This window comes from Corylus avellana, chromosome 11 (assembly GCF_965113065.1).
Source record: "Corylus avellana chromosome 11, dhCorAvel1.hap1.2, whole genome shotgun sequence".
Taxonomy (NCBI): Eukaryota; Viridiplantae; Streptophyta; class Magnoliopsida; order Fagales; family Betulaceae; genus Corylus; species Corylus avellana.
The window spans coordinates 10,717,535-10,778,482 of NC_142500.1; the positions used below are offsets into that span (position 1 = coordinate 10,717,535).

At 36.1% G+C, this 60,948-nt stretch overlaps 3 protein-coding genes across 6 annotated transcripts; 1 reads left to right on the forward strand and 2 right to left on the reverse strand.

Moving 5' to 3' along the window:
- The first annotated feature begins 20,611 nt into the window (after positions 1-20,611).
- Positions 20,612-23,917, forward strand: LOC132165064 (zinc finger BED domain-containing protein RICESLEEPER 2-like). The gene is made up of 3 exons (XM_088511541.1): positions 20,612-20,853; positions 20,954-21,137; positions 22,970-23,917. The coding sequence occupies exons 1-3, from the start codon at positions 20,612-20,614 to the stop codon at positions 23,915-23,917; spliced, it is 1,374 nt and encodes a 457-aa protein (XP_088367667.1).
- Positions 23,918-34,772: 10,855 nt separating this feature from the next.
- On the reverse strand, positions 34,773-51,204 carry LOC132166066 (lysine-specific demethylase JMJ25). 4 transcript variants are annotated; one of them, XM_059576820.2, is made up of 13 exons: positions 50,875-51,204; positions 50,681-50,796; positions 50,135-50,246; positions 49,879-50,020; positions 49,455-49,518; positions 48,636-49,362; positions 47,582-47,908; positions 46,519-47,043; positions 44,787-44,859; positions 44,581-44,651; positions 36,815-36,934; positions 35,929-35,990; positions 34,773-35,604 (listed from the first exon to the last, which is right to left on the reverse strand). In XM_059576820.2, exons 1-13 carry the CDS (start codon positions 51,178-51,180, stop codon positions 35,481-35,483), a joined length of 2,769 nt encoding a protein of 922 aa, XP_059432803.1. In that variant the 5' UTR covers positions 51,181-51,204; the 3' UTR covers positions 34,773-35,480. The 4 variants fall into 4 exon arrangements, with proteins under 4 accessions (XP_059432803.1, XP_059432802.1, XP_059432801.1 ...); XM_059576819.2 differs by having other exon boundaries at positions 34,773-35,589; positions 44,566-44,651; XM_059576818.2 differs by having other exon boundaries at positions 44,566-44,651.
- A 1,295-nt stretch (positions 51,205-52,499) lies between these two features.
- On the reverse strand, positions 52,500-57,116 carry PK3 (serine/threonine protein kinase 3). Its single transcript, XM_059577508.2, has 6 exons — positions 56,777-57,116; positions 55,340-55,482; positions 54,254-54,397; positions 53,627-53,812; positions 53,136-53,260; positions 52,500-52,904 (listed from the first exon to the last, which is right to left on the reverse strand). The coding sequence occupies exons 1-6, from the start codon at positions 56,988-56,990 to the stop codon at positions 52,679-52,681; spliced, it is 1,038 nt and encodes a 345-aa protein (XP_059433491.2). The 5' UTR covers positions 56,991-57,116; the 3' UTR covers positions 52,500-52,678.
- Positions 57,117-60,948: the final 3,832 nt, after the last annotated feature.

Sequence of the window (60,948 nt, forward strand, 5' to 3'; positions counted from 1 at the left end):
ACTTACAATCTCATCCCCATTAGCCACTTTAACTTTGATAGATTCTTGAACCATAGGCTGAATTCCCATCACCTTAGCCATTTCTTGATCTAAAAAGTTATGCGTATTCCCGGAATCAATGAAGATTATAATTTTGTGGTTTCTAATCATGCCTACAATCCTCATAGTCTTAGGAGTATGGTTTCCAATAATTGCATTTAAAGAAATTTCAGGAAATTCTTCTAAAAAAAAATCACCTGGATCTGCTTCCTCCTCAACTTCCTTTAACTTGTCCAAATTTTCCTCAATCTCCTCAATAAGGAATAGTCTTGGTGTAGCACAAACATGGCCATGACTCCATTTAGCATCACAGTTATAGCACAAGCCTTTTTTCCTCCTCTCCATCATCTCAGCATTATAAATTTTCTATACTAGCAGAACTGCCTCACCATAGACAGGGAGACTAGACTTATTCTTATTATTTGCATTGTTAGCATTCTCAAAATTCTTTTGCTATCCACAAAAAAATTTGTTTTTCCTCCCACATAACCACTACTTTTATTCTCTCCCATAGAATTTATGACAGTATGATTATAAGGATTTGCATTCCATTGTGGCTTAGTACTTTTCTTAAAATTAAACACATAATCCTCTTGAATTTTGGCTAAGGAAAATGCATCAATGAAAGTCTGAGGTTTAAACATCTTCACCCCTAACCGAATTTCATCCTTCAACCCCCCCCCCCCCCCCCCCCATAAAACAACTCAGTCTATGTGCTTCTAGTAAATCGGCCACTCTATTGGCTAAAATTTCAAATTATTTTTTATAATCTTATAAGGATCCCCTTGTTTCAGTTTATACAAAGTTTCCATAGGATCATCATAAGATCCCATACCAAACCTAGTCTGTAATGCCCTAGCAAAATCATCCCAAGAAGAAAAAGAATTTGATTTATGTAATTCTTGAAACCAATCAGATAGACTTAGTGTGAAAACCATCCTCTGCATGATTTCCCCCTTAAGAACTTGAGCTGAAATTATTCTCCATATTACCATAAGATACATGCTTATCTTTCTGTTTTGGTGCATTTGACAACTCTTGGAAACTCTTCATTATTGCATTGTACTGATCCTCCTGGTACCTCCTGCTGTTGATATCTTCATGGATGGACCGATAGTGTTCATCTCTAGCTAAGAAATATGCCTGCATTTGCCTGATCTCATTCCTAATCTGTAACAATTCTGAATCCTGTGCTATGTTGGATATAGTTGAAACGCCCCAAGTTCTAGAGGTAGAGCGATTGGGAGCAATTATAACATATACTTATTAAAATATATATATATTTCTCCTAATATAAGATCACCACAGAAATATAACATCACAGGATACTATAATCTCTCCTTATAAATTCACAAACACATAATGTGCTAGTATACAATAATCTCATAAGCAATAAAGTTACACTATCTATGCTTAACCAAAGCTGTCTAGTCTATAGAATGGAGTCTCAGACACTTCTATTGCTACTGCTTCTGCAAAGCTGCGATAGGATCTTTAACAACTAAGAGGCCCACCGGTACCCATGTCTTCAGTACTACGATATATAGAGCAATCTGAAAAAGATGTATAGGGAGAAGGGGTGAGTTCGACAACTCAGTAAGTAGTCACAACACCAAGATGCTATAAAACACGCTATGCAGATTTTATGTCAAAATCTCTGTTATGCACAATAACAATTTATGCAGAGTAACATAATTAACAAAATAAGCATGATAGTTGCAAAATGAGTAAGCACTTCTTTTTTTAACTTTCCTTTCTCAAATTATGTTTTACCCTTTGACCCGACACCACAAATTTACCGTGAGCGGCGCACGTTGGCTTGTCCCGAAGGACCTATATGCTCATCTTGTCATCACAAGGGAGAGCTACCAGGTTAGGAACTTCCCTAGGTGAAGGCCACCTAGCCAGTAGCACACACCTTCTCGTAACCGTCCTTCGGTGTGCTTGCCATGTTACCCTATGCGATACCGATCGTCACTATAATCGTGTCTCTGGTTAAACATTTATAACCATGAAAGCACACATAATATTTCATATGATTTGTAAACTCATCTGTAACTGTATACTGTGCCATGAATGCACATATAACATTTCATATGATCTGTAAACTCATCTGTAACTGTATACTGTGTCATGAATGTACATATAACATTTCATATGATCTGTAAACTCATCTGTGCCATGAACTTTGAAAGCTCTTTTCATTCATAATTACAGTCATGCATAAATCATGAAATAGGGTAACTGTATCACGTAAAATTCTTAAACAATGACATATAAATAAATAAAACTCGTCATTAAAATATGGAAGGAAGTGCAATTGAAAATCATGTAAGTGGATTATTTATAAAATCTCCAACATTTTTCTAAAAGATTTATAATAAAATCTGTTGGGGTTTTTGGTGTTGTGCCCCCTTACCTGGCATTGCATGCCCTTATATTGAATCCGCATCCAACTCACAATTCCTACAACGGAGGTAAAAAGTACCTTAGTCATCAATTCATTTTCAAGTCTCAATCATGCATCACTTTAATTGCTAAGGATCTTAACTCTAATCTCTATCCCACCATCGTCTATCCTTAACCAAAAACATTATAGTGACATCAAACCCTACCATGCTTGATTTATATGCTTCCCATAAAATTCTAATAATCAACTCAACTAAGGCCTTATTCCAATCCATTGCTTTGCACTAAAACACCAAGGTTATAATATTCTTATTACTATAGAATCATCAAGAAGTTTATCTAGCCATACTATTATTCTCCTCCAAAGCCATTTAATTTAGCAACTTACTCCCAATATCAAAAGCTTAGAAACATTTACAACAATCACTGTAATTATCATAAGACGTATTAGCATCTAAACCTAGTAAGCATCAACTTAATATTATGAATTTAGCTACATACTAAAAATACCATAAAAGATATGAAAATATTACCTTGGAGAATTCTCATATTTTTTTTTTTAATTTTTTATTCTTCATCCTCCTCTTTCTTTCTCTTCTTTCTTTTCTTCTTCTCTCTTTTCTTTTCTCCTCTCTTTCCTTTTTTTTTTTTTCCTCTTTCTTTCTTCTCTTCTTCCGGTTCTCTCCCTCATCTCACGCTCACTTGAGCTGTGAGCAAATGGGGAAAATTGCTCCCCTTTATAAGATGTAAGAGCTGGCTGTACGTGGGACATTTGTCCTACTTGCACTCTAGCCACCTGCTGAACCAGTACAAGTGTCAAGTAAGCTTGACACATTAGCTGCCCAGGTGTTCACCGAGAAAGCAGTGGGAGCATGCTGTATGCCATCTGTAAGTTTAGGTGTCAACCAAGCAACTTAAACTTGGTCCCTAAGCAACTTCTCATACAATGCCATGTGTCATCTTGAGCTTGGTGACTTGTCTAGCTTTAAATTCTTCATGCATTTACATTGGAACGTGGTCATAAAAATCTACAATTAATCCTCAATGAACCTAAACCTTTTGACTACCACATACTAAAAAATCGTGGCTTATAGGCATCATTAACCCATCCAATTAATTTCCCAAATCGCAGGTACTTCAACTACTCCGCAGCTTGACCTATCAAACTTGGAAAAATCATAACTTTTTCAATTTAACTCCAAATGACACGAACTTTGGCTTGAAATTTTCCTCATTCATAGACCCACAACATATCAAAAAATCATAGCAACCTATAACGTTTTGGTACCTAAAAGTCCCTCGAAATCCTGTGCCTCTGTTTGACTGAAATTCCTGTTTTGACATTTGCATCTTCTAAAAATCATAACTCCTTCTACAAGCGTCCAAAAATCATGAAACCACTTTTAAAATCTTCCTTTCTCATCATTCTATAAATTCCTAAAACTGTTTTATTTAAGGTCACTCATGGAATTTTCGGCGTCCAAAAAAATGTGACTTTTCTTTCAATAACCCACTAAAATTATAACTAGCAATTTTCCATCATCTTTCACATTAAGTCTATTTACCTAACTCCATATAAATCTTAATAAAATTGCAAATCCTCCTTATCCTTGATATTAAGATCACCATTATTCTAAGTATAAATTTCGGGGTATTACATAGTTTTCATGAAGATTGAAAACAACTGAATATGATACCACTTGTAACATGAAAGAACTTTGAGATTGTATTTGTGAAAATTTATGTAAAGTAAAAGAATGAAAATGGAATGCTAAGAGAAACTTTTTCTGAATAATATCCTTTACTGAATGCTAAATGATAAATGCTAAAATATACATATTTTAGCCCCCTAATTTAAATTTGTTAAGTTCTTAGTCATGTTATTTTGTACTGTTTTACTTCCTATTTGTGTTTTCTATCTTTTTATAGGGTTTTGAAGAAAATGAAGCATTTCTGGCAAGTTCCACACTTCAAAGACATTTTTGGAAAAGTTGGAATGCATGGGACCTGCGATCGAGCGCAAGTCACCTAGGATCGAGTGCTTCAGCGCTCGACCGCACAAGAAGCCAGCCTAAAGCGAAAAGACAGCTGGGTCGAGCGCATATACGCTCGAGCACACATGCAACAGGAGCAAGCGCAGCATGCGCTCGAGCACCCAACACCAGAGATCGATCACAGGCATGCGATCGAGTGCACCCCCTGTGATCAAGCACACTCGAGCGGCCCAGATGCGGAAAGTCATTTTCCACTTCAAAGTGGGTTTCTAGCTTCCTGGTTGTATTAGTAGACTGACCTACGATTGTGTTAGGTTTACTAGGGCTTCTATGTTTCTCCTAACCCTATAAATAGACATCTCAGCCTCTAGGAAAAAGTGTGGAGAAGCAGACACAAGCTCTGGAAAATGGTTGAAGGCTAGATCAAGAAGAGTTTGGGTTTTTCTTCTCTTCCCTTTTTATTTTTGTTATGTATTTAGTAATTTACTTAGGGCTAGTTTGAAGTCCTAATCATGTTTGTTTAGGATTACAATATGGGCGCCTTTGCTACAATTATCTATTGGATGTTTAATTTGATTACTTCCTCTTTACTTGAATTCTTTATATGAATGTGTTTGATCATATGCATATGCTTGGATTTATGTTATTTAAGTCAATTTGGATGACCAAGTCTTGGGCTTAATAAAGTGACAAAAGAACCCCATTACAGGTTCTTGGGCTAATCAACATGAGGAACCGGGAGTAGATACCATGCCCTAGGCCTTATGTGGTTGTCGATTTCCATAAATTTAGGCTTCTTTAAAGAACAACTTAGTAGATACTATGCCAAATCCTTTGGGTAAGAAAAGAACTAGAGTAGATACCATGCCTAGTTCTTTGTTTAGGAAAATCAATAGCTTAAGGAGTAAATACTATGCCCTTATGACAAACATTGGATATCTAGAGATAATTAGAATATTGGCATATTGTTAATTTTATTTGAGTATGGTTAGCGGTGGATTTCAAAACCCTAATCCTTTTTAGTTTTAGTATTTATTTTATTTTATTTCTTTAGTTTAATTCAATTTGTGACAATTGTTTTAACAAGTTAATTAAATAGGAAACTACATTCTAAGCATAATTTACCAATCCTCATGAGAATGATCTCGTATTTGCTTGCTATACTATCATTTGATCTTGTGCACTTGCGATTAAAACGTAGCAAATATTTGCCTATTAATTTAGGTGGGTATTTGTCACAACACTAAACACCTGTTCGAGAAGGTTACTCTCCAATTAGACAAAGTATGGATCAATTTCCATAACCTCTAATAAACTACTGAGGTGCTTATATATGGAGTAATCTTCTAACTACTTATTACAAGCAATTAACAGATCCAATTCAGTTTAAACCAGTCACTGAACAATCTTCTAGAAGCTTTATCTAACCACACATGACTCTCCTTTAAGCTCAACTCCCTCTAGCTGCAATCCAGCAGTTAAGCATTCCTCCACTTCTTCTTCAGCTTGTGCCATGTGTCCTTTTGCTTTATTGACTTTGCTTTTCCTTTTGCTTTCCTCCAGCTAGCTTCCCTATTTTATGTTTCACTCTTCTGCGACTCCAAACACAACCCTGCCTTTTTCCTTCCTAAGCTTTGTCACTTTCAGCCCGTGACACATTTACATATTACATTTGTAATTAATATTAATTTATAATATATCATATATGATATACGTATCATTTATATAATTGTTATATTATATGATCCTACGATCACGATTTACGACATATGATCTAAACTCAAATTGTTAACATTTTACTTGCAAATTGTGATTATAATTTATAACAAACACATTAGTGACTTAATTAATAATCATTTAATCAAATAATTTATGAATGACATCACGTAAGTCGGGTTGGGTTGATTGTCAAACAAGTTGAGCTCACGAGCCCTAAATGAGCCGAGCGAGTTGGGCGATTCACGACTTCAACGAGTTGAACTCGTGAGCTCTAAACGAGCCGTGCGATTCATGACTTAAACAAACGAGCCCCCGTTGAGTTTAATCGAACGAGACGGGTATATATCACTACAATAAAAAAGTGAGCTTGTACAATGTCAAGCTCGAGTTCGGGTCGAGCTTAACAAAACGGGCATTGAGGGAGCTGATAAGTGTATCTACTCATTTACAGCCTTATTGCAATCCAAATCTCGAGACATTTTACCATGCATCGACTTTACAATTAAGCATCATTATCGTGTGGATATTTTTTTGTGCTGCAATAGATTCCCAATTGAAAAAATTAACTTGCTGGTTTAGTGAGCATGCAGTGGAGTTGCTTATTCTCGACTTGGATCTTGATCCTTGAGTTGTGCGTGAATCTTTTAAAATTGATGATATTTGTTAGTTTGTAAACAAGTTTTAATTACAAGACTTTACCAATCTTGAAAAAGAACAGTTGAAAATAGAACACCATTATGAGCATAATGTAGTCCAACATTCAAGTTTCCAAGAATATTTTTGAATTGTGCCAATGGTTGGTTAGAACCGGAAAATCAACTATCCATCAACCTGTTTTTTGAGTTATTGTACTTGTGCTTCACTACAAAAATTAGGATGTTTAGTGACGTGGCAACGGTTCACAACTTTTTGCCACGTCACCATATTGTGACGTGTTAGTTTCCAACACGTTATTATAATCTTTAGTAATGTGTCAGTTTGAACGCCATGTTACAAAAAGATGACGTGTTAACTTGACACGTCATCTTATGGTAACGTGTCAATTGCAAACGTTATCATTCTATAACTTGTCATCTTAACACGTTTTAATGTATTAATGTGTCAACTTGACACGTTAACACTTTGGTAACGTGTTAAGTTAACACGTTACTAAATTGTAACGTGTTAACTTGACACGATACAATTTTGTAACGCGTCAAGATAACACGTTACCAAATGGTAACGTGTAAATTTGACACGTTACCAAAAATTTTATCCGCAGCGCTTGCGCTCAATCATAGTAACAGAGACTCGGCTTACACTCGATCGCAATACTAGGGACTCGATTGCAATACCACCAATATAGTAACGTGCCACAGTGGCATGTTACTAAATTAATAATGTGCCACAGTGGCATGTTACCAAATTAGTAACGTGCCACACGCAGCTTCAGGAAGGCGCGCTGCACACGTGCCCTTCCCCCCTTCTTCTTGCTCCTTTCTCTTTTTCCCCCTTCTTCTCTTCTTCTTCCTCCTTTCTCCCGCGCAAGCAGCTCTCCATCTCTCATTTTTCTCTCTTCCGGCGATCTCTCTCCTTCCCGGCGGTCTCTCTCACACTCTCTGATACTCTCTCCCTCTTCGTCGAGTACTAACCTATATATATATATATATATATATATATATATATATATATATATATATATATATATATATATATATAATGTTTTTAATTTTTTAATTTATTGTTTAAATTGTACTAATGTTTACAATTTATTTCTTTTTGTTAAGTGTTATATATTAGTTTCAAATTAGGTTGTTAGTTTGATTTTTGAGGAAAATCCACTTTACCCCCCCCCCCCCTAAAGTTTCAAGAACTTTTCAATTTGAACCCTGAAGTTTAAAAATTATCAACGTATCCCCCTAATGTTTCAAAAATTTTCAATTTAAACCTTCCGTTACTATTTTCCGTTAAATTAGACAAATTTTTTTTTTTTAAAAAAAAAGCCTGAGGGTAATTATGTAATTTCATAGATTTCCATCCAATTTGACGGAAATTAATAACGGAAGGTTTAAATTAAAAAATTTTGAAACATTAAGGGGGTACATTACCAATTTTTAAACTTTGGGGTTCAAATTAAAAAACCCTTGAAACTTCGTAGGAGTAAAGTGGATTTTTCCCTTGATTTTTTAATATGCTAGGCCATTTATTTCAAATTATATATTAATTCATATATATTGTGTAAATGTTATAAAAAAAAACAAGAAAAAAATATATATATATATATATAGAACTTATATTTATTTTGTTTAGGGTCCCCTAGCTACCAATTGTGCATTTAAATTTGGACTAGTCTTAATTTAGGTTAGGTTTTGTAAATTTAGCTTATGTAAGTGTTAGAAAAATTAAATGGAACTTATAAAAAAAAAATAACAAGTAACGTAGCTAAATTTTTAAATTTAGGGTCTCCTATTAACCAAGTGCATTTAATTTGGACTAGCTAATTTTGATTTAGTTTATTAGGTTTTGCAAATTTTGCTAATGTAATTGTTAGACAAATTTTAACAACTAAAAAAAAATAAACAAGTGACATAGCTATATGTTTTCAATTTAGGGTTCCCTAGCAACCAAGTACATTTAATTTGGACTAACTAGTCTTAATTTAGTTTATTAGCTAGGTTTTGCCAATTTAGCTTATGTAGTTGTTAGAATTTTTTTTTTTTAAAAAAAAACAAGTGACATAGCTATATGTCATTTAAATTTAGGGTCCCTTAGCAACCAAGTGCATTTAATTTGGACTAGCTAGTCTTAATTTAGTTTATTAGCTAGGTTTTGCAAATTTAGCTTATATAATTGTTAGAAAAAAATTAAAAACTTGTAAAAAAAAAATATCACGTAACCTAGATATATTTTTTTAATTTATGGTCCCCTATCTACCAAGTGCATTTAAGTTTATGATAATTAATTTAGGGTCCCTATGGGCCCTACCTTTAATGCATGAAGTGTATGTGTTTAGGGTAATTCTTATATATTATTTGTTTCTACTCTACGTAGTAACACTATGGACAAGAGTTGGATGAAGATGTCTAGGGGTACGAAGGAATACGGAAATGGATGTAGATCGTTTGTGGATTTCGCAGTTAGGAATTGTGACACTCCTGAAAAACTTATTATGTGCCCCTGTAAGACGTGTCGCTGTAACAGGAGACACCTTCCAAGTTTGGTATACGACCACTTGACAGGGGGAAATGAATGTGGACCTAATACAAAGATTGAATTTATTATGGCGAGAGGCTTGTACGAGCTCCCGTTGAAGGCTCGAATTCAACACGTTTGGGCACAGCTGTGAGTGCAAGCATTGAACATGGTGAAAATATGCACGCCATGTTGCGTGATGCATTCGACATGCACAAAGCCAGGGATGACAACAGTGAGCCTCGGGTTGAGGTGCATGGTGAGGAAGAACACATTGTGCATGACGAAGCCCATGGAGGTGAAGTACAAAAGTACGAAAAATTGCTTAAAAAGGCAGACAATCCGCTTCATGATAAGATTAAACATAGCAAGCTGAGTGCTACTATACATTTGTACAATTTGAAGTGTGTGGGTGGAGTTAATAACACGATATTCTCGTGTTTCCTCGAGTTCATCAATCAGTTGCTGCTTACAGATGATGAAGCTTTGTCAGTTAATTCATATGAGGTCAAACGGTTTCTAAGGGACATGGGACTCGGGTATGAGAAGATTCTGGCTTATTGCAATGATTGTATGTTGTTCTAGAAGGGCAATAAGGAGTTAGATTTATGTGTTAAATGTAGAAAATCTAAGTGGAAGGACGAAATTCATTTAGACGAAGATGGCCACCTCATATCGTCGAGTAAAAGACGTTCGGTCAAGGTGTTGCAGCGGTTTCCATTCATACTATGACTATAGAGGTAGTTTATGTCAAAGCATACTGCATCCTATATGAGGTGGCATGCAAAAGGCCACACTAAGGACGGCATATTGAGGCATCTAGCCGATTGCAAAGCATGGAAGTCATTTGACAATTTATATCCAGAGTTTTCAGCGGATAGCAGGAACGTAAGACTTGGCCTAACCTTGGATGGATTTAATCCTTTTGGGAACATGAGCACATCCCACAGTACTTAGCCTGTAATGTTTGTACAGTACAACCTGCCGCCTTGCATGTCCAGGAAACAAGCGTCTTTCATATTATCCCTGATTATTTCAGGCCCAAGTTTACCTGGAATGGATATAGATGTCTACATGCAACCCTTAATTGAGGAATTATAGGAACTATGGAATGTAGGGGTACGAACATTTGATGTCTCTCTAAAAAAGAATTTCATGCTCTGAGTGCAGTTGATGTGGACAATTAATGACTTCCCGGCAAACACGGACTTGTCTGGGTGGCCTACCAGGGGTGAAAAGGCATGTCCTTACTGTATGCATGCAACAAGGTCTAGATGGTTAAAACACATAAATAAATTTTGCTTTATGGGGCATAGGCGATACTTGCCTATGGATCATTTATGTAGGTGGAATAAAAGAACATTTGACGGTAACGAAAAACTAGAATGTGCCCCCGATGTGCCAGATAAAGATGAAATCTTAAAACAATTAGAAGTGATGGTATTTGGGGATGAGAGTGCTGGTAAGTCAAAGTTCATTGATAAATCATATGCAAAGAGGAAGAGAACTGATAATATATTGTAAAAAAAGAAAAGTATTTGTTTTCGGTTGCTGAACTGGAAGGATAATTTATTATGGCACAACCTTGATGTTATGCACATAGAGAAAAATGTGATAGATAATATAATTGACACAATACTCGACATTAAGGGGAAAACGAAGCACAACCTTCAAGCCTGTAAAGACTTGCAAGAAATAGGTTTGAGACATACACTTCATCCTTTCACGAGCGATGATGGGAGAATCTATATGCCCCATGCTTGCCACACGATGTCAAATGAGGATGAAACTAATTTTTTGAAAGTGCCTCAAAATGTAAGGGTGCCAGATGAATATGCCTCGAACATTTCCCTATGTGTAAAACTTAAGGCACAGACGATATCGGGTTTGAAGAGTTATGATAGTCATGTATTGATGCAATAGCTTCTCCTGATTGCATTGCATGAATCACTGCCAGGTAACGTGGGTAGACCTCTGGTTGATATGTCTGCATTCTTTAGGGACATATGTTCAACAGCGTTGACACAATAGTATATGACCCGACTTGAGTCTGACATCTGTATCACTTTGTGTAAGATGGAACATGTATATTCCCCCAGTTTTTTCACCAGCATAGTTCACGTTGTCGTGCATCTTGTCCGTGAATACCGATTCGTTGGACTGGTACAATATAGGTGGATCCGAGAGAGGTAAAATTTCGCTTAAAATATAAAAATATAAATTTTGTCACCTTATATTTATTTAAAAACAATTACTAAATGCAATGATTGACTGGTTTTGATATGTAGATGCCTTGGGGGGTTGAAATCTACTGTGCGCAATAAAGTGGCTCCTGAGGGCTGCGTTGCGGAGGGCTATATAGCAACCGAGTTGGTGACGTTCTGCTCGATGTATTTATAGAACGCATCGACATTTCACAATAGGCCGCAATAAAACTCGGATGGGTCTAAAAGAGCGGGAACACGAGTCGTCCTCGACCAACTCACACTGACACAGATTTACCGTTGTATTATGTTTAACTTAGACGAGTTCCTCTAATTGCAGATGTGAGTATTGTGTAATAAATATATGCATGTTCATATCATGCCACACCTTTTGTTATGAATTACAATTAATGGATTTTATTTCAAAATGTAGGATGCACAAGGATTCGATTAGACAAACTACAAACAGGGGGTGAACGACGAATGATCAGTTGGAAACCCAACATTTTGAGCATTTTTGCAATTGGTACCGTGACTATGTAAGACTAATGAAATACACACCTAATAAATTCCAAAATATTTCCTTGTAATTCATATTCCCTCACCACACTAACTACACTCCATCATTATATATGACTCGTAGGTTGGTTTTTCGGACGATTGACGTAGGAAGGAAATGGGTGACAAACTAGTAATGCATTGTAGAGGGCAATTGATCTCAACAGTTCAATATAACAGATATGTGGTCAACAACAAGTTCTTTCGCACTGTCGCACTTGATGTGGGAAAGAGGTCTCAAAACAGTGGTGTGTGCATGCCGACTGCTGATGGTGAAACATACTACGAGAAGCTAACTCAAATTCTTGAGGTGGAGTATTACGACAAGACGAAGTATGTTATGTTTAAGTGTGATTGGGCGGACAACACAAGGGATAGGAGATACAAAGTGGATGAGTATGGCCTAACGCTTGTCAACTTCAAAAACTTTGTCCATAGGGGAGAACTGATCAGTGATGAGCCATATGTACTAATTTTCCAAGTGCAACAAATTTTTTACGTCGAAGATGAAAGGAACCCAAATTGGGCTTGGGCTGTGAGGACTAAACCTAGAAATGCCTACGACGTTGGTTAGGGTCAAGGGCCTCATGATGACCATGCCAACTAATACGAAAGTGAGCCACTCCTATTAAACAATAATCACCAGTACGATTTGCATGATGACATCCAATACGTCAGACCCGGCTTAACACCAATCGAAGCATATGTCTATACGAATTAAATATTGTACATGGATTGGTATGTTGTTATTTATTTCTACATTGATTGTCAATTGTTCAATATATAAGTGGTGAATATTTCTTGCACTATACACATAATTAATTAGGTGCGTGATGTATTCGTAGGTTGATATGAGTACTCGGGGGAAGACAAGAGGACGGAGGGCACAAGCTTTTGGGTGGCAAACTATGGGTGACCATGAGTCGAGATCGCATCATGACCTTACTGACAATGAGTCACAGGAAGCTGCTATGCTTCTGAGGCATCAATCACGGTATTGACCAATACTTCCAGAGCATGTGGAAGGGCAGACACTTGCGAGAGACAATTATGTCTTTGACATTCTCGGCTCTTCAATTGATCTAGGCCCAAATTTCCCTGACCCATCTCGTCCTACAGGCCTTACCCAGCTAGGATATCAATATGAGCCTACTCCTCATGACCTGGACGAATCCCAGCATTTGCGATCCCCGCCACCCACATTGACCCAGCTGGGTTTATTGTTGCACGACTATTTTGATCGGCCGCCACATAGCAGCGCACGTGTGGATGATAGTGAGACACAGGCCTCCGATGACTTGGATGATGGGACAGGTGACGCGCACGGTCAGCAGCACAATGACCCTACTTGGCCAGTATTGGCTGTCGACTAGGTTCGGATGATATTTATGTATGTATACTATTCATAACCATAAATATGTACATATTTATGCATGATGGTACATGTAGTTTGTACATAAATTCAAATAATATTTGTTTCTTCATTTGTGTGTTAATTAAACATCAATGCAGATCGTGAGGATAAATTTGAAGTGTTGACCGTAAATGACTCACACAAGTTGTGGGACGTTCCTGATGGGAAAATGATCATCATGGAGTATAATGGCGCATGGCAGCCCGTAGGACATAGCGGAGGAAAATTTAGATGGATGTCTGGCAAGATTGTCAAGAGCGGGTCCTTTGTTAGGATATCCGACGACTGGAAGGAGGTACCAAAAAACACGAAGGAGGATTTATTTGAGTCATTGATGGTAAGTGTAGATTAGATGTTCTTAATTTATGATATGTAGCAGTTGTATATTAAATTTTGTAAAACAACTAGCTCTTTAATACCCTAGTTTTTAACTAATGCAGAATCACTTCTACATCATGCCTGGGTCGGATATGGCGGCAATAAAAAAAGACGCGTTCAGAAACATGGGCGAGAAGCTGAAGCTTCGGAGCCACAAGTTATAGAATAAGCTCAACATTCAGCGCGGCGATACTCCTAGGATAGTGGCGACGAGGACGGGGCAGACCATTGCAAAGTACAACCCCGCAGACATGAAAAAATTGTTGGTGAAATGGTGTGTTCCCACTTATCAAGTAGGTCACAATTTCAAACTATTTGTGTTTCGTTAATTATAATTGTTCGATGGCTTAACTATTAATAACGTCTACATGTTGTGTTCATAGGAATGTGCTCAGCACATGAGAGACATACGAGCACGGAATCAAACACCACACTACACCGGCTTGAAGAGTTTCGTAAGGGTGTCACATGAAGACGTACTACTCTAATTTACCATATGTATATGTCATATATTGAGTAATATATATATATATACACAAACGTTTCATTGATGGTTTGAACTTATTGCAGGTAATTACTTCGGGGCAGGGCTCCTACGCGAGCGAGGAATTACATCAAGACCTGTAGAAAGAAAGATGGTAGCCGCCCAAATCCGGTGGTCGCGGAGAGAATTGTAAGCTCCTTACACCTTGTCACGAATTTTTATTTATGTATTAAGTTATTGAGGATTAACACTTATATATATATATATATATATATATATATATATATATATATATATATATATATATAACGATGATCATGTATAATGTAACGTACATGCACGGATGGAGGAGCTATTGGAAACTGACCGTTCAGAATTTGTAGATGGGCTCCAGGGGACGATTTGGTGGACACCGAACGACGTGTACGCCCAGGCGCATAGCAATAAGCCTGAATATGAGGGTCGGGTTCGAGGGGTTAGTAAGAATATTCTACTTGTGTGCGGCAACATCCACTCATATTATACACCATCCCAGGCATGGCCGCAGAACCCTGGCGGCTCGATGGTCTCGCGTGCTGAACTTGAAAGAGCCATTAAAGCTGAGAGGGAGAAGCACAATGAGTAGATGGATACGATCCTGGCCCAGCGAAGGGAGGAGATTACTGCGGTGGTGACCGCACAGGTGACTAAATAGATGGTTGCATAGATGGCTTCGCAAATAGCCTCGCAGATTGCTATGCAGATGGCGGCGTAAGAAGTCTGGCGTCGCAACCTTGAGGGCTCGAGACGTATGAGCTCAAAGCCGAAGGTGACAACTATCAGGGCTCCGCAAGACTCGGAGTCCCCAACCCGTGTGATTGTGAGATCCTCGGCAGATAGCCAATCAGGTAACACTATTGTTTCTCTTCTAGTAGCACAATTCTCTTACGAGATGACTAACATTTTAATGGCTAGTAATTTTGTTTGATAAATAAACTTTGTTCGTATCTTTATGCGACATATGTATCTATATAACACAATTGCAATGTAATATGTATAGATGACGTAAGAGTAGAAGCTGAGGACGATGATCACAATGGAAGCCAACACCAGACGCCGACTGGACAGAAGTCTCGTTTGTCAAGACATTATACCCGTCGTTTAGCAACCTCTTGAGTATATATATGACTTAATAAAAATGCAATATATAATAATCGAATAACGTATATACTTAACTCAAAATAATCTACTTTGTTGTTCTTGGTTGGTTTGGTGGTGGTTGGAGCTTTGCATATTTAATCTTACCATATTTGTTGAAGTCGCCTCATTGAATAAACATATATATAGATGTATATGTGTTTGTGCGTAGGTCGTGTAGATATATATGTTGAAGTTGTTTATGCGACGATCATTCAATTTGTTAGACCTGAATATGATTGAGTATGATGAATTTACTTGGACGTTGCTCATCTCTTAGAACTTGATAAGATTCTATCACAAGTGTCAATTTGCTGATTAATTGTTTGTTTTATCATTTGTAGTTAGTGTGGAGAAGTCGGGAGATCATAATCATGATGATCTTCACTCGGATTTCGTTGGACTAGTTTGTTTGATAGTTTTTTGTGAATAACTTAAGACTTATGTTAAGTTTTTTATATTCGTGTATAATTTAAGTTGTGTATTTCCTATGTTTTGTTGATGTATATATATATTTATAGTTGGATTATTTGTGATAGGTACCGGTTGTGATGTATATATTTGTGGTAGTTGGATTATATTTATATATATAGTTGGATTATTATATGGGAAATTATATATAAACTTCTTAGGTCAACGCGCCTTCATTAAAAACTCCCTATGTGTTTTTTTTTTTCAGAAATTGACTCCTTGGGTCAATCGAAACTACAATAAACTCCCTACCGTCAAAAATTTTTAATAGCAGTTAGGGCCACTCAAAACTCCCTGTTTTACATGATTAAAATATTAATTTTTTATTAATTTAATTTAAAAAATTAAATCTTAGCCAGGGCCACCCCTGGCCGCCACCTCCCCCCCCCCCTTCTCCTCCCCCCAACCCGTATGGGGTGGCTGCAAGCCACCCCAGGGGTTGTTTGCCCACCCTTGGGGTGGCTTGGACTCGAGATCGGCAGGCTCGCCCGAGCTCGTATAGGGATCGTGAGCTTGACTCGTTTAACTTGATAATCGCTCGAGCTCGTTAAGAGATCGTGAGCTCGACTCGTTTAACTCGATAATCTCCCGGCTCGCCCGACTCATTTAGGGCTCGTGAGCTCGACCCGTTTTATCATTCAACCCGACCCAACCCACACGTCAATGTAACTAAAAAAAAAATTAACCATGTTATTAATCAATAATAATCATAGCTTCAATATGTATACAATTAACTAATTAAGATCTAAGGCTATAGTATAACTAACATTATATGGACTATGTTATTATTTATAGGTTTAATGTCCAATGTCCAATTAATTAGTTAATAATAATAATAATAATAATAATAATCATAGGTTCAATGTGTGTACAATTAATTAATTAAGATTTAAGGGTATAGTTTAAGTGTATAACTAACATTGTATAGAGTATAGACTATGTTATTATTTATAGGTTTAATGTCCAATGTCCAATGTCCAATGTCCAATTAATTAGTTAATAATAATAATAATAATAATCATATTCATAGGTTCAATGTGTGTACAATTAATTAATTAAGATTTAAGGGTATAATTTAAGTGTATAACTAACATTGTATAGAGTATAGACTATGTTATTATTTATAGGTTTAATGGCCAATATCCAATGTCCAATTAATTAGTCAATAATAATAATAATAATAATCATAATAATCATAGGTTCAATGTGTCATGTGTGTACAATTAACTAATTAAGATCTAAGGGTATAATATAGGTGTATATATATAGGTTTAATGTCTATTGTCCAATTAATAAGCTATTTAAAAACATTAAATTATATGGTACTAATTTTTTTTTTTAAAAAAAAATTGTATTAAGTAGTATTTAAGTTTTTAACTTTTAAGTATTGTTTAAATTTGTTAACTAATGTCTAATGGTATTGTAAAACAAATGCCAATAATGCTATTAATTCCTATAAACTAAAAGTCTAGAACCATTGTAAAATAATGGTATCCCGTATCTTCATAGTTTAGAGTTAGGTATCTTCAAATGTATTAATTAATTCCTAACAAATTCCTAACAATGCTATTAATTCCTAACAAATGTATCTTCATAGTTCTAAAATAATGGTATTGGTCCAAACACACGTTTTTCAGGAAAAAAAAAACAAAAAAAACACACGTTTAGAGTTTTTTTTAGGGTACTATAACTAACAACTTGTTAACTTAAATAAACGGTTGTGGTTGAATTGATTGAAATTTTATTAAAGATCAATGGTTTAGATCATTTATGGGAAAACGGAGAGGTGAGCTCACATATAATTGTGCACACGGGATAATTCAATTTTTTTGAATTTTGAAAATATATGAACTTTTACCTAGAATCTTATCCGTTCGATTAATTGGTATTATTCCATAGCCATTCGATCTGCAAAGTGGACGACAGCTGTATACCACCCCCACAAAGATATGTATCTGGTGTTCCGCATAACACCATGAGCTTATTAATCGAACGGTCATAAATTAAATGAAAAGTTTAAGATCATAATCAACCGTACAAAAAAATTATTTTTCACAAATGAAACCGGATTCAATTAAGTCACGCAGCAGAGAATCACTTTTGGCCTTCTCTTTTTGCACGCAACGCACAATGAACGAGACTGACGTGTCTTGATTGTGCAACATTTATTTCCAGCCGTCCATTTTTTTGAGATTAAACGTGAACCGTTGGATTGAGAAAATGGAAGTCAGCTGTAACGCATGCCTACGCGTGATAGTTATCTGGTGCTCCGATTTGTCTGATGAGCTCACTAATCCAACGTTCTAAAATAAATCAAAAAATCAAAAACATGATTAAACGGTCAAGATGAAATATTGAGTATAGATTGCACCGGATTGACCAACTCACGCACGCGGTGGATTAATTTCCAGTCTCGTTTCTTCACGCAAGCACGACAATCAAGACTGACACGTTTGACTTGTATTTCAGCCGTCCAATTTTTGGCGATTAAACTTCAGCTGTTAGATCAATCTAATGGACGACAGCTGGATACCACGCCTAACCTAAGAGTAATCTAGTGTTCCGCAGGGCATAGTAAGCTTGCTAGAATTAATTGATCGAACAACTCAAATAAAATCACTAATTTAATCTATATAATCGACGGACTATCTGAAAGGGTTACACGAGAATTTATTAGACACGGCCGTATAGGATTAAAAACTTATAAACGCATAAGTGGGACACGCGGCATGCTAGGAAAAATTGACAAAGATTGGATCAAATCCAACCGTTCATTACTAAAATTGAAATCAGATCCAATGGCTGGGACTTGTTTGAGAAAAAACTAACCTAAAAATCATCTAGAACTCTCTAGTCTCCTCTCACACTCGGTCCGTCAGTCGCTTGCTTTCTTCTCTCCATTCTCCATGTCTCCATTTCACTTAGAACCCTAACTAGCTAGTAACCAGGCTAACTAGAGAGGCAAAAACGATTGAGACTTAAGAGTTTGAAACGAAGAGAGGGAGCATTCAATGCATATCCCATCGTGGATTCGTGGTTGGTTGAATACTTGAATGCTCGCAATAAATCCTTCTCAACCCCCTACCTACACCCCGTTCGTTTCAGATCCTCAATCGAGTCGTTGATGGATCATCTGATATCCATCTAATGGCTTTCTAGCCACTCGTACAAGTTTTGTGAGCCAAACTCTCTTGATCAATCGCGTGAATCGCTGCTATTGCGAACCAGTAAAGTTCTCCTAGCCCGTCCAATCTTGCCGCCTAATCCTCATTTTCTTATCTTATTTACATTGTTTTTATTTAATTATTTGTGTTTTTTCAAGTTTTCAACTGTTCTTATGTTCTATGACTATTTTGGTTGTGGTGTGGAAGAGACAAAGATGATTGCTCTTGATCTGACTGTAATGGAAATGGAAATCAAGTACTGGGCTATCAAGTACTCGATTACCATTTTTTTATTCATTCCCAAATCCCCCTATGATCCATCCCCCTTAAATACTCGAGTGTATGAACCTGATGCATCATGTATGCAAGACTTGCTTGCACGTTACTTGAGTTGTTGGTATTTGTTTGCTCTTGCTTGCTGCTTGCTAACAAGATTCGAACCAGAAAACATTTTGACTTCTGAAGAGCCTCTTCTGCCTTTAACTTTAAGTTGAGTTTTTTTTCTTGAACCCTGATCCGAATTTTTTATATTTTTCGAGTATTCTTAATTTATTATTCCATTCTGGTTTACTGTTTTCATTGTTCAAAAACTTACTAACTAGTAACTAATGTTGCTAATTTCATCATTTCAGGGAGTCTGGTAGGCTGGTAGCACTGAATTTGCAAGCTGCAACAATTTCCTTTGCTTGAAGTTTCAGGTTTTTTTTTAAAAGAAACTTGTTCCGTCTGTTTTCATTAATTGTTATGTTATAAATACATGAATTGCTATGTTATAAGTTGCTATGTTAACATCAATTGCTAAGTTATAAATCTGTTAACATGAATTGCTATGTTAGGACTATGATTATGTTATGTTAAAATGTTTGCTATGTCTATCTATGATTCTGATTTTTTAAAATTAATAGATTAAAATTATTTGCTATGTTAGGACTATGATTCTGTTTTGTTAAAATGTTTGCTATGTCTATCTATGATTCTGATTTTTTAAAATTAATTGATTAAAATTATTTGCTATGTTAAAACTATGATTCTATTATCTTAAAATGTTTGCTATGTCTATCTATGATTCTGATTTTTTAAAATTAATATATTAAAATTATTTACTATGTTAGAACTATGTTTATGTAATCTTAAAATGTTTGCTATGTCTATCTATGATTTTGATTTTTTAAAATTAATAGATTAAAGTTATTTGCTATGTTAGAGCTATGATTCTGTTAGCATGAACTGCTATGTTAGAGCTATGTTTCTGTTATGTTAAAATGTTTGCTATGCCTATCTGTGATTTTGATTTTTTAAAATTAATTGATTAAAATTATTTGCTATGTTAGAACTTAGAACTCATGAATCTGTTTTAACATTTGCTCTCTCATTACTTATTTAGTTATTTTATTTATCGAGCTTTTAAATTTTAAAAATTATTAACAGTTATGGAGAATACATTTCAACTCAATGCATTCAATGATGTTGATTTGGGTGATGATTCACTTACTGCCGACCCTACTCCTGGATCTGGTGTGTCTGCTAGTATTGAATGCGCACTAGATGAACATGTTAATCTGGTTTCTCCTGTTGTTGTTGAATCTGGGGATGGGGTGGATGGGGCTAGGGCTTGGGTTGGGGCTGGGGCTGCGGGTGAAGGTGTGTCAGCTGCCTTTCAAAGGAAGGAAAGGCAAAAGACTTCCAAAGTTTGGAATGACTTTTCTTCTATTGAAATAAATGGTGTAAAAAAATCCCAGTGTAATTGGTGTAAGAGGTTGTTTTTTTGTAAGGAAATCTAGTACTACCTCCACCCTTAGTAGGCATTTAACTGCTTGTGTGAAGTTTGTGGAGTTGAATAGCCTTAAGAAGCAAAAGACTTTGTCATTTGAACCTAGTGATGGCAATGATGGTTTAGGGACCTTGACAAACTTTACTTTCAATGAGAAGAAAGTTAGAGAACTTGCTGCCCATATGGTACTTCTACATGAATATCCCTTTAATATGATGGAGCATGAACTTTTTAACAAGTTCATGAGGGCTTGCACAACATATTGGAAAAAAATTAGTCGTGCCACTGTAAAAAGTGATTGCATTGCCACTTATAACATTGAAAAGAAAAAGTTGAAAACACTTCTTAGTGGGATTGATAGGGTAAACATAACTACTGATATGTGGACCTCCTCCTAAAGGGTTTCATATATGGTGGTTACTGATAAGTGCCAAATATTACATATTTGGACCCTTTTATTTACATTAGTTAATCCTTTAGCTGTGTCGTTATTTAATATTTTGTGTTAGTTTTGTGTTTTTAGTGTTTTGTAGGTCATTGAAGAAAAACTGCAGCTTTAAAGAGAAAAATGAGAAGTTTGGAAGAAAGCATACTTTGAGAAGACCTAGATTGTGTGGTTAAGTTTAACCAAATCTAAGGAAAGGTTAAATCAGATTAAAGTTCAGATTGGATAAGATTTCGGATCGGATTCAAATTCAGATTCAGATTCTGCACACGTCTTAGTATTTTGACCATAACTCTCCGCTCAAATATCTGATTGAAGTGATTCAAACGGCATTGGAAAGCTAGCTCAAAATACTACAATTTGTTGTGAAATAGGATTTTCGTAATTCGTACAGTTACTATGTCAAAATCGCCCCGCAATTAAAGGACACAAATCTGGACGAATCCTATTCCGATTTCAGACTTCTATTTTGACTGGGAGACAGACTTCCGAATTATCTAGGTTTACTTGGGCTTCTAGGACTTCCCTAAGCCTATAAATAGACTTCTTTGCATTCAAGAAAAGACACACAATCCCAGAGAGCAAAATTCTTTTGTTTAGTTTTTCTTTAGGTTTAGGTTTAGATTTTATTTTTATGTGGAGCTAAATTCCCAACTAAGGTTGGGGATGAAGCCTCACCGATGAAGAACAACATCACTTTTATGTAAGTTTTTATTATTCTGATTTTATTGGGTTTTATATTTCAATTGTTTTATTTCTAATCAATTATGTGGAGTAATTCTTGGATATCTCTTGTGATTCAAGGATACATGTGATGATTTGAGATAATTTCATATGATTGATTGCTTGGCTTTTAACTCATAAAAATTGGATATCCCTTGTGATTTGTTCTACGGATACATCTGGTGTTTCAATTGAATTTGGATTCCTTTTGTGATTTGGTCAATGAATGGATACATGGGATGGTTTTGATTAATTCTTTGAAGCATAGTAAAACATATCTATGATTTAATTTGTGAGAACTTCGGATTAATATTGATGAACATAAAGTATGTTGTTATGATTTGGTGAGTGTGAATTCCCAAACCTTAGTACCTTTATCCTTAGATTTACTTATTTTATTTAGTTTATGTTTATCCTTTAATTTTCAAAACTCAAAAATCAAAACCCTTTTGGAACTAGATTAGGATTTAATTAGTTTAGATATAAATTGTTCTTTCAAAAATACAATTCTCTATGGGATCGACCTCGCACTTGCAATCCATTAAACTACAATTGATTCGTGCACTTGCGAGTTAAATAAATTTGCACAACAGTTACTTGCCATTTTGTGGATTCTAATTGGCTACTCCAAAAGAGGATTTTAAATTTTTGTAATGTACCTCCTCCACATTCGGGTGTTATTATTGCTGAAGCTTTGAGAAACAGTTTTATTGAATGGGGCATTTTGGATAAAGTATTTACAATAACTATTGATAATGCAAGTGCTAATGCTGCTGCCATTGACATTTTGAGGGATGATATTGAGTTGAGGGGTAGTTTGCCTATTGGAGGGCTTATGTTTCATGTTAGGTGCTGTGCTCATATTACCAATTTGTTGGTGCAAGCAGGGCTTTCAGAAAAGGGGACATAATAGATTCTGTTAGGCAGGGGATTAAGTATATAGTGGCTTCTGAGAGGCGGTTGAATGTATTTAGTGATATAGCAAAGCGGTTGGACTTGGGTTATAATAAACTTATTTTAGATGTTCCTACTCGATGGAATAGCACCTACTTGATGTTGAAAACTGCAATTAGGTTCAAGGAAGTGTTTCCTAGATACCATAGAGTAGAGCAGGCTTTTCTGTGGGTGATAAGTCCTGAACAGTGGGATAAGGTTGAGAATGTGAACAAAGTTTTAGCTGTTTTCAATGATGTGACCAATGTTGTCTCTGTCAGTGACTACCCTACATCCAATCTGTTTCTACCTGAGGTGTGGAGAATGAAAGAAATTGTGGATATTAAGGCTGTAGATAGGAATGAATATATAAGATTAATGGCAGCTAAGATGAGTGATAAATTTGATAAGTATTGGGGTGAATCTAATATGGTGATGACCTTAGCTGCTGTGTTGGATCCTAGATACAAAATGAAGTTGATTAGGTTCTGTTTTCCTATCATTTATCCACTTGATGTTCGTGGTGATAACATAAAGGCCGTGCTGAATACTTTAAAAGAATTGTTTGAGGTTTATGTTGCTGCCCATAATGCATCTATCATTCAACAACAAGCAGCTGCTGAAGTCAGTGCTGCTACTACTACAGTTGCCTCTGTTACAGAAGTAGTTTCTGGTGGTAGATCACGGTTTAGGCAACATGTTAGAAGCAATGACATCATCCGGCCCATAAAAACTGATTTGGATGTTTATCTTGAAGAAGATGTATTCATTTTTGATAGTGAGAATGGTGAAGATAGTGATGCAAAATTTGACGCTTTGGGATGGTGGAAATCCAACGCCTTAAAGTACCACATCTTATCTTAAGATGGCGCGGGATGTATTGGCTGTTCCAATTAGTACAGTTGCTTCAGAATCATCTTTCAGTGCGGGTGGTAGAGTTATTGAACCCCATAGAGCATCATTATCAATTGATACTGTTCAAATGCTCCTATGTGGTTCAGATTGGGTTAGATCACTTCATGGCATTAAGAAATTTTTTTGAATATCTGTAAGTTTATGATTCTATTATTTTATTTATTTTCATTTTCCAAGCTCTTTTTTACTTATAATTTCACCTTATTAACTTTGTGTTTGTGTTTGTAGAAAATGGTGGAAGTGGAATTGCCAAATTTGCCGTGAATGCTGTTTTCTCATTTTCTGTGAGGGATTCTCTAAAAAAACTGAATATGTTTACTGTTTTCCTTTGCTTATTAAATATGTAATTTGAATGTCACATTTTATTTTGATGTTATGTTCTGTATTAATTGTTATACTTTGCTAGCTTTGTTGGAACTTGGAATGTTGGACATTTGGATTACCTGCTTTAAGCTTTATTATAAGTTATAACTTATAACTGCATGGAGATTCGGAATTGAGGTAATTTACTTTGTTCACTTTTCCAATTTCCTTTTGTTGTTTTCAAGTTTATCTACATTGCATATACTGGTTTTTCTTATGTGTAATCTTTATTATTGGTTCATTTTGAGTTTGCTTGTAATCTTTTAGCCTATATCATGCATCAACTTGTGTTCATTCTGCCCTCTCATTGTTTTTGCAGATCTAGTTTTTGAACAGTCATTAAAATGTCTATTTGCATAATTTTAAGTGATATTTCTCCCTTGACATGTTGCAAGGGAGTTAAAAACATCTAATAATTTTTTTTTTCATTGAATGCAGTGACTGTCTGTGTGTGCCTGTGGTAACTAGGGCTGTGTAATTTAGTTGCATTTTTCTCATTGGTCTAATCTTTTATCTCTTTTTTAATTTGATTATATTAACTTGTTCATGTAACTACTTTTAAATCATTGAATGCAAGTTCTTTATGATTCTGTTATTTTATTTATTTCTATTTTTCAAACTCTTTTTTACTTATAATTTCACCTTATTAACTTTGTCTTTGTGTTTGGGGAAAATGTTGGAAGTGGAATTGTAAAATTTGCCATGAATGCTGTTTTCTCATTTCTGTGAGGGAATCTGTTTACTGCTTTCCTTTGCTTATTGAATATGTAATTTGAATGTCAACATTAGATTTTGATGTTACGTTCTGTAATAATTGCTATACCTTTGCTAGCTTTGGTGGAACTTGGAATCTTGGACATTTGGATAACCTGTTTTAATTTTTATACCTTTGCTAGCTTTGTTGGAACTTGGAATATTGGACATTTGGACAACCTGTTTTAATTGTGTGAAATCTTTATTATAGGTTCATTTTGAGTTTGCTTGTAATCTATTAGCCTATATCATGCATCAACTTGTGTTCATTCTGCCCTCCCATTGTTTCTGCAGATTTGGTTTTTGAACAATCATTAAAATGTCTATTTGCATAATCTTAAGTGATAATTCTCCCTTGACATGTTGCAAGGGAGTTAAAAACTTCTAACAATTTTTTTTTTTCATTGAATGTAGTGACTGTCTATGTGGGCCTGTGGCAACTAAGGCTGTGTAATTTAGGTGCATATTTCTCATTGGTCTAATATTTTATCTCTGTTTGAATTTGATTATATTAACTTGTTCATGTAACTAGTTTTAAATCATTGAATGCAAGTTCTTTATGATTCTGTTATTTTATTTATTTCCATTTTCCAAGCTCTTTTTTACTTATAATTTCACCTTATTAACTTTGTTTTTGTGTTTCGGGAAAATGTTGGAAGTGGAATTGTCAAATTTGCCATGAATGCTGTTTTCTCATTTCTGTGAGGGAATTTGTTTACTGCTTTCCTTTGCTTATTGAATATGAAATTTGAATGTCAACATTAGATTTTGATGTTATGTTCTGTAATAATTGCAATAGCTTTGCTAGCTTTGGTGGAACTTGGAATATTGGACATTTGGATAACCTGATTTAATTTTTATACCTTTGCTAGCTTTGTTGGAACTTGGAATATTGGACATTTGGACAACCTGTTTTAATTGTGTGTAATCTTAATTATAGGTTCATTTTGAGTTTGCTTGTAACCTATTAGCCTATATCATGCATCAACTTGTGTTCATTCTGCCCTCCCATTGTTTTTGCATATCTGGTTTTTGAACAATCATTAAAATGTCCATTTGCATAATCTTAAGTGATAATTCTCCCTTGACAACTTGCAAGGGAGTTAAAAACATCTAACAATTTTCTTTTTCATTGAATGCAGTGACTGTCTGTGTGGGCCTGTGGCAACTAGGGCTGTGTAATTTAGTTGTATTTTTCTTATTGGTCTATAATCTTTTATCTCTTTCTGAATTTGATTATATTAACTTGTTCATGTGAATCATGTAACTAATTTTAAATCATTGAATGCAGAGACTCAGAGAGCTAGTTTGTGGCAACTGCAAGTCTGCAACTGGGAACCAAAATTGTTGTATCTTGTTTTAAGTAATCTTGTTGTTTATGTTCATTTTGAATTTGCTTGTAATCTTTATTATAGGTTCATTTTGAGTTTGCTTGTAATCTCTATTATTGGTTCATTTTGAGTTTCCTTGTAATCTCTATTATACGTTCATTTTTTTTTTTTGCTTGTAATTTTTATTATAGGTTCATTTTGAGTTTGCTTGTAATCTCTATTATAGGTTCATTTTGTGTTAGCTTGTAATCCCTGTTTTTGGTTTATTTTCAATTTGCTTGTAATCTCTATTATAGGTTCATTTTCAATTAGCTTGTAATCTCTATTAAAGGTTCATTTAGAATTTGCTTTGTAAACTATATTATATTCATTTCCAATTTGCTTGTAGTTTGTCATATGGCTGTTTGCCGATGTAGATACAATCATACAATTATATTGAATTTTTATGATGAATTTTGTGTTTTTGTTCACTGAATTTGAATTTTTAGTGATATGAATTTTTACTTCTTTTTTAACCATTAAACAAGCCTTAAATGGGCTGGGCCACACATTTTAAGACTTGTTTGACCCTTTAACTGGGCTCGGGTTCGGGCTCAATAAATTGGACCATTAAACGAGCCTTAAACGGGCCGAGCCACACATTTAAGGCTCGTCTGGCCCGTTAATCGGGCTCGAGCTCGGGCTCGGGCTCGATAAACTGGAAAGAAATTAACTCAACATTTTTGTGCTCGAGCCGAGTCGAGCCACTCGAATACTCGACTTGGCTCGAATTTCCCATTCTAGTGAGCCCAAGCTCGATCCTAAGCCAATGTAGTTTCCAATGAGCCGAGTTCGGGCAATGGTTTTCTAGCTCGGCTTGAGCTCGAGACCGGCTCAATTATTTCCCCTTTGTAATGAGCCGACCCAGTATTGGCAAAGCTCGACTCGGCTCAGCTCATTTACAGCCCTACCTGGGGGTGGCTGCAGGGGTTGGGGGGTGCCACCCCTGGCCACCCTTCAATTTTTTTTTTTTTTTTTTGAAGATTTAATTTTTTTAAATTAAATTAATAAAAAATTAATATTTTAATAAAGTAAAACAGAGAGTTTTGAGTGGCCCTAATGGCTGTTAAAAATTTTTGACGATAGGGAATTTATTATAGTTTCGATTGACTCAGGGAGTCAATTTCCGAAAAAAAACACATAGAGAGTTTTTTTTTTTTTTTTTTTGAAACATACCATACTCATTCATTGATAAAAGTTGCGAGCCTAAAGCTCTTACAAATAAAGCAAAAAGCTCTGAAGTAAATCATAGCCGAAGCTAAAGATACAGTCATCAACAACAGACCAAATCAACCAAAACACAGCATCCACAAACCTATGACTAAATATCAGGTTGAAAACTCAGATCTGCATCAAACAGACACCATCTAATGCATAGGTAGCGCTTATTCATCGGCCTTGAGAGCAAAACTCTCAAGCCGATACTTATTCCTCGGCCTTGAGAGCAAAACCCACAAGCCGATACTCATCCTCCTTGACTCGAAAGTTAGGATAAATTTCACATCCACAACCCAAAGGTTTGGACCAATAATATCAGGCAGCAACCGGGTGCAACAAAGTAGGAGGAGAAAGCCTTATTACAAGCATAAATAAAACCATACAGGGAAATAAATGGAACAATAAAACTAATGCAGGAAAAGAAATTACAGCAAATAAAACCAAATACAGGGGAACTCAAAGGAAATACAAAACAGAAAAACAACAAAATAGGAAAATAAATGCGAAAAACACTCAAAGCGGGTCACGGCAGCCGGGGGAGGCCGATTGCGAGCTGGCCGGAAGCTGCCGCGGAAGGTGGCACAAAAAGCTTGGCACAGGAGGGGCGCGTGAAAAGACCCGACAGCAAGCGGTGAGCAGCGAAGCGAGCGCGGGGGAGATCGGCGGCACACGCAAACAAACAGGAAGGGGGAGAGTTTGACTGAAAACCCCCAAAAGCAGTACCCACCGAGAGAGAACACAAGCACAACAGAACAAAAAACACCAAAGACAAAAACAAACCTAAAACAAAAATCGGGAAGCGAGAAAGGGAGGAGGGATGCAGGCAACGGGCATCCCTCCTCCCCTGAGGTGGCGACGCTCTGGAGGGGGGCTTAGGGTTTCACCCACATAGAGAGTTTTTAATGAAGGCGCATTGACCTAAGGAGTTTGTTTATAATTTCCCTTATTATATTTAGATTGATGGATAGTTTGTGATAGGTTATGATAGTTAGGTTGATGTAACTCGTATATCAGGTGGCAGCTCTAAAATTCGGGTATAACGACCCGAGAAAATGATAAAAATTTTTTTCCCTACCACAAATGGTGACGTGTTCACTATGACACGTCATCAAATAGTGACATGTCACAGTATTATGTGTAAATGTTACAAAAATTTTGTAACATGTCAATTATAACACGTTACCCTTTGGTAATGTGTCATAATGACATGTTACAAAATTTTTGTAACATGTACTTAACACGTTACCAAAGAAGGTGGCGTGTCATTATGATGCGTTACCACTTTGGTAACGTGTCAAGTTTGACACGTTATAAATATCTTAGTAACGTGTCATATATAGCACGTCACCTTCTTTGGTAACGTGTCAATTATGACACGTTATCAAAATATTGGTAATGTGTCAAAACTAAGACGTTACTAAATGGTAATGTGTCAAAATATGACATGCTACTAAATTTCTAGTAGTAACGACCAATTTTTTAACCCGCCAAACACGTTATTATTGACACGTCACTAACCGTTAGTAACATATTAACACCTTGACACGTCACTAATGGTCTATGACAAAAAATATATAATTTTGTAGTGCTTACTCTTCTTGTTTCTACCGCAACTACAGAATGAGCATTTTCAGTTATGAATATTGTGAAAACTAGGCTTCGAAACAAAATTGAAGATGAGTTTCTAACAAATTCTCTGATGTTGTACGTCGAAAGAGAAATTGTTGTGACATTTAGTATAGATTCAATCATAGATGATTTTCGAGATATAAAAAAACGACGGGTTCCATTTTAATCCGTGTTTGAGCTGAAATTTGAAATGTATTATGAAACAATTATCTATGTATCATTTCTTTTATTTATCTTTTGTTAAAACTAAATTGATGCTAATTTTGTTTTTATATATTAATTTGATATGCAATCTTAATTTATTTCTCATTCATGCTTCGACGCTTACACCTATTTTAATATATTTTTAATTTATACCTTGGCCCGTGCCCATAATACTTTTTGGCTCTGTCCCTGTTAATATGTATTGTAAGCCCATGACAGTTAACTCGCACGTACCGGTGTACCATGTCGTATGATGCAATTAGTCTTATCCATCTTTTACGTGCATCATCTTACAAATCTCTCCATATTCATTATCTTGCTTAAGCAACACACTTTTTCACAAAATAGAGTTCATAGTAGATCAAAATGTGTTTCATGAGAGTTGTAAAAATGCATGTTTGATACACATAAAATAGCATTGCAATGCAAGAAAAGTAACAACAAGTATTCATGTGAGTTTGTACTCACTTGGGTTGTATTGTTCCTCCAAATATTCCTCAAGATGTTCCACACTCTCCAAATATGTGAAAAGACCTATAATCAGTTTTAAATCTAAGCTAAAATGAGTCTTAGACCTAAACATGTCCAAATCATAGTTTTTGCTTGGCCACCGAACATTTTGTCAAGATAGCCTGCACGTTTGGGCTTGAAGCTAAACTTTCGGCCAAAAGGGTGCGAACGTTCTCTGCTGGGCAGAAAACTCATTTTGAACCAAAGAACCTTTTAATCACTCCAAAGCAAGTTTTAAGGTCACAACATGATTCTTAACATACTCCTAGCCCAAAATAACATTTCCATGCAAAAGAAAATACGTCTAACAAGAATGAAGCGTTAACTCATGCTTAAACCAAGATTAAAACCTAAAACACCAATACAAGCCCAAAACCCAGCAATCACACTATGGAAACGTTTAACCAGCATAACAACTAGGTAAAAAACAAGTCAAGTTAAGAATGTTACCTCTCTAGAACAAGGATCTCCAAAAAAACTTTCATTCTCCTTCTTGCAACTCACCAATCACTCAAGCAGGGTCTCTCTAGGACTCAGAGGGCAGAATGAAGCATAAAAGAGCGTTGGAGGGGGTATCTATAGAGTTGGAAAAACTTAGGGCGCTGCTGTAACAGTCATGCAGGTTAGTGAACGTTTGGTGGCCTTAGGGCGAATGTTCGGTGTACTATTGCACAATGGTTCTAAGTTTGTAGGTCGAACGTTTGGTCGTTACCTAGTAGGTCAAAATTTGGTCAATGAATGTTCGTTGGTCTCCCCTATGAACGTTTGGCCATAACCAAAAATTCCAAAATCTTCCAACGAACCCTAATGAACCGGAAAATCTTGTTAATCCTCCAACTAAGCTAAACATAGCCCAGTAATTACTTGGGGCACTGTATATATCTGCTACGTAGTTGTGGCTTGCTCTATGACTACATAGATGACATTGTTGATGTAGGTACTTAGACTTTAGGTGAGAATCTGGTGGCAATGTGTTTGGGCTACTACGATGACTTAAGGCCTTGTGTGCCAGATGCTCTTTTGTCGAACTTGTTATTAGTCCACCTTTTGTATAGACATCGTCTAAAGTGATACTAATTTGTATATGGCTCGTGTCGCGTGTGACACTTTTATATGTAAACATTTTTCACATAGATGTACATGTCTGCTTTAAATGTGTTATGTTATGTCTAATGTTGATTAGTTTCCACTACAGTGATATGGATTTTGACAAATATTGAGATATGATGCATGAATTACTATGAGACTTATTTATATTGTTTATTAGATTAATACATGGGTTCATGGTATACTGCAGTACTGTCATGCCAATGTGACGATTCACTTCATCCATGATATGTTTTTTTATTTTTTATGTTTAATCAAGTGGGTTGTCACACATCACCATCTTTTCAACCTTCAATGTTGCTGATTTGTTCGAGTACCACCCTCTGATTGAGCACAACTCGTGGATGAGTTTTTCTAAAGTGGAGGTGACACTAATGCAGGACAATTGGGAGTGCAAAGAACTCTACTAGTACTAGACATTGGCTTAACCATCACTTGAGTAATAGTCGGGTAGTGTTGAGCGCTCAACCATTGCTGAAGCGGTGGTTTGACAGAATTGAGCACTGGACCACAACTCGAGTAGTGGTCCACAAGATGCATCACAAAATCATTCGCTTTAGCCACACTCGGCATAGCCTCACATTCTTAGGAAAATTTTAACTCGGGCGATTCAATGATCTAGTTCGCTTCCCAACTGTTAGATCATATTTTCAGCATTGTAACTTTCCATATTCCCCTAGATTTCCAACTTTAGGATAGTTTTCCATCAATGAATTATTCCTAGCATTAGTTTATTTGCCTTTTAGAATTAAGCTACAACCACTCCACCATTCCCAAGTCTTTTTATACAAGAAACCTTCCATGTTTTTAGACCTACTACTACATTTCCTCCTACTTAGCCCCTCATCTCTCTCTCAAGCGCTTTGTTTAAATATGAATTACGATGATCAAAACCAGGTTGAAGGTAATTGATTTTTGCCCCCTTCTCCTCAAGGAAAATAAAATGAAATCAGTTTTTAATAATTATTTTCTATTAGTTTTTTGGTCGTAGTTTGAAATATATATTCAGAAAGTACATATATTGTCTCTTGCACCAAGTGATGAAAATGTCCATCACACTCACCATTCACCAACAAAGAAATTAACAAAAAAAATGTTTAAGCAAATTTACTGGCCCTACATATTTGAAGGTTCGTTTTTCATTTTTCCTTTTCCCTTTGAATTTTGCTCACTCACTGTCATATATATATATATATATATATCAGAGGAATATGTAGAATAATATCCAATTAGCATGTAAAACATGAAGCACAAAAAGAACAACTGAAAGATACTGAAGCTTCCGATCCCAATGATGTTGCCCCTTAATCGTTATCATCAATTAGCATGCAAATGATGCTTACGGTTGTTTCGTTGACTCTTTTTGCGTTCATTGTAATTATAATAATAATAATTATTGTTATTTTGATTTTGCATTAATTAGCATGTCGCTCAGGTGCCGCTGCAGTGCCACCTTACACGGCTCCACCAGTACTGGCTGTCATTTCCATTAAAGATATTGAAGCTTACCCTCAAAATCATCCTCCTCCTCCTCCTCTTCCTCCTTCCCCTGAGGAAATTAAGACTAGGGGAGATGACTTCTGGAAGGGATGGTAATTCTCTCTCTCTCCTCGGCCCCCAATATATATATATATATATTCGTATCATATATATATTCTTGTTTGCAAATGCAGTTGTGCTGACCTGGGCTGCTACTGTTGCTTGGATTTTTGGTTCTAACCAAGGTGCTTTTTAATTCTTTTGTTGATGATTAATTATGCACTACTTAATTCGTATTGTTAAATTTAAATCCATTTGCTGATATATTATGTTATTTAATAAATCCCTCTCCTATATATTGGACATGCATGCAGATGGAGTCCACGCGAATGTTGATACAGCCTTACCTCTCATGCAATTAAGTATCTGCCCCTGAGCGTATGGAGAACACATTCCTTTCATTCTACATATCTAGTGAATACAGACACAAAACCTATCCACTCCCAAAGTTTGAACGTGTTCCATGATGCTGCTGTTCTTGCACAAGCCAGCTAGTGTTGCATTATTAAATCATTTTTCGGCACTTTTTTATTTTATTTTTTGGCTTGCAATTAGAAGGATGTTGTATTCTCCAGACAGATTGGTTGCTATTATATATTGTCTTCCATAAGGAGATGAAATTAATGTGTTTTTTGTAAGTTGAGTGAGAACATATATATTAATTTGCTACCCATTCTCATAAAGTATTTGATTTAATATTTGGAATAACTGTAACATTTATTGGGCTAGTAAGAATTAAGAGGAGCCACACCAATCCATCCTTGTTTGGTTTGTTTTTTTGTTGGGTATTTGGTGATTGTGTTGTTTGTTTTTGGTTTTGTGCCAAACAAGCCACACCAAAACAATGAGGCATTGTCTTTCTTTTTGCTCATATAATAAGCAAAGAAACCCCAGGGCCCAGGCTCATGCAGCATGCGCCTTCTAAAGTTCGAGCATGCAAGAATCTCTTTTCAAATCACCAAATACTTAAATAAATATAGAGAAAGGTTGAGCTGCTTTGAGAAATTATTAAAAGAAACCCAATAACTCATCATCATCATCATCATGAAGTTTGTAAAAGCTACACTTATATATATATGTATATATTTTATTTTTATTTTTTGAACAACTGGAGATAAACTGATAGATGGAGATGGGGAAGATAAACCAGTAAATATGAAGAGTTATCTGCCTTTTACTATTAGAGGGAAATGCTAGGGAGAGAAAAAGAGAAGAAAGATTAGTAGGAGGCGTGTTAAACAAGTGCATATTTGAGTGTTCGTTATCTCCAAGGTCGAGGTCGTCATCAACAAGATCACATTACAATAAAGCATCATTATCATTTTAACATAATATATAATGTTACCATAGGCTTTCAATGTAAAAGCGAATTTAACATAATATTCAATAAATACCAAGATCTTAACTATCATGATTTTCATAATAAGTAAATGAAATAAACATACCGAAATCCATAGCATATAAAATCTTCAGAAAGCCTAAACACTAGGAAATGGTTTTTCTCGCTTGACTCACTTACGATACATAAAACTTTTTTTTTTTTTTGATAAGTAAAGATACATAAGATACATAAAGCTGATAGATATTGTGTATATTTATAGGGTAGAGAGAGGACCGGTTTTCTTATTCATCATTAATTCTACTTCCCATCAAAGTAAGAATTAAATAAGAAACTACTTCTCTTAAATAATTAACCAACAGTATATTAAGGAGGATTAAATAACCTTACATTAGGATTCACATGTGCCATGTCATGAGGGATAATAAATTTTTACAATCTCCCACTTGGCCATATGACTAATATTGTTTTAGACTCAATAAGGTTAACATTAGGTGCACAAAAAATCTAATCCATCCTTACTTTAGTTTGGTCATCACAAGTACCACAATCAAACAACCTACTAGTTTTGAGTCATGACAGTTGTCTAAAAAATCTAATCCATGTACCATAGAACTAGCAACCTGTTCAATCAAGGTTCATAAATAAGAAGTATTGTCTAAAATGGTCCAACAAAAATGTCTTTTGTCAAAAGACTATTCTCATTGTCATTCATCCAATCTTATATATACGCACGAAATTGAAAATAGGAACAAATCATAAACATATTCAATGACATCTCAAAAATATTTAATAACATAAACAAACATTATGCAATCCATAAACAGTATGGGCACAATGGGTTACAATCAAGACCCATTCTGTTAACGTGTTCCTTAAATGTCTTTGGTGGTAAAAGTAATACGAATGTAACTGATGCTGAATGAATGCTTTTATTAGATATAATATTACATCTAAAACGAAACTTTTATACCTTGGAAAATCGAAATAATTTTCCTCTGATTTCTTCAAAGTAGTCAAAGTGCCTGGTATCGGACTCCGTCCAAGTGGGGTTGACAAAGCTTAGTCAGCCAACACATGTTAGCAACATATGAAATAGGTTGAGACAAAAAAAATAAATAAATAAAGAAAAATGAAATCCAAAGGCAGAGAACAATCCCCCACTGATGGATGAATTACTTGAACAAAATTCGCCATTACCTTTTTTTGTTTGTAGGCATAATAAACATCATCACCAGTCGTGGAATGTGGAACAGACTAATTGATGTATGCAAAAATATCTTATATTATGCAAGTATGCATGACCCAAGCTGTATTTATATAACAGAAATAAACCTTTTAACTGTTGCAAAAATCTTCACCAATGAAGTTGAACCGACTTTGAATCTTCTAAAGAGGAAACAGTAGCTGTCTCAGACCTTGTTGCAGAACAAACACAAGATATCTGCAGCACCCAATCACCCAACCACAAGGTCATGGGTTAGGTCATCCTCCTCTGACGTCGACGTCTATATATGCGTGTGATTGGTGGCCTGTGTCTGATGTCCCCATCAACTCTCCCGGGGTGGGAAAGGCTCATAATGCACGTGCTACGTAATGAAAGACTTTGACACCATGAGGAGAGATAATTATCAAAAATTACAGCATTTGTTATGCAGATCCAATGAAGGATATGCATAAATGGGGGTGGGTGTGTAACCTTAAAGGAAATTGGGTATAAATATTTAATATTCATAGCAAATTTGACATGTGGTATCCTGCTCAATTGTAGCTACAAGGTTTTAATTCCAGATAGAATTGTATTTTAAATTTCACTTTTGTTTATCAAATACATATAGATTTCAGAGATTGAGAGGCAACCTGTTTTCATCAACACATACATGCGAAAACTTTTTACCCTACATACGAATCCATGGTGATTAACTAACCTTGGTTTCTGATCCAACTTGTCCACAACGTGGCTCATGGCATGAACAATGATTTTCTTCACCTGTTGTTTCAAGCAGAACAGCAATCAAAACCTCAAACACAAGATTCAAACTTAAATGTTTACAAAGAAACTATTTCACATTATATAATTATCAAAGCAGAAAGTCAATCAACCGAATTGCGCTGAGCTCATTCCAGAATGAAATTAAAGTATATGCACACCCAAGTCAATACTTATCCGCATAAGCATCATTCAAACATGGATGCTGCAATTTTGCTACAATTTATCAAGAAATTGAGCACAGCAACAAAGTAGGCGCTGGTGCATTAATCACACTGCATACCAAATGATTATATGTAACACAGTGGAGGTAGAATCATGGTAGAGGACTGCCGGAGGATAAGAGGTGATTTCTGGTGCCAAACAGCTGTGGTTAGCTCAGAATGAGGGGAGGGGTATGAGAAGTGACGGATCACATAGTTGTGGTTGTGGGAAGAGGGGGAACATTGTGATGGCAACAATAATAGTGATCCGCAGCAGTAAATGAATAGTATTACTTAGGTTTCTTTGTTAACACTTGCGTGTTTTATTAAAAATAAAGCGATAAGACCCTTAATGGTGATATGTCTATAAAGAATGAGCGCATTGATATCAACAATCGCTGACCTAAGGTATGAAAAGGTCAAAAGTGAAACAAATAAGATCTAAGAAAAAGCAGTAGGATAACAGGATCTATTTGAATTTCGGGAACCAAATTCTCAGCATTTTTTCATGAGTAAAATAAGAAACCAAATTCTCAGCAGTACTCATGAAATATCAAACTAATTGCACCACTGTACAATAAACTCATCTGGAACATGCCATAGATAAATGCAATGACATACCTCCAACTTGTCCTCTTTAGCCCTATGATTCTGAGGAAGTGTACGGAATTCCTCTGTCAAACGGATGCACTCACCAATATTTTCAGGTGAGACAAAGTCTAGTGCAACCTTTATGCATGACTGAATAGAAGAAAAAATTTAAATCGGTCAACATATAATTTATTTGTGCATATGGAAACAAATCTATCAATGGAAATCAATTAGAGCAAGGGGCATTCTCCACTAAACCATTCCATTCCAAGTTGATGCTAACGTGTGTGCATTTGGCAGAATGAATCTTTGTATAAAGCCTATCGTTAAGAAATATGACACAGCAGAGTGAAAATACATTTATTGGTTTACGGGTGATTGTACATTGGGTAGGAAATTCATCATAATAAAACTACTACAACATATACATCATAATTGACCACAGGATATTCAAAAAAAAAAAAAACAAACTCAGAAAATGACATAGATGCAAGAAATACCAACAGTGTAATTTAGGAGTAAAACATTTCAAGCATACAAATGCAATACCGATGTAACATTTGACTCCGCCTTGGATTCAGGTACTTGGCTGTGGGAATGCATACATGTATAGTTGTGCATTTGGACATACGCATATGCATGTGAATTGAAGCATCTAACCATCAACACATGTTAGATTTACAGTTGAAGAGGCGAATTTTTTGATGAACAAGTTGAAAAGGGGTGAATATAAACCATGATAAGAAAAAAATTAAGAAAGCAATTCCTATGTCAATCCGAAATCTACAAGGCAATTCCATAAGGACATCGATTTACATAATGTTAGAATGAATATATGGATGTCTAGAATGGTGCTTAATTTTCCAAGGGTATGAGGAGTGGCATGTAAACCTTCTAGGAGAAGGCTGTGTGTCCTACTGAGGTGTCCTATAGCTGTCAGAATATTCCCGTACAAACATCTATAAATAAAGGAAGGGGCTACAAATCAATTACTATTTCATAGAATTCGCTACATGGTATCTGAGCACTGCATTAGAATAATCATGTATAGCAAATAAATTCTTCATTCTTTTTCCTTCCTCTTTTCTATTTATTTATTTTTTCTTTGTTCTGCAACAAGTTTGAAGGCTTTTTCTCTGTTCTTCCGCACCTAGGGGTTGGAGGCACTGACTCATCATCACCATAGCCATGTTGGTTGAATGACACCAACGTTGCCATTGTTTCCCTCACCAAAGCCATGAGTGAAACTTAAATGTACTTCACCCGTGCCCCGAGAAGCTAAATGGTTCAGGTCAACTGTGTGGTGTTGGTATTGGTGAACTTGGCCTGTTATTTTGATGGTTGCAGTCGTAATACTGATTGAAGTCTACACAAATTCGAATCATTGAAGAATGTCTGTTCCAAACTCTTATTATCTTGTTGAAAAGAGAATATTCAAGGGAAACTTGATAAGTTCCTGTTACATTGTTCACTCCAAAATATAATTCAATTGCATGGCCATAAACCTCTTTGGGAATCCAAGAAAATAGGAAATTTGAAGCTCCACAAACCAGGTCATGATCTGAGCATCATCCTGCTCCCAAACGTTTACAGAACTAGGTCAGAAGTAGGTAGATGAGCAGTTAAATGACTGCCCTTTCCTTTACCACTCAGGAAAACCTCAACTCGTTTGACCCATTGAATATACTTCCATTAAGCTTAATGGAGGTTATTTGAGCTGCACGCCAATCAGGAGAAATTACTAAACTTGACTTCTTCCCCAAGCCAAGAACTTACTCCTGAGTGTCTCATCTCCCAAAAATCCCGAGAAGGTAGGATCTTACCCAGTTAGACCAAATAGAATGGTCACCGTCTAAGCAAATATGCCAGATGTGTTCGAGCACAGCCACTCGGTTCCAAACCTCAAAATTTGTAATCCCAAGACTACCCTCATACTTGAGAAGACAAATACTTGCCCCAAGCAACCATTGCCCCAAGACCAAAGAGAATGGTCACTGTCTAAGTAAATGTGCCAGATGTGTTCGAGCACAGCCGCTCGGTTTCAAACCTCAAAATTTGTAATCACAAGACCACCCTTTTGCTTAAGAAGACAAATACAAACCTAGGCAGCCATTGCCCCACCGTGGCTGAGGTCACTCGCCTTCCGCAAGAGACTCCAAAGAACTTGCTCCACCTGCTTAGTTACACTTTTAGGCAAAATGAACAAGAATGACCAATAAGTCTGTATGGCAAAAAGAAAGAAAATAATCAATTGCAACCTGACTGCGTAAGACCTCCAAGATATGGAAGGTACTAGGAGAAAATAGTTTTGACAAGTCAGATCATTTTCTCTTGTTCGGAATGGCTTATAAATTGGAGATAAGCATGTGGACCCACTCCACTCCCCAGGGAAAGCATGGAAAGAGGGAGCACGAAAGAGCTCATTCGACCAGCTGTAGGAATGGAAGATACACTTCATTTTTTGTAGCCATTAAATCCCAGATTCAAAGGGACTTCAATGCCTGTTTTGGGGGGGATCCGCCGCTCAATATCTATAGCAAGCAGCTGGAAACCTCCACTTTTTTTCTTTTTTTTTTGATAGGTAATATCAAGAAAGCTATATAAAAAGTGTAGGTGCACCCAAGCATAAAAGAAGTATACAAAAAGGATAAAAAAAAAAAAAAAATTTAAAAAAAGAAGAACCCGCAAAAACCCAACACCACCAAGAACATAGCAACGACCAAACTAGCCCACAAAAAATCCCACAAACCCACAAGGACCAAAAACCCTCCCACCCGAAGTCCAAAAGGGAACTCAACACTACCACATGTGAGCCTTGCCTTTCCCTCGCCAATCAAATGTATATGCATCGCCACAGTTAACGAAGCTCTTCAAATTAAACAACTCCCTTTTGCCCATATACTTAGGCCGAGCAACCTTAACTTCCCAATGAAAATCCTCTTCAACAACATCCAGCAGCGCCAAAGTCGGATCCTCATCTTTGTCACAATCCAACATCCAATCTAGGGGATCGGGGAAGAAATCATCCTCTCCTTGATCCCACTCAACAATCTCCTGATGGAGGGTAAACATCCAGAGGTTAGGGGGAATCACTATCCACACCATCCCAAAGCTCACCTCCCTGATCCCACACAACGATCTCTCCAGAAGGACAGAAGCCTAATGGCCATTTTTGAGATTGGGCCAACCCATTCAACCTGGAATCCTCCCCCTTAACAACAACCACCATAGTTGACGACGAAGCGACCGACAACTTAGGCGAGGGAGGAGGATTATCTTTCATTGATGGACTAGGATTAAGAAACCCTCATCATAGTAGACCTTCTGAGGATTAGGCTTCAAAGGAGCTGCGACCCCAATGGAAGAGACTTTCTCAGCCTTTGAAGACGCCTGACCGTTAGCAGCTTCTGACGATAACTGTTCAACAAACCCAGCAATAGGCGTGGATTGATACTGCACCTGCCGAGCACTGAGAGCCTCCACTACCTCAACAATAAAGGAATCTTTCATCGGTGCTCCTCTAGCTTCCCTAGCTCTTCGGAAGTATTTTAGAGTCTGCTGACTCTTGTACACTGATCGGACTAAGGGAGTCCCACTCTCTGACAACTCCAAAAGCAAACAGAGTCAATCTCCTCAAGCAACAGCCCCTGAAGCAATAGAAGGAATATCTGGCAAGACAACCAACTCAGAGAAGTAAGACGGGCCCGAAAAGCACAAACCCACACTGCTCACTTAGGCGTCCCCAACGACTGCCGGACACTCCACTGCCAAGCCCTCTTGAGTCACGTCCTTGGGGCCGGGATCCGACACAGAACAACAAAAACTGAGACGGGGCTAGAAATGTGAACCAAACTTCCCTCTCAAGGCAAAACAGGAAAAGAAAACGCACTGGCTACCGAGACGGGTCCAGATGGGTGAACCAAAACCATTTTCGAAATGGGATCCAAAACGGGACCCGAACAGGAACCCAAACCCACATGGCCCAAAAAATCGCCCCTGTTCTGCAACCCTTTGGGCGTCAAATCCAGCCCAACGACGAGGCCTTCAACCAACCTAACTAAGGCCCGATCCAGCTCAATTCGAAGAAGCCCTAAATGAGACTTCACCCAATCCTCTGTCCTCTTCATCCTCAACAACGAATCTGCCGCCGCTAGGGCTGTTAAGAGAGCAAGCCGCTCGCTCGCGAGCTCGGGCTCGACTCGCATAAGCTCAGCTCGAATATTAAATGAAGCGTTTCATGAACATGAATCCTGGCTCGAATATTAAACGAAGCTAGTTTGACTCGATTCGGCTAAGCTCGTGAGCAGCTCATATAGGCTCGAATTGGTAGTTATTCACATAATTCCTCATATTAATATTAAAAATTGATGATTTTTTTTTTTTTTTTTTTTCTTCTAATAACATCATTTTATAATAAAATGATGTATATCCTCTCTTTTAGAAACCAAGTTCCTTACTGTATTGACTCAGCCTTCATACTCTACTAGCCAGACTAAGCAAATGTTTATATGAAAGCTGACTTCTTGACCCGTTTAGGAGTACTTGAAGTTTAAATTTATAATAAAAAAATAAATTAATAAATTAAATTCAATATAAGAGCTAGTTCATGAACTAGCTCGGCTCGGCTTGACTTATTATGAGCTCGAGCTCGATTTTTTAGCTCGTCTCAAGCTCGAACTCGAGTAAAATTTAAACAAGCCGAGCCCAAACAAGAGAAGCTCGCTCAAGCTCGGCTCATTTACACCCCTAGCCGCCGCCAAAGGCTGTACCGCCGGCAAAGATGCCTCAAGAGGACCGTTGTTCTTCGGCGAGATTTGCTGAACCTCCAAATTGTAGCAGTCCCCTACAAAGTGCAGCTCAACTCCGCCATGCTCCGCCTCAAAACAGGCTGACCTTGGAAACACATCAAGGGGACACGAAGACAGAAGCTTCAACCCACCAACCGTCGATCGCAGCACATCCACAAAGGACCATCCAGAAACAAACCTAGAAGAAGCTCTCGCCTCAACCTCAAACTGCTTCCCCAACAAAGATGGAAACTCAGAGGCTACGGACCCAACCTTTCCACCCTGATACGCTAGCATCTGTCTCATCTCACCCACAAAACGACACCAGCTCCACCCATCTTGGCCCTCTAGAATCCAAATAATCCCTTTACTGGACCGTATATTCCTTAACCTGAGATAGAAATGCCACTTCCACCATAGCCACTGACCAGACAGATCTCTAAAGACCCACAATGATGACCCCAACAAAGCCCTTCCTCCTTTCCTTTAATCAAAGATTAGAGGACCCAACCTTCGTCATAAAGCAAAAGGCTTTTGCTTCAACAGAGAAACAACGTTCCATAACTACCACATTCACCGGACCGATCTCCAAGAGCTCGGAGACATAGGCGCGCACCCCAAAGGCTCTAACTAGAAGGGTTTGAAAAACTTAGGATAACACCGGGAAGAATAGACGGATCTGAATCCTAGCATGCAGCGCTAAAGGCCACCGCTAGGGCGGAAGGGAGGGGGGAAAGAAAAAACAAAGGAAAGAGAAGAGAGCTTTTTTTTGTTTGTCATATATGAACTCGGAAAACTAAAGATAATGCAATTAACTCATCACAAAATCTAGACTGAAAAGTAAATCCAAATACTTTTGGGGCTACCTGAAAGCAGTAAGTTGGTCAAGTCTCTCGTCCAACCTTCGCCTTCTTCAATGGACAAGTTAAAGCGTTCAATGGTTCTTGGACCTACTACATTTCATTTTTCAAGGTTGAACTTGTTCAATTGAAGTTGATACTTGCTACCCTTCCCTTGTTCAAGAGAAAGCAAAGATTTTTAGCAACCAGCTCAAACAAAAGTGATTAGCCCCTTGATCAATTGATTGGATCGAAGTACAAAGGGGGTTTGAGTGTGAGATCAGCCCAAGACCAAGGCTGTGCAGACTCCATGAAAACCAGCAACCACATCCAACACTAGAAGTAACAACCAGCAAGCCGAAAATACAATCCAACAACAAAAGATCAACCAACAACTGTCAAATTTCAGCAAAACCAAACAACCAGTACCAAGAAACCAGCAAACAACAAAGGCAAAAACAAGAAACTAAATGTGCTAGATGAAACACGTGAGACAGAGACTAGAAGTACCTGCCCTGACTAAAACTTAGTGTATAACTACCAGGAGTCTGAATTTGGACAAAGTAGGTCAGGCCCGAAATCAGAACATTCCAGTTTAAATCAGAATGAACTGACCAAGTGTAACACCCTAGACCCTCCTAGGGTAACTTATTTAAGTTGTTTTAGTTTTCCTTAAATTGTTGTGTTAGTTATTTGTGTCATAATCTCTTATAATTCGTGGGTTTATTAAAGGGGCATGTGAGAGGGCTGAAAAAGAGTTATAAAGGACAAGAAAGTCAACAATTTTTACGTCAAAATCCTAACAGAATCTGGCCAGCTGTTTTTTTTTTCCAAAAAGGAAAGTTCCCTTTGTTAAAACAAGTCCTAATTGTATGCCAACTCCTCCCTCTTTTTTTTTTTTTTTTTTGGTGGAGTTGTTTCCCAAGTTATTTCAAAAAGAAAAGAAGTCAATTTTACAAGGAAACCTGAATATTTACTGCTGCCAGATTGTACTCAAAATAACCTATTGTTATTGCCTGCAACCCTAGCTCAAAAAAACTAATTTTTTTTTCAGCCGTCAGTTTACCTTCTATACTGCCAACTCATAAATCCCACTTAAAACCATAAATTTCCCCTTCAGCCGCAAGTTTTATAGCCCCATGTACACCCAACGTGAATTCTAAAAACTCAGTTCTCTTTCTCCAAGCTAAAACCTAAAAGCCTACTACACACAAACTCCCTCAAGGCTGCAACCACAGAACAGGTTTCTCTAGGTTTTTCTCCAACTTTTCTATTCAAAACTGAAATTCAGATTTCAGATGCCTATCTGAAATTTCTATTAAGGTTTAGTTAGCAAACTTAGCTCAATGTAAGGTTTAGTTCCCATTTGTCAAGGATCCATCTATTTTAGACTTTTTACTGTGATTAGAAAAATGAAAAGGAGTGTATCGATGAACAGCTTCCTTATTTGTGAGCAGATCAGGAAAAAGAAAAAAAAAAAAAAGTTTGCTTGAATCTAGATTAGGGTAGTAAATTGTATGTTGTTGCCCTATTTACTTTGGCGAAAATAATAATGGCTAGTTGCTAACCGTTACTAGACATCATGGTGACTTTCTCAGCGTCATTTGATATGGTACGCTTCTGCAAGTGTATTTGCATGACATTGGGACTCATTTTATGCATATAGTTTCTGGCCTGGAGACTCTTTGACTCAATGATGAGGCCAAACAAAACGACATTGGGAAAACAAAATGACCACAGAATACACTTGAGACACTTTCTACTTCAACTGGCAAACCTAATCTGATGCAAGCAGTAACCCCACTGCAACAGGCAAACTGGGCCATAAGATGATAATCAAGCCGTAAAGCAATGTTTAGTTTTTCACTGGAATGGGTGCACCGAACATGAATTACATTGGGGTAAAGAAAAGTGAACATTACTAGATGAAAAAAAGAAGCTGAATAAGCATATATAAACCCACCCACTTCCAAAAATTCTCTAATTTCACACATATAGGCCATCCTTTGTCAAGCTTAGAAAATAAATATGCATGACAATTGTATTTCGAGGGAAAAGCAGCACAATAACAATGTATAGCTAATAACTAGGCACTTCAAATTCGTATCCTGTTTTCTACAAACTAGGAAAAAAAATCATGATCAACTTGCTATACCTTTAAGTTCCTTACTTGATGAGGACAACCGGCAGGAATAAAGACAGCATCTCCAAGTTTTTGGACGAATGTCCATGGTTCAATTCCTATATTATAGCATAGTAGCACTAAATTATGATCAACAAGAGTTAAAACATGATAATGATAAAAATAAAAAATAAAAAGGGACTGCAACATTCAATCCCCATATACATGCATGTGTGTGTCTAAAGGGAACTGACCATATTCTTCCTTGAGCTTCCTTTTATGATCCAAAGTGAGATAAAAGGTCTGATCATGTATAGGATGAATAACCTATACCATCAAAAGTTATGATAATTTAAATTTAAAAAAAAAAAAAAAAATCTAATAAACATTTCTAATCACACGAACATACACATGTATATACATAAAATCAGTTTTAATGACTGAAACACCAGAAAAATAATGCCAGTCCTAACCAAAGTTCATGAAATTGATCTGCAATTTTTCCACATACTGACTTCTTTTCTTTATTCCGCTCTCTGACTCCATCACTGCTATATCCCACAATTTGTAGTATCCAATTCAGATTTCCCATGGTTCTCTTCTATACAACCAGATAATAGCTATTTTAAAAGATTAAAGAATATTTTTCTAGAGAAAATGACATATCTAGACTTGTTTCAAAAAACGTAATATCATTTTTAGGTATTTTTAGGATGACTTAGTTTCCCTTTCAACCAGCAAATTTTACTTACTACAAATACTTTGTCACCTGCTTGCAGTATTTCCAGTGAATAGGGTTATTTGAATCATTACAAATCACAAAGTAATGCAACTTCATTTCATTAAAAAAAAAAAAAAATTTGTAAAAATGAAGCATCCGGTGAGCTCAAAACCCCAACTTCATCATCAAATTATTACAAGGGGAGAAGGTGCTATTTGAAGTTAAGCTCATTCACAATGTCAGGATGATTGACTAAAAGAATAAGGGTATGTTTGTTAAACTTTTCAAAAACACTTCAAATTTCAAAAACAAAAACACACTCAACAAATGATTCATTTTGCAAACACAAAACTTAAAAAAATAAAACACGAGACTTCTAAGAAAACTTTTCGCACCTTTTAAGAAATTTGTATTTTTATTTTATTTTTTAAAAAAAGGTACTTATTTTTGTATGAGTGAAGACAAACTTATTAGGGAAAAGTCCACATAAACAAAAATGACCCTAATTTTTTTTCAATAAAACAAAAATACTCCAATAAATTCCAAAAAAGAAAAATAATTAATTTCCACACCATTGTTTATTGTTTTTTTAAATTAGTTTAGTTTTTTTGAATTTTTTATTTTAATTTTACTAAGGGTATTTTCGTCATTGAGAGAGACATTGACAATTTGGTAGTTTGCGGGGACATTTTTCCAATTGAAAGTTTGAAGTGGACATTGTCAATTGAATGGTATAGTTTGAAGAAGGCATGCCCGGCATGTGGACTTTCCCCAACTTATTACTTTACATAATAATAATAAATAAAGAGGTGGTCATGCAGCCACTTCCTCTCATTTGTTGAGAGTGGCCAAAGTAGGACATCGCAGCCACCGCTGTGTTTTTAATATCTTATTTTTTTATTTTTTTTAAGTAAATAAAAAGTCATATACCTAAAACAATAAATGTATTTTCTCAAAATAAACATGTTCAGGGATTGTTTCTTTGAAAACATAAAACACTTCTCAAAAAGTTTACCAAACAATTTTTATTCTATGGACCCCACAGAAAATATTTTCCAAATGTGGACCCCACCAAAAACACTTCTCAACTTTCACAACTTTCTGTTCTATCAAAACATTTAATAAACATAGCCTAAAATACTCTTCGTAATTTTATCACAACCAATATAAAGCAACAATCATCAAGAAGTACTAGTTAACACTTCATCATAATTTGAAAGGAAAAAGGTCCTAGCAAAATTATAATCATTGCCTGACTGAGTTACCTGCTGCAATGGACAACAATGAATGTGCCTAAATTCCCTGAAGTGCTTTTTAAGATATTCCTGGAGCTTAGGAACATCTCGTCTCCGAAAAATGTCCCACAAGGCACCACCACCCTCAGAAGCTTCTAAGCCATCCAACTTATTTCTAGAAAGTCCGGGACCACCACTCCCACCATTGTTATTTTGATCGACTTCTGCCTCAGTCTTTTCCAGCTCTGATCCCCTTGAATATTTCTCATTCATTCCAGTATCACCAGTACTACCAACAAGTTGAAAAATAGGAACAGCAAGCTCTTCAGTTACACCTTGGTTTTGATCACCAACTTCACTACATTTGTCATCATCAGAAGTAATTTTACAACATTCACTATCAAAAATATTATTCTCAACTTTTTCATCCCCAGCCTTAATATTTCCATAGAGTTCACTTTGGTCTTGCTCAAAGTGTTTCTTTTTATTCTTCTCTATTTCCGCAAGATCCTCTTCTTTAATGGTAACTTCAGCCATATGTGTCAAAACATTTACCTGAAAACGTGAATTTAAGAACAAAAAACATTAAAACATCAAAAGGGAAATACAACCACTACAAAATGCAAGGATTAAGAAAAAAAAAAATGAATCAAGTCACCAAACTCAACAAATTTATGATTAAAAATACGAAGAAATAAAACCCTGGCCTGAGACAGCCCAGATGACCTAAACTGTGTTTTGACACTTGATCTTGATGCTCATTGAAACCAGAATAGATGTATGTGCCTAACAAACTTAAAACTCAACACCATATTCAATTTTAATGGCTTAAAAAATGTGTCTGCTATAAAATTTAGACAATTAAAGCATGGAATCAAATCATAAAGCATTTCCGATGGGCAATAGTTGTCAGAGCCGTGCAGGGTTCACCTAATGCCAGCCTTTACCCAATTCATCTGGTCATTACACATACTTCCTTTAACCTTCCATTAAAATTAAAAAAACATATCCATGCAGTACCCAAACCATACAGGCATTTTCCTGTGGGAAACACAAGGTAAATAGTAGAAGTTTTCAAAAAACTCAAACATACCGCATCAGACATATCACAATGAAGTTTAGTGACTGAGTCTCCACGGCCAAGTTCCTGAGCAACTCCATAAGCAATATAGGTCTTGGGACCCATATCTGGCTTTAGAGTTTTCTTAGGCAATTTGACAACAAGGTTTAGAGGACCCTTCTGTGGATGGGTATATTTCTTAAATGGCAAGCAACAGATAAACTCAGTACAATGACGAGGCAAACGTTCTTCAAATAAATTAGATGGCGGCCAATCCTTCAGTTTCAGTATTTGGGGCCATCCACCAACACATCCAACATCATTATACCCAGTAAAGAACTGGTGGATATTGATAGGGCCCTGAAATTCATCACAAGAGTTCATATCACAAAGCAAAATCGTTACTGACTGAAACAACTTTTACTTACCATATTCAACCTGGATGGACATGAGGAAAAATAATTATTAAAAAATCCCAGAAACTCTTAGGAAGCAGAGAAAAGTTGAAACAAATTACCCATTAAATACAAAGATTAGGCATTAACAATCCCTAAAGTGAATGAAGATCAGATGGAAACATGGTGGACCTAAAATTTTCAATTAGAGGCTGAAAGGATGGATAAGATAAGCAGTTATCATGATGTTCCCTTCAAAATCAATCTAAGGAGGTAGCACGTGCAGCTGCTGATTCTAGAGTGCTAAGTATTGATTGTTAATGATATGGGACACTGTTGAACAATTTGCAAGACAGTGCTTCCTTTTTTTTACTTATTTGGATTAAGAAAGACAACTGTACTCAGCCCTTTTTTATTTCTTCCACATCCAAAAAGCTAATATTAGGAGGCATCTGGAAACTGGATTACTGTGTTAAAAAAAACTTAGGTAAGCGCCCTGATAATAAAATCAGTTAGAATATTTCAAGAAAGAAAACCTTGTAGCTAAGGATCTTTCGTAGAGATTCTCACTAAAAATGATAAAGAAATCAAAAAACAATAATTAGACACTAAACATTACATCAATAATAAGCAGTTAAACGTCTAAAAGTAAGATGCTTTCACATATAAAAAAAGATGACAATGAAACTAACCTCACACCAATCCAAGCAATCAATGGCCTTAACTTCCAAATTTCTACCATGCTTGATATGTTTCAACTGACGGACTGCACGCCACATAACCAATGGTTCCCAGCTTAAACCAGATGCAGATTCAAGCACATTACTTACGATCACAGGCTCACCTCTGCTCCAATGACACTGGAAATGCTTCAAATCCCCATGGCGTATATCTTGTGCCCTCGGACAATATAAATAGTTATCATCGGAATCTTCTCGAGAAGCCGCTTTTCTTAACTTATCATTGCTTAGGTCAACGTCACCCACCGAGTTGAAACACAAGCACCGTTGTAAAGGAATTGCAGTCATATCCATAAGTTTGTAAGTTCTGGCTATTTCTTCCGCTTTTCTCACCAACTCTGAAACCAGGTTTTCTGAGAACACACATTTTAATTCTAGAACACAATGACCACAACCACCCATGTCTTTTGGGGCACAAGGAATGCTACCATCTTCTTTCGCTTTCCACAAAGCATTTGGCTTCACATGATCCTTAGGGCTCTCAGTAGATATTTTCACTTTTTTCTCCTCTCCACCATGCAAATAGTCAAATCCCCGGTCAATATACTGCATAATCACCTCCTCCTCACCTCCCTGCAGGTGTCCATCACGAATCTCTTGGCAACAGATAAGGCAGAGATCAAAAGAACATCTAGGACAGCTTCTGTGGAAATCAAAAATAGAAGTTTTGCAGTTGTTGCTGAAAAGGCAAGAGGTAACAAGGTAACATTAAAGAATTTATAAAATTATGGAACAAATGGAAACATAAATCATTTCTGAAAAAGAACGTACCAGTATGTACGCTCATCAATAGGGCAATCTGCCTGTTTTATCTTTAACTCTGGCAGTGCCAACCCTGCCAAATGAACATTCAGTAACCAAACCCAAGAATACATCCAAAAAATAAATTTTAAACTCAGTAATACAGAGCAACAATGAGTAATCAAAATTAACATATGACACAAATCAAGGTGTAGGTTATAGCATTCAGCATATGACACAAGCCAAAAAATAAATACTTCTCTTCAGCCAGTAAATTAGGAATGTTTGCATTTATGAGAAGTCAATCTTCTGGTTACCCAAACAAGGAGAAGAAGAAGTGAGTCCTCCGATCTAAACAAACTAAGGAAATCTTTTCTCTCTTCCTAACTAACTAACAAGATTTGTACCACAGATGAGTTTCTAAGCTTATTTGACAAGGACCGAAGGAATATACTTTGTATTTTAGCCTCCATTTCCTTCTCGATCATTTGTTCATCATTAATCCGTCTCAAAAATGGAAGAATTGTTTGTAGCACATACTTATAACACTCGATTTTCTCATATTTACTGAAATTTAATTCTTTGTTCTTCAAATTCTGCAGCAAAAGATAAAAAATTTGTCAATCTTCACAAACACGAAATAAATACATAAAAATAAAATACCACCAATTCATGAGAAGTGAGAGGGAAAAACAACAAAAGAAACTAACTTTAATTTTAGAATTAAGAGGTACATCCAAACGCAAGCAAGCTTTGCAATTGCAAATTCCACGACATACTGGACAAGCTTCAGCAATTGCATCCTCTACTGTATTAGGATACCTATGAAACACAAGAAAAATAGTATCACTAAAAGTAACTAAAAAGGCAGAAGCTCAGGATTTTTATGAAACCGCGAAATTAGTTCACAATGGATGGTTCATTTCAAGATTAAAGCCATATGTTTCTACCAAAGTGCCAAGACTAGTAATACAAGTTAACCACACCAATTTCAACATTGAACAAAACCTCCATACTAAGAATAAAAGAAAGAATAACAGCCTGGGAAAACTGACAGAAACAGAGAAAAATGAATTTATTTTTTGGTAACTCGGATACATTTTAACAAATCTATCACAAAACAAACATAACAACAGAAATAGCAATCACGCAACAGATGAGAGACACTAAAAGACAGGAAGAGTATGCCATCTTACAAATGAACAAGTAACAAGAGAAAAACTAATTTAGCAAAAAATACAGATAAAAAGTGTTACCATCTATTCAAGCAGGGGATACAAAATCGTTTCCTCTTACAAAGCTTGCACCGAACAACCCGGCCCTTATCATTCCTCTGACACTGATGGCACATTAAGGACTTGTCTTCAATCCACTGTCGAATATCCAGAGTGAGAAACACAACCAGGAATTAATTGATGACACTGCTGTAGTGAACAAGAAAGAAACTTACCTTGGAATCCCGCTTTGCATGTTTTGGCCTTCCAGTTCCAAGAAGCTTCTGATCAACACCTTGGCCCCTGCTTTCGTCATAATTCACCTTCTTGCCGAAATTTCTGAGTCTCTCTTTCACAGGAAGCCAAGCTTGAGACGGAGAATCCCGGTTTCCGTCCACTTTGCCCTTCTTCCGACCCTTCCGACCCTCCCTTTCCTTGTGCTCGTTGTTCACCGCTTCCAGACCTTGTTCCGAGTCCGGCTGAGCAGCAGAATTACTTTCTCCGGGTATCTCCGTCTTCTTCCGCTTCCTACCAAGCGCCATCACCAAGAAAGAAACAGAGACGGAGAGGTTTTGAAACAGTTATTTATAGAAAGCGGTGGTGGTTTGGGGGGAAAGTAGGGGAATACTTAATTAGGAGCAGCACAATTTCCGGAATTCATCCGGAAAACGTGCAGCTCCGTGGCACTTTAGTAATTTACCAGCGTTAGGGTTTTCTTTGGAGAATAATAATAGTACTGGTCTACTAGAAGTAGAATAAGAATCCATTGAGCCTGAGGCGTCAAATTGAAGTGTTGCACTCTTGGCCTTCCTTGCAAATCTCTCGGCATGTCTCGGTTTAAGGATTAATTAATAATACTTTTGTTATTCTTTTAATTTAATTAATTGCCCTTAAGCATCCATGTTCTGTATCAAATCCAGCATGTTTTAATTAAGGAATTATCACTTTTTTTTTTTTTTTTTTTTTTTTTTTTGTAAGAAGGAATTATCACTTTTGGATACCTCATCGGCTCATCAGTTTCAAGGATTTTTTTTTTTTTTGGCATGTATATTTTTCAACTCATAAAATAATAATAATAAATTCGTAAGTACCGTAAAAATGACGTTTAACCTTTAAAATTGTGAGTTTTCAAAAAACACATCATTACCTGCAATTTAAAAACACAAATTTTCTACATTTTCAAATCGCAATTTTTTAAAAATACAATCCTAAATGAAAACTTTTTGCAATTTGGTTTAAAATCTCAATGTCCTGCCTTTGATGGTGGCAAAAAAGGGTCAGTAGCTTCCCGCAAATACCGGTAGTGACAACTAGTAGAAGATTCCGACGAATTTTGAATTTTGATGACTGGCGACAAATTCCAACGAGAACCCACAATACAGAACGAAATGCGAGAGAGTACATTAATAACGAGAAGCTCAAACTTAAAAAGTAGTTTATAATATTTTTTTTAAAAAAAAACCAAACAATTTAAAGAAAAATTTTCTGGTAACCAAATTTTTTTGGGTTTGAACACAATTTTTGGCCATACCAAACACTAAAAAATAGAGATAAAACAACATTATTTAAACGCCTTCAAAGGAAAAATAAATAAATAAAATAAATAAGAAAAAAAAAAGTACTGAAACTTTTTATTCTAATTATTTTAATGTATGGATATCTCAATCAAATCAATCATGAGCTTTACACAAATGCCAACCTTTTTTAAGGTTTTGGAACAACAATTTAAGATACTACAAACATACATAGTTTGAGTAGATCACTGATTATAAATTGTAATCAATGGGAAAGGGGGGGGGAGTAGCACTTTAGTACATTGCAAGAGTGAAGAAGAAGAAGAGATAGAGCACTACTAGATGGCTGTGACAGAAGAATACAATAAAATCAAAGCCAAAATGGTAATCTGTGTAACATTGACATGAATTGCTATTTCTTTTAGTTGCCATTATCATTTTGAAGAAACAATAATAATAATAATCCAATCTGCAGATATTTGCATAGTCAACCACCCATAAATCACACTCCAATGTTATTATTGTCTCAATTAGAGAACTTTGCAATCAACTTGTCGACATGAATTATGATATCATCTATGCGAGGGCGGACTGCGGCCTGGGGCTGAAGCATCCACGTCACAAACTGGTGAAGAGCTTCTGGATATTGAGCCTTAGGTCCAACCGGCCACTTTACCTGTGCATTTACAATGGCCAACTGTAGGCTTCCTCCAGATTCTCCAAGCGCATATTCAAATGGAGATATCCCATACCTGTAAATAATCACTCAGCCATCACAAACGGCTACAATTTCTATATACCGAAGTTGCTTAGCAAATGTAGCTTTGCTTTGACAGGATAATTAAAAAAAAGCCTTTGAGATCCCTAAATAGAGCTCAAACAGTTCAACAAGTTCCCAGTAATGACACGATGTATAATAAAAAAGCTGCTCAAAATCAGATATCGAGTAATAGTAATCACAGCAAAAAAGGAATGGTCCTCACATTATTGCATACAAAGTGCATCCTAATGACCAAATATCAGTTCTCTCATCAATGTCTGCATGGCTGGGGCAATCCCACAACTCAGGAGCTCGAAAAGGAGCCGAACAATGCTCAGATGCCCATTCCTACACGACAAGCAATGAAATCACCATTAGCATAGTAGAGAATCCAAGGGTTGATTGGGGCGAAAATTGTGCTCAATTATACAGATAAGTTTTAATTATAACAGCAAAGGTCCAACAGGCTGGCACTGTCATAACAAGGGTACAGAATATGCAATAAATTTTCAAGACATTAGAAATCAAGAGTGAAGGACTTAATCTGTAAGGCAAAATGTTTCTCTTGATGAAATGATATAAACTACAAAACACACACATATGCAAGTGTCCATATATGAAGTTTATTGTCAAATTTACAAGTAATGCTCGAAAAAATGAACTTAAGCATCATGATTATTAAAAAAAGAAAGAAGAAAGTGACAAAACAAGCACCTGCAACTGTAGCGCCTCTGAACGAGAACGAATTTGCCTCCTTGCAGGTCGAGCACTGCCAAAGTCCATTAATATGGCAAGAGGTGGTTGTCCTTTCCTGTGAGTTATAAGAACATTACCAGGTTTGACATCATTATGTGCATATGGAGGATCTAAATTGTGCATATGCTTGAGTCCTGCACAAAGCTGTGAAATTGAATTTCTTAGTTAAAATGCTAGTGACGCATTTAAGCAAATTCAGAAGCAATTTATGACATCAATATATCCAAAAACACTACATATGTAAACTATAAAGAGAAAACATAAAATTCATAAATGCCTCTAAGAGAAAACATCCATATTTCTAACATATCTACCTTGAGCAGAAAACTACCAAATGCGACTCTCAAATAGAAAATAACCAAATTTCAATAATTGCCACCATGGAGTTAGAAGATGTCTGAAAGAAGATGGAAAACATGGCATTGATAAGAAGGATACCTTAGGCAGTATCATGTTTTTATTTTCTTCTCCAAATACACATTCCATGGAAAACAAATTCTCTTGAGCTAAGAAAATTGAATTGTAGTAGGAACAGTATTAAATGAAGTAGGGGGAGAAATAAAAGAAAGAAGTAATTTTATTCACCTGCCGAAATATATGAAGAACATTTGAGGTAGAAAAAACCTCCTTTTTAGCTTTCATGGCTTTGGAATTGTCCAGTAACGTTCCATCCAAATGAACTGGAAACAACAAGTATGCTTCATGGTTCCTAGATCCTTCTTGTGTAGGCTGTGATCGAATAATATAATTTAAGACAAATACAATATTTAGAACAGAAATGGAATTGCATATGAAGAATATTGGACAATGGCTAGTCCTCCCCCCTCCCCCTTCCACCCCCCCAAAAGTAACCACAAATGAAGAAAAATTATATAAATAAACCATGTATCATTTCTCAATGAAGCAGGTAACAACACTACTTAGATAAACATTGACCCAAAGATGAGAAACAAAGTGCTCATTAAGTTAGGTTAATCTTCCAAACATGCCAGATTAACTCCAAGTTCCAATTATTAAAAAAGTAACAACAAAATCTTGTATGAGCAAAAGTTTACAGGATATGTAGCAACTGCGTAACATGGTATGTTACTGTACTGATCATGACATACTAAAATAGAGGATTAGCATGATATCTATTAGAACATACTGAAGCATGAGCATTACCGATCAATTATAGGTAGAATAGCTCTTGCTTTAGATTTGAATCGCATAAAATTTTAGCAGCACTTGTTAGGAAATGAATAACTGCCCATAATCTAGATAGCAGTTTGAAACTTAAAAACTCTAGATCCTGTTTTAATTGAAACGCTCAGGTGGCTCTCTCTACCAAACGGTAAATCTAGATAGCAGTTTAAAACTTAAAAAACTTGTCTAAGCACACTATAATCATCCATGCCCATGAGATTAAAATATATATAAATATGCAACTCCAGGACTAATAACTGCCAAAGCATTACAATGTTTCCTTAAATTTAAACATGTTCCAATTTCTTGCAGCTCAAGGACCAATGTCAAAGCCAAACTGAACCATCACTAGTTTTATACTAAAGCATTCTACCCAAAGCAACAGTCATATACCGTTTCTCTCAGTGTATCTGTCCAAACTTTTATTTATAAAATTACAAATAATAACTAAGACAATAGGTATGAACAACCATTCCAAGTAATTACCTTAACAGAAATGATAGCATGATCAAGAAGTGGAAGTAGATTCGGATGGCTGAATAGCGATGAAACACGGATCTCCTCCCTGACCAACTCCAACTGTTCAGTATTCTGAATAAGAACCTTTTTCATTGCATAAGTGCCATCATCTGCCCAAAAAAAATAAAAAAATAAATAGAAATTGGAAAAAATATATTTTTGCAATCAACTGCCTGACGAAAAAAAAATAAAGAACAAGAAAAAATGAAATAAACTATGATAGAGTATTGCCCAGTCAATCTTGATGGGGCCTTATCACCAGTATTAAACTATTTGACTCCACTAGTTCGAATTAAATTGAGAGATTGTCTATCTTATAGATTTATTTTAACGGTTTTGATCAACAAGCATTCTCACCAATATATACTGAAAGAAATAGGTGGGACCCGTCAACATTGATGGGGCTGCGTTACATCATAGTTTAACCCATACACTTACATGCAAACATATCTAAATCTTAACATGCCAACATATCTAAATCAACATGGAGATTATTACGATAACCCGACTTCACCTAGCCACAATCCTATCCCATAGTTGTCCCCAAGAGGTAGCTCAATCGGCTAGGACCATGCCTAATGAAGCAGAGGTCACTAGTTCAAATCCCCCTCTCCCTCTTGTGCGGACATGTCAAAAAAAAAAATTTTTAAAAAAACCCCATCCCAAAGTTGGAACATCGACAACACAGAAAAAGAAAGAGCAAGAACGTCATATCCCAAATCTAATGTAATGAATGTATTTATGGATTGAAAGGAAAGCATCCAAAAATGATTAAGTTCATTTTCACTCGAAAATCAAAGCCTACAAAGTTCAGAAAGAAGAGAAGGTAGACACATCTATAAATCCAGAACCGCACAATTCTTAGAACGCGATTACAAATAATCAAATTATATGAATAAAAATAGTATACCACCAAATCTCCTTCCAAGCTTCATAAATTACATATTGATTATGTACACCAACCATAGAATCCCAAATACAGATAAAAGAAATAACGAAGAATAACAAGGACAGCAAAACCCGAAAAATTAGAAAACATGAGGATGCAAGGGCGCAACATTCCAACATCTAATATCATAGAAAGTGCAATAGTTCCAACATAATTCCCATATCACAGTTTTAGATCGTCAAACAAAAATTCCAAAAGGCCAATATTTCAAAATTGAAATTCACTCAAATTATCCAATTGAATGGCGAGAGTCAATCAGTTGTGAGCTCAGTCACTGAAAAAACAGTCAATTCAGATTCATAACTCGATGACCCAGATCACAAAGTCCCAAAACAAAACCACTAGTGAGCTAATGGAAGCAAAAAAGAAAACCATTTCAGATTCACGCCTAAATGGCCGAGATCACAAAATCCCAAAAATTGAAACGTAGAGAGGAAGGAAGAGAGGGATGAAACCAGAGAGATGGGAGGGGTCCTTGACTTTCTTAGCCAAGCCAGCAGCAGAGGCCGAAGCGGAGTCAGAGAGCAGCTCCTTGACCAGGTAAACGTAGGCGAACCCGCCCTCCCCAAGCTGCCTCAAGATCCTGAACCGGTTCTCATTGATCCACACGTCTCCTCCCCCGTTAACGGCGTCGTACAGGGCATTCAACCCAGAGAATGAGCACCCCATCTTCTCCTCCTCAACCTTTTTCTTCTTCTAATGATATGAAATCAGGTTCCCAAACAAGAAATTCTGAAGACCTGATTTCATGTCAATGAATCAAGAGAGGGAGTTCTTGTACGTTTTTTTTTTTTTTTTTTTTTCCCTTCTTGTTTCTTGTTTTTATTTATTTATTTTTTCCTTTTTTGGTTTTTTAATTCAAAAGATGATGGGTGTCTCTCCCAAGTTTCACTTCTTGGATCTCTCCAATCTCAACCATACACGTGAATTTGTTTTTGTTTTTTTTTTTTTTTTTTGAGAATGTGAATTTGTTTTTTTAGTCGGATCATGTTGGTTCAGATCAGTTGGCGGGCCCCCTTATGCTTAATCGTCAAAGAGGGAGTGTTCCCACACGATTTAAATTGTAGGTCAAATGCGCAATAAATATACTTGTGTGTTTGACAAATTATTTGGCAAATTCTGTTTTTTTTCTTTTTTTTTAAGGGGAATGTGGGGTGTTTTTTAGTTTTTTTTTTTTTTTTTTGTCATTTTAATTGTGACGTGACTTTTAATAATAACAATCAATGTAATTTAAAAGTGAATATATATAATTTTTTGAGAGAAAAGTGAAAAGATTTATTTGGCAATAAGAAAAAAAGAAGTTTTGAATTTTTCTTTTTAGAGAAAAATAAAAATTGGTTGATATGATATGGAGGTGAAAATTTTTTTGAATTTTTTGTGAGATAAAAATGAAAAAAGTTGTTAAGAAATGTAAAAAAATAAGTTTGACTATTTTGAAAAAAATAATAATAATAATAAAAAAGGTTGTCAAAGGGGTTCACAATTGTTGTGTGGGTTAAATACTTAAAAACCTCATAGGGTTTGGACTATTTATTTTTTGCTCCCTAGGATTTGATTTGTATCACAGAAGGTACATGTGGTTTTCATAAAGACGGAATGGTATCTCCATTAAAACTCTGTCTAAAACTTAACGACGTGTCACGTCAGCACCAATTAAACGTTGACATGTGTCATGTAATCAATTTTTTATTTTTTATTTTTAAAAATTTTAAAAATATATTTTTTCAAAAAAAACATAAAAATTGGAGGTGGCCATAGCGACCCCCTTGGCCATTTCCACCCCCTTTTGGCCATGGGGTGGCCTGGCCACCACCATCTGGCCGAATGGTGGGGGGGGGGGGTGTTGAGCCAACTCCTTGGCGCCACAGGGGTGGCCGAAACCACCCCTAGTGAGAATTGGGGGTGGCAAGGGGTGCACTAGGGGCAGTTCGACCACCCCCTTGGCTCCATAAGGGTGGTTTCGGCCACCCCTTTTGCACCAAGGGGGTGGTTGGCCACCCCAAATGGCCAAGGGGATGGCCCCAATTTTTTTTTCTATGAAAATGTAAATTTTTTTAATTTTTTTAATATTTTTTGTAAAAAAATTAATTACATGACACGTGTCAACGTTTGATTAGTACTGACGTGGCCTTCCGTTAAGTTTTCGGACTAAATTTTAACGGAGATACCATTTTCTGTTTTTATGAAAACCACATCTACCTCTTGTGATACAAATCAAGCCCTTGGGGGCAAAAAATAAAGAGTCCAAACCCTATGGGTTTTTTAGTATTTAACCCTTGTTGTGTCTTCCTCTACAACACTCTCCTCGTTTCTCTTTTTCTTCCTAAAAAAATACCCTTTATCCCTTCAATTTTTACTACATTTTTACTTTTACGTCAAATGTTTAAAAATTGGCAATATATTCTAAAAAAGTTTTAAAAAATTACAATTTGACCCATTTGTTAGTCATTTCCAATTTTTTTTTTTTTTTTTTTTTTTCACGAAAAATGACTCACGTGTTTAGTCTTGGTCAATGCCCCAAAATTTTTTTAAAAAAATCATGTAATGAAAAAAAAAAAAAAAAAATTGCTTTTAGGGACCATTTTTAAAAGACAAGAAGCAAAAAAAAAAATTTTCTCCCTTGTTTGTCTTCAAGCTGACAAGTTATGGTATATGACATGACCAGTGGCGGAGCTAGGAATTTAGGTCAAGAGGGTCAAGAATTTTTTGATATAGATATGATAGGGGCTCAACGGAGACCCATTTAAGACCCAACTTTTAAAGTTGAACAAAAATTAATTTAAAATTATAAATAAATAAATAATTTAGTATAATTTAATTATTGTTTTATGTAACTTACAATTTATTTTGTCATGCCTTGCCTTAATTTATTTAGTTGTCCTCAACGAGTCTTCATACTTTGAAATCAATGCATGATTTATTCATTGTTGATAGTCTTGAATATATCCTTCTCAATGTGCATGACCAGACAATCATTCATCTACTGATCTCACATTTTGTTACGTAAACGATTTTTAACAATATTCATTGCTGAAAAGGCTTTTTCAACAATTGATGTCGCAACTGGTAAAATCAATGACAATGTCACCAATGAATAAACCAATTGATACACGATATTTTTTTTCATCTCTATCATATTCTTAGCAAGCTGTCCAATTCCTTTGAGTGTTGTGAATTCATTACTAGAACGCATGTCAATGATATATGTTTCAAGTTGGTTGTTCAATGTGATAAGTTAAACTACTAAAAAATCATTTGGATAAAATTGAGAAAGACAAAGTAATTTCTCTTCGTTAAATGCAGCAAACAAGTCATATGGACTCAAACACGCAACACAAAGTAATAATTCAAAATTCGCCTAATTAAAGCAACTGTTAAGTTCTTGGAGTTGCATGTCTATAACAGAATAATAAAGCTCTATAACGATGTGAATTTTTCATATTTTGAGCTTTTCATCGTGATCGAGGTTGGTACAGGTCATCCATATTTGGGACAACAATTTTGTTTTTGTTACAAAATACAAAAACTTCTTTACATAAAGACTTTCCATCAATCTTCTCTCATAGCTTGTAAAAGCTGCTTTGAAACTTCAACTAATTTCATTGCATTCAAATATCTTGATTTTTTTCGCTATAATACTTGAGATAACTCATTTGTAATCCCCACAATACTTTTCATCAAATGTAAATTGAAAGTAAATTCAAAAGTCCGGAGCGATTGAATTGGTATATTTGCTTCTACTCTTTGTTCAGAATATCAACCATATTCCATAATATTTTCAACCGCACCAATGATAGAAGAAAACATGAGAAAAAGGCTAACAACTACACCATAATGAGAACTCCAATGCGTATCTCTAGGTCTCTTTAGATTAATTCATTGATTTAAGCCAGTACTAGTAGACATTTCATTATTTTGTAATGCTTCTACAACTTCAACATCTCGTTTTTCTCGAAGTGCGTCATGACGCTTGTATAATGCTCCAACAACATTATAAATATTATTAACCAAGCTAAAAAATGTTGCAATTTGGATGTGATTTTTAGCAACAGCAACGAAAGTCAATTGAAATTGATGTACAAAGCAATGAACATAATAGGCAGATGAGTTATCATTTAAAATAAGTGTTTTAAGTCCATTCAACTCACTTTGCATATTGCTAGCTCCATTGTATTCTTATTCTCGCAATCTACTAATACTTAAATGATGCTTACTAATTATTGACTCAATTGTCATCTTCAATACTGTAACTGTGGTATTGCTGACATATATAATGCCTAAAAACCGTTTAATTACATCGCCCTGCTTATCTACATAACGCAAAACGATTGCCAATTGTTCTTTAAGAGATATATCATGGCATTCATCAACTAGAATAGCAAATGACGGGTCTGCAAGATCTTTAAGAATAACATCTAGAGTTTCTGTAACATCCCGATATTTCTCTTCTTTTATCTTGTAAATAAATCGAGTGTTATAATAAGTGTTAAAATATTCATATTTTCAGCTCTTAACTTGCATATTTTAATCCTTTGGTTTTAGTTAATTAGACAATTTTAATTCATTTTTGTGTTCTTCATGTTTTTACAGGCTTTTGGAAGAAAATGAAGTAAAACTAGGTGATTTG

Bases quoted from the DNA above. Each gene is read 5' to 3' on its own strand.
- LOC132165064 (XM_088511541.1), top strand. From the start codon at position 20,612: ATGGAGAATACATTTCAACTCAATGCATTCAATGATGTTGATTTGGGT. The intron at 20,854-20,953 runs GCAAAAGACTTC...TTTTTTTGTAAG, and splicing joins GCCTTTCAAAGGAAGGAAAG to GAAATCTAGTACTACCTCCA. The intron at 21,138-22,969 runs GTACTTCTACAT...GTTTCATGTTAG, and splicing joins GAGAACTTGCTGCCCATATG to GTGCTGTGCTCATATTACCA.
- LOC132166066 (XM_059576818.2), bottom strand. From the start codon at position 51,180: ATGGCGCTTGGTAGGAAGCGGAAGAAGACGGAGATACCCGGAGAAAGT. The intron at 50,797-50,874 runs GTAAGTTTCTTT...GATATTCGACAG, and splicing joins ATGCAAAGCGGGATTCCAAG to TGGATTGAAGACAAGTCCTT. The intron at 35,991-36,814 runs GTATGTCATTGC...TTGAAACAACAG, and splicing joins CTAAAGAGGACAAGTTGGAG to GTGAAGAAAATCATTGTTCA.
- PK3 (XM_059577508.2), bottom strand. From the start codon at position 56,990: ATGGGGTGCTCATTCTCTGGGTTGAATGCCCTGTACGACGCCGTTAAC. The intron at 55,483-56,776 runs GTTTCATCCCTC...TTTTTTGGGCAG, and splicing joins GGACCCCTCCCATCTCTCTG to ATGATGGCACTTATGCAATG. The intron at 53,261-53,626 runs GTGCTTGTTTTG...CTTGTCGTGTAG, and splicing joins CAGAGGCGCTACAGTTGCAG to GAATGGGCATCTGAGCATTG.